Consider the following 62,828-nt stretch of genomic DNA (forward strand, 5'->3'; position numbering starts at 1 on the left):
TGTTATTTATGATAAAAAAATATTTTTAAAAAAATATTTGGTGAAATCAACATTTATTTTCTTAGAGATAAGAAATTATGAGTTACTAACACTAACTTATTTTCTTCATAAATATAAATATATAACAAATAAGGAAAGATTAAAAACAATTTATTCCTATAATAATTATGATAACTAATTAATTAGTTGGACTAAAGGTACATAGACAAGAATCTCAACTTTCCAAAAGAATATGAAAGTGAAAATTCCACAGAAACCACATAAATAATTTGACTATTTATAAGGGTTTTATCCGCAAAAATTCCTCTATAAAATTTAATTTCTTAATCCCCCTTAATTGATCGCAAAATCCGATCCCAGTCCCTGCCCTAGTCCCTGAGCAAGAGTTTATCCCGGCGGTGGTCGGTATCTTTTTCATCTAACCCCTTTGTAAATATAAAATTTACATTTCGATCCTTTTTATTATTCTATAATAAAATCCTCATCCCACGCTTCGCCGTCGAAAAAATTCCGAACACTTCTTCTAATCAGCAGCAGACTTCACCTTTTCCTTCTTTTTTCTTTTCCTTTTTCAATTCTCTTCGCTTCCGAGCCCCAATCCCTAAGAGATCCCTTGCTTTCGATCTCCTTCTCTTCTCTTTGGATTCTTGTAGCTTGTTGTCGTCCTTGCGTCGTCGATCAGCGATGGCGGCGGCGGCTGCGGCGGCGGCGGCAGCGCTGTGGAGGCCACAAGAAGTGGGATTGCAAGAGATCTGTGGGATTTTAGAGCAGCATATCTCTCCTGCTGCCGATCAGGCGCGGGTCTGGCAGCAACTACAGCAGTACAATCAGTTTCCGGATTTCAACAACTATCTTGCTTTCATCCTCGCCCACGCTGAGGTTTCCCTCTTTTGTTCATTGTACCCTTGTTTTTGATTTTATCTATGGTGTTTGGATCCAGCTTGTGTTGAATTCGTTTTTTTTTTTTATTTTTATTGGTTTTGGTTCATTAGGGATTTGGTGTGATTTGGTTTGATGATCTTTTTTTGTACCCTTTTATGTTTATAGATGATGTTCTTGTTTTTAGTTTTTTGTTTTTAATCTTAATTTTAATGCAAAGTTTATGCCTTTTGTTCAAGAAACATTGGGGGTTTGGAATTTGATTCTCGAGATGAGTTTTATGGGTTTTGTTATCGAGGTCACTCTTTCTGGTCTCATGTTTTTGAAATACGTGGAGCTTGGGATGGATTCTTTTGATTTTAATCTTTGAAATAGGATGTTTGATTCATTAGGGTTTTAGAGGGTGATTTTTTTGGAAGTTTGCAGTAGGATCTGGTTTTTGTCCAGATGCCTTATGATATAGTGTTATGTTTTTTGTCCCTGTAAACTGTGTTCTGATTTTCTCCTATCTTGATTTGTGCAGTGTTCAGAGTTGAAATATTGATCTTATATAATTTGTTCTATCTGTTGTGAAAATGCATGGAATAAGTGCTGATTTGTTGGTTTCGTGTGTCGTGTTAGTGAACTAAAAGCATGAGTGAAGCCATTTCATTCAATAATAATGTCTTTTTCTTGTCTATTCTCATTGGAACCCTTATCAGCTGCATTGGTGGCTTAAGGAATTTTCTCTAGTTAGTAATTCTCTAATGGATAATAAGATTTGTGCTGCTTTTTTAAATGCTGATAGGGCAAATCAGTGGAAATTAGGCAAGCTGCTGGTTTACTTTTGAAGAACAATCTGCGATCGGCTTTCAATTCCTTGTCTCCTACTTACCAACAATATATCAAGTCAGAGTTGCTTCCTTGTTTGGGAGCGGCAGATAAGACTATCAGATCTACTGTCGGAACAGTCATCAGTGTTGTTGTACAGCTGGGGAGAGTGCAAAGCTGGCCTGAGCTGTTACAAGCACTTGCCCATTGCTTGGACAGTAATGATTTGAATCATATGGAAGGTGCCATGGATGCTTTGTATAAGGTTTGTGATTTTCAATCCTGACAGCTTTATACATGGATTCTAAATTTAGTTTTGTTATGATCAGCTCATTTATTCTTTTGCCTTGTTATGGTCCTTATGGATAGTTATATTTCTCAATATTTCTTTTTGTTTTTCTCAATGTCGTTGTTTATTTGGCCATGCAACACTCCATTGAAAAAATTTGGCTTGGATTTTAACTGAATTCTGTACTCATTTTCTCTCCTATTGGTTAGCCATTTCGCAGACAAATATCAATGTTTTGTTTTTTGTCAATGCAACTATGGATAAGAGAGGGATTTCTACACTACCAATTGACAAGTAAAAATACTATCATGTTTACAAGTGTAGTCTATGGCCATCTTCTCATAGGCTCTGGACCATTTTGCCATCCTTATATGATTGTTGTGTTTATCCACCAATAAATGGTCATTGGAGTATTTTGACAATGGATTTGTACTCAAGCTTATTGTGCTAAATGTAATGAAGAATAGAATTGACTAGTTGTCATTGTCATCACAGATTTGTGAGGATATCCCCGAAGAACTTGATGTTGATGTTCCTGGGCTTCCTGAACGCCCAATAAATGTTTTCATGCCCAGATTATTGCAGGTAAGATTACTGCAGACAATATGATTTCTAAAATCCTATTTTATATTTTTTCTATTGATTCCAATCTTAATTGCCTTTTTATCTAATTGTTCAGTTTTTCCATTCTCCACATGCTGTGCTGAGGAAGCTTTCATTGGGTTCTATCAATCAATTTATTGTAATGATGCCAACAGTAAGTAATGCAAACAAAAATAATTTTTGTTGGTATGTACGAGGTTGGAAATTAAAAATAATGGTTTGATGATTTATGTAAATGTTTTTATCATGCAGGGTTTACTAGCGTCGATGGAACAATATCTTCAAGGTTTGTTTCATCTTGCTCATGACCCTAGTGCGGACGTGCGAAAATTGGTATGGCATTCTTTCGTTTTACCTGTAAACACTGCATATAATGGCTTACTCCCAGTTAGAATTTTTTGGTAAAAGGAACTGCTAATGTTATGTGAAATACAATTACCATTGGCCCGTTCTTCATAAATTCCAGGTGAAACACAACTAATAGGTGACTTGAGTTGGTTGATCATCAGTGATGATTGTAGCTGATCTATTCTATTTTAATACGTTGTCAAAGAGAATATGTTTTATTTAGATAGGTTATCAGGTTCATTGGGTTGCCATTTCAATCTGTTTTTTATAATCCTTTTGGGTGTTACCATTGATCAGTAAAAGTACTATATAATTTGAAATAGAATTTTCTGCTATTGGACTTGTACTTATTGTTTTTCTTTGATATGTAGGTTTGTGCTGCATTAGTGCAGCTAATTGAAGTTCGGCCGTCCTTCTTGGAGGTGGGTAGATAAAGCAAGTTCAGTCTTTTAATTAGATTTTTTTGCTGCTATTTTGTGATTTTCCTTTTATCGATGTTGTTTGTGAACCACTGCAATTTAGTTAATTTATCCACAATAATTGCTTTGTTGTGCCTTTGGTTCTAATTTTTTATTATGATGCTTTCAATGAGTCTTACTTTCTTTGGATGATTTGTCTCCTTTTGCAGCAACAATTAAGGAATGTAATTGAGTTTATTCTGCAAGCTAATAAAGATCCTGATGATGAAGTTTCTCTTGAAGCTTGTGAATTTTGGTATGCTTGATTTTTTGCTTGTTAACTTTTATTTTCTGTGATAGAAGTTTGGTAATTGTTGGTCATTAGCTGGTAATATCAACAATGCGAAATTCCAGGTCTGCATACTGCGATGGTTCTGTGTCTCCTGACGGATTAAGAGAGTTCCTGCCACGTCTCATCCCGGTATCTCTTGTCTTCACAGCAAAGTATTGCTCATTGCATGGTGTTATATTTAAATGAGTTTAATCTGCATGCCACACTCAATTTATACAGGTTTTGTTGTCTAACATGGCATATGCTGATGATGATGAGTCTCTTATTGATGCTGAGGTGAGTTCTGTTGATTCAGTTAATGTTTTATGTTTTTCAATTTTTATTCACTGTGTTTTGACCTACTGGTTTATGCAATTTTTTCTTGGTCATTCTTACAGGAAGATGAGTCTTTTCCAGACAGAGATCAGGTTTTGATCAGACAATTTAAAATGTTTTCAATAGTTTTTGGTGTCCTTTTCCTATTTGTTGTTCTATTCCCTTATTTTATAAATTTGTTTAAAATCTCTCTCTGCAGGATCTGAAGCCTCGATTTCATTCCTCACGATTCCATGGATCAGAGAACGGGGAGGATGATGTATGTTAGCAAGCCAAATTTTTTTTCCTCTGAATTGTGTGCCACTGTAGTTTCTCATTCTTCCCTTCATTTTTTATTGCCTATTCCCATAAGAGTTATTTCACTGATGTTCATTGTGATGTTTAACACAAATAATCATTGGAATTAAATCATCTGTCTGCTAATTTTTCTTGCCATCTTTGTTTTAAATCTGTTGTTTACAGGATGAAGATATTATCAATGTTTGGAATCTGCGAAAGTGCAGTGCTGCTGCTCTGGATGTCATCGCCAATGTTTTTGGAGATGAAATTCTTCCATCTCTTATGCCTTTGATTCAGGTTTGTATGTGTTAGCATATGTCATAATGAGGTTGGGCACTTGAACTGATGCCTTCTCTCCACTCTTTCTTAGGCCTCACACTGTAATTTGGTCTTTGACCATTCTCTAAGTCACAAGAGTTTCATATATGTGGATAAATTGCAGATGCGAGTGTGTGCATGTGTGCATGCATGAGTGTGTACTTACATATGTGGAACAGACATGATTACAATTCGCTCTTATTTTGGTGTTGATTTTTCCTTTGTGTTTTTCACAGTCCAATTTAGCAAATACAAGTGACACCACCTGGAAAGAAAGGGAAGCAGCTGTTCTAGCAATTGGTGCAATAGCAGAGGGATGCTTTGATGGCCTTCGTCCCCATCTGTCAGAGGTATTTGCCCCTTATTTTGTTTGATAGAATCCATACATGAATACTTTTACATAGTAAGTTCATTTGGATTTCTGAAAATGTTTGAAACTTGTAAATTTCACATAAACTTCATTCTTTAGTTTACGGATGGAATGACCATTATAAGGCTATCTAGTCGTGAACCTTAGGTATGAGATGTTGTTTATTTGGAGATATACTTTTTAATAGATGGCATGCTGAACACACCATTTTCTTCCTTATTAAGTTTATTTGGAGATATACTTTCCGATAGATGACATGCTGCACACACCATTCTCTTCCGTACTATCTTTAAATGTACCCATTAGTTTCATTAAATATAAAATGATTCTTTTTTGTTAAAAAGAAATTCTTCTTTGAAGTCTGAATGGTCCTTTTATTTGTGTATTGACCATCAGTTCCTGATACATTAGTCTGATTTTAAGCTACTGATATTTGGGGTATGGTTTTCGTCATCGTGAAACCATTTCCGTATGCATCGTTAGTTACTTTAAGTAAGCTGTTCCATTTGCAGATTGTTGCGTTCCTTATACCGCTTTTGGATGATAAGTTTCCACTTATTCGAAGTATCACCTGTTGGACTCTTTCTCGATATAGCAAGTTTATTGTTAAGGTAACTCCACTATCCATTTTATTGTTCTACATGTACTTGACTGCATGGTACTCTATCATATGGTTAGTTTAATGTTCGTAATTTTTATGACAGCATTTATTAATGATGCCATTTACTACCTGAGGTTTATTGGAAGGGAAAGATGATGCCCCAAAAGCCTGTTTTTTGTTCCTCACAATTGGAAAAATGATTAATGCAGGATGGGTTTCCTGTTTCCAAGTCACATATGGAACATCTATTCAATAATAATAATAATAATAATAATAATAATAATAATAATAATAATAATAATAATAATAATCACTAGCTAGCTATGTTTTTGTGTACATGATTGTTGATATACCTTTTTGTGTAAAATTCACTTGACACCTACATGATCTGAGGAAGCTCTCAATTTGGTAATTCAATTTGCCAAGTTGTCCCATAAATGTTTTACGAGATAGACTTTGATCAACTGATTATCTTTCCCTGTACCTATTACATGTGTCTTTTATATTTATGTTTATCCATTGACTAAATTACCTTTGCAATATGAGTTTCATTGTAAATGGAGGCGATGTATTTTGGTGAACGTAACATGACTCGTGTTGCATAATAATAATAATATGGATGCAATGTGTTTCGTTGAATGTAACATGACTTGTGTGTGATGATAATATGGGTGCCATGGTACTTTTGCATGTTAATCCGCTGATGTTGCATGAGTGCCTTATAAATAGAGTACCACCACAGTGAAATGACATGGCATCTTCATTGTCATTGGCATGCGATAATGGTAGGAGCATTGTTAAGAATGTGGATCCAAAATTTTGTGAGTAAATTAATAACAAATTGGAACTTGTGTATTAAATTCATATTGCTATTGCACTCTTCATCTTTTTGCCAATTCATTTTTTTTTAATTATTCCTGTAAAGCTGTTGCTAAAGATTCAAAGTAATGTTCCGTATAATGCTAAAGTCATGCTTGGCTCTCTGATGCTATAGTGCGCATGAATAATGTAGAACCTTTGAGCATCTAACTGATGCCATGATATCATTGACTTGTAATTGCTGCTATCTTTCAACACACACACACACACACACACACACACACACACACAAAGGGAAACTATTTACAACTAATTTTGTATAGATTTAACTATCGTTACATTTATATTATTTCCTCGAAATAGATAAAGATATTAGTGGATCATAGTTATTTATTCACCTTTATAGAATTAACAAATATGGGAAAACACTGTTTGTGCTAGATAACATCATCTTTATCATGTGGTTTCCTTCTGCCTATTCAACTTTGAGAAATAACCTTGGAGTGTAAGGTGACTTGGACTTGGCAGAAGTCATAAGTTGGTATTTTTTATACTAATATATGGATGGCTTAACCTAATGAGTTATTTATTTGGCGACATGGTTTTTATGATTAGTATAGGGATAGGTGATGTTAAAGAATGACCTGGATGTGTTTTTTTACTGTGTATTAGCACTGGGCATACACCTTGTACTACTCTCATATTTCCAATATTTGAACTTGTCAGGGTTTTGTATTTGTAAAGGGAGAAAGAAGTTTATGCCATTTTAATTATTTATCCTGGCTAATCTAGGGCATTGGTAGTCAAGAAGGTCATGAGCGATTTGATAAAGTTCTTATGGGTCTTCTCCGGAGAATATTGGACTCTAATAAAAGGGTTCAAGAAGCTTCTTGTTCAGCTTTTGCAACACTTGAAGAGGTTAGTACTGCCATTCCACGCATAGATGTTTGTTTGACTTTTCCTGCTGGGCTCATGCATGTGAATTTATTTGTTCTGCTTGCAGGAGGCTGCAGAAGAACTGGCACCACGCTTGGAAATCATTTTGCAGCATCTTTTGTGTGCTTATGGAAAATATCAGGTCTTTATACAAGTCCTTTATATCAGACATTTATATCCTGCTTAACAATATGCCTGGTAGAATTTGAGAGCTCTGATCATCATCGTTTTGCGTGTCAATGGTTTTTTCTTTTCTTGGCGTTTTATTATTGTCTCTTTCTTCTGCTAGAGACGCAACCTCCGAATTGTATATGATGCAATTGGCACTCTAGCGGACGCAGTTGGAGCGGAGCTTAATCAGGTATGGCATTTTAAAGTTCCAGCTCCTGTTTTTGTTGTTTCTTATCTTTTTGAGGTAATGACAAGGTATTTTCATTGCCAGCCGAAGTATCTCGACATTTTGATGCCTCCATTAATTGCGAAGTGGCAGCAACTTTCTAACTCTGACAAAGATCTCTTTCCACTGCTGGAGTGCTTTACCTCCATTGCACAGGTGCACCATTTATTTCGGTTGTGTTCCACATTTGTTAACTCTTCAAATAGAAAGTATTGATTTTTGTGAATTCTGCAATTAGCATAACTATTTTTCCCTTAAATTTCAAAGTTGCCATCTCATTGTTAGGCATTTAGATTCCTCAAGCACTTTATAACTATGTTAGATGTAATACATTGTTCATGCAATTTGCTCCAAGTGTGGAGAAGTGTGCATGCTGACCTATAAAAATTGCTACTGCAAAGCTTGTTGGCTACATGTTTATACTAGTACAAATCTTTAAATATCTAGTTATTAGTGTATTATTGAACTTATTGTTTTCTACTTGCTGATGTGCTCAACAACTTGGAATCTTAAACAGCATATTAAAGTGGCCAGGTATGGCTATGTCTTCTATGAGGTTTTGAAAGGTACATAAATAGAGTTTTCCTTTTTTTTTTTTTGGTGGACAAGCCACATACCCTATTTATGCCTCTACCATACATTGGAAGGTAGTCAAACCCTTGATTTATGGTAGAGGAGTCAATTGCCTTTACTGCTGGGCTATGGCGACGGTGGCTATTCATCTAATGTGGTTGTTGAATTTTTTTGCTTATTTAGTGATCTCTAATTGCTTTCCCATCCTCTTTAATGTGAACCCATGAATAAAACTGCTATTCTTCCAGTCCTAGAATATCTAGTGGAATCTAGAAGTGGGTTTTATTATGGAAAATAAAGAAACCAGATGACTTGCTTCTTATTTTGTAACTTAACATTTGTTGCTGCATACAGGCTTTAGGTCCTGGCTTTTCACAATTTGCTGAACCAGTATTCCAGAGGTGCATCAATATCATTCAGGCCCAACAGTTGGCAAAGGTTTTTTTCTTCTTAGTTCTCTGCTTTTGTATTGTTCTTTTCTCAATGGTTTATTGTTGGTGACTGGTTTGAATGGGTATGAGATTCGGCTGGTGCTTTTAAGTTAGTTTGTTTTATGGGATGTACTTATTTCTTATGGGAACACCTTGGCTTGGTGTTGTTTGTTTAAGATCCATGGTAGTTCATTTTTTTCTTTCTAGAAGTAGATCTTTTAGCTTGTTTTTGATGAAATTAAGGTTTATGAACCAGTCCTGAAGTATCCATAGTATTATCATCCTGCTCGTAACTAACTTGAAATAAATGTTTATTATCTCTGCTCTTGGTGATGCTAAGATATTAGTGTTCTTGCTGTAGTGGTGGTTTTCACGTTTTTAGTGGTCAGTTGTTTGAGTGTCGAGTTAAAAAAATGATCTGGTGCAAAGCGATGCTAATTAAGGGTAGAGTTGTGTCCTTGGATTGCTCAGTTCTATATGATTCAAATCGCAATATTGAAGTTAATGTATTTACCATAATCCTACATCCTTATCCTCCTTTTAAGGTCACTTGATGAGTCACTATGAGCAGTTTGTACTTTTCTATTGTTTTTTTTTATCATAAGCATCTGCAAAATCTTTATCCTGGCTCATTCAAACACTATTGCTTGTAGACTGGGCTATTTTCTTGGTTGTTGGCAGGGGCATGATGGTCCCAGTGGTGTGGTTTCATGGGCTTGGAATCTGTGTACATGCATATATTCATGTATCTGTTTGTGATGTTTTTCAACAATAGCGTTATGTGAGTTAAAGTTGGTGTGCCTTGGTGCATAGATAAAATTGTTTCCTGGCTATATATTTAGATCTCATCCTCCGCTTCCCTCCAGGTTCCCATAGTGTGTAATATGTGGATCACTCATGATTTTAAAAGATCATACATAGTGTGCTCATTTCTTCATAATTTATCTCCTATTTGCAGGTTGATCCTGCTGCAGCAGGTGTGCAGTATGATAAAGAGTTCATTGTTTGCTCCTTGGATTTGCTATCAGGACTTGCTGAAGGTCTTGGTGGTGGTATAGAGAGTCTGGTAAGTTTCGTTATCTTAGATCTGTACAAGTGTGCATGCGAAATAATTTTTTAAAATTTGGCACATGCCCTTCTTTTAGCTAATAGATTTATGATTGCTTTCTACATACATCAAGTTTTCCTGGTGATTAATGGCTAATAAGATTTTAAATTCCATTGCTTTTATCTTGTTGACGTTTAATTGAATCATCACAGACATGATTACTCAAATAATTTTTTACCATTATCTCTGTTTTTCATCTTTTGTTTAATTTGTTACTGAAAATCTCTTTTTTTTGTGCATGTGTTTGATTATTTACATCTTAAAATTTTATATTATTTTCTATCTTTATTGGTTTCTGATCGTTTGCTAGGTTGGATTTGTGTTTGTAGCATTTGCAAAATTTTCTAAAGAAGGCTGGTTTTATAGGTCGCACAAAGTAATTTGAGAGACTTGCTTTTGCAATGTTGCATGGATGATGCTGCTGATATTAGGCAAAGTGCTCTTGCACTTCTTGGAGACCTGGCAAGGGTGAGTCGAAGAAAAGTATCTTCAGCGCAAATGACTGGTTTTGAGTAGTTCCTTGTAGTTCATGTTCTTATTTGTTAATCACTAATTGCCAGGTCTGTCCGGTACATCTGAATCCTCGGCTGCCAGACTTTCTTCATGTTGCTGCTAAACAGCTGGTAGAAGATAACTCCAAATATAAGAATACTTTATTTTTTGAAAACTTCCAAATTTCTTACATAGCAATGGGTTTTGCAGAATCCATCTGCAGTGAAAGATGCTGTTTCAGTAGCAAATAATGCTTGCTGGGCCATTGGAGAATTGGCAATCAAGGTCAATACATATTGGTGTTCTCTTTATATTGGAGCTCCAGTTTCCTCTTTATGAATACTTTCTTTGCTTAGTCTGATTGTGCTGTTGATTTTTTTGAACTATTCAAGATATGATCATGTTGATTTTCCATTGTAATATTATGGTTGCTTTCATTTATAATTTTCCAATTTTGAAATGTTCTACCAAATTGTTCCTCATTCAGAAGTTTCCAATGCATGTATGCCTGTTGAACAAGATTCTGAAACGGTGCATAAATCATTAGTATTTTCCAGGATAAGGATAAAACATGGCTCTTCATGTAGCAGACATGGATAGTACACTATTTTCTTTCATGTTTGTGGGATCATTAAATTTCCCTATTTTGATCAGTATGAACTATTAAATTTCAGGTTCGTCGAGAAGTATCTCCTGTTGTGCTGACAGTTAGTTCATGTCTGATTCCAATCCTTAAAAATGCAGAGGTGAGCTAGATTGTCTCTAATCATTTTTCTGTAACTGGTATCTCACGGCTTAGTTTTCTCCCTTACTTGGACAGGGTCTTAACAAGTCACTTTTAGAGAACAGTGCCATCACTCTCGGAAGACTTAGCTGGGCTTGCCCTGAGCTTTTGGCCCCTCATATGGAACATTTCATGCAGCCTTGGTGCACTGCATTATCTATGTATGATAAATTTATCCTCCCCGACTCTTATGGTTAATGGAATGAATATTTATATTCAGTGGATCAAATGGCAATATATGCTTATCTATAGGATCTAAATTTTTGTTTAACTTCCTCTCTTAACATTACTTATTTATCCAGGATACGCGATGACTATGAGAAAGAGGATGCTTTCCGTGGACTTTGTGCTATGGTAACATTCTCTTGTGGTGTTTGCCTAAAATTTTTAGTCATTATGAACTTATTTATCCATAATTTTGGTGATACATAGGTTAACATTAATCCATCAGGTGCTATGAGCTCACTTGCTTACATGTGCAAAGCTATAGCAAGTTGGCATGTAAGAACCTCATATTTCAGACCATGCTTTCAGGCCTGGATAGCTAATGATTTTTTCCATCCCTTTTTCATCACTCCTGACTTGATATCTGCTCTGCCAGGAAATAAGAAGTGAGGATTTACACAATGAAGTTTGTCTTGTTTTAAATGGCTATAAACAGGTAAGGTCATACCTAGTTCAATATCTTCTTGTATTTGATAACAACTGTTTTGCAGGGTGCATAACTACCGTAAATGACATTGTTCATATGAAACAGATGCTCGGAAATGGACAATGGGAGCAATTCTTATTGACATTAGAACCTTCAGTGTTGCATAGGTTGTCAAGATATCAAGATTTTGAGCGTCAGTGAAAGATTATTTGTTCTATTTGGTGCCATGCATTTTCGCTCTATATGCGAGGATCCTTGGTTGAAGAGATCTACCATGGAGTTTGGAGCTTGGTCAAGTGTGAGATTTTTTTCAAGTACTTTAGCTTAGTCAACGACGCAGAAAAGTTTGTTATGATATTATCATGAGAAACAAAGAGATGCAGTCGGGTCCGAGCCCAGAAACACTTATCAGGAAAGGTTTCAATCCTACAACTATGTACTTATAGAAACTATTTTATGTCAGTGGGTTCCGTTTTTCTGTATTTCCACTGATTCCAGTTCATGGCTGGTGTGAAAAGTTATTTATAGTTATTGCAGTCATATTGTTTGATGAGTTTGTTTTGCTAGGGTTCTTGCTACTTTTTAGCCATGTCCCTCTAAACAAGAGTTATAGCCATTTTTTTTTTCACATAAGGATCATTCATTTGTTACAAGGTTTTACTTAAACAGTTGTATTGGTTATATATGTGGCATGATATTGGAATTATATGTTGTGCAGGCCTTGCTTCTTGTACTTTCTCTAGATGCAATTTTAAATTAGTTTAGGGGTTTTATTTTATATTTTAAAAAGTTATTGAGATGAATTGTTTTAATTCAGTAGCAATATCCGAGAACAAAAATAAAATGAAAATTCCCTCTTTTTCATAAAATCTAGGACCCATGAAAATCAATCGCATTGTTTGGTGCCAGTTAACGCAAATTATGTTGTGGTTTAGGTCTTGTCATTTCTTTTGTTTTTGTTTGAAATGGATTTTGAGCTAAATTTATTGTAACATTTTTTTTTATAAAGAAGTAGGTATTTTTTTTATACTGAAGTGGGGGAAGTGAGTAAATTTATAAAAACTTAATTCCCCTCACTTTCAAATATTTTTAAAATTTCTGTTCTAATCTCACTACCAGAAGTACCATAAATAATATCATTTTAACCCACGTTATGAAAGTGCCACTTTTCCTCACTTAAGGCAAGGCGTTATGGAAATGAGGAAATGATCCGTCTTCCTCTCACATTTTCTCATGAAATGAGGGTATTTTTTATTTAAAATAGGTTTTAAATTAAATTCATTTCAGTAATTTTTTAACCGGAAGTAAGAGAGTGAAGTGAGCTATTCACTTTCAAAGTTTTATTTAAATTTATAAATTCCATTGAATGTCAGAACTCTCTGGATTTTCACTTTCTTGAAATAAACGGGCGCGCTGGTCATTCATAAAACCTGAAATTGCCGGGTAATAAATGTTTCAAATTAGACAAGTAATGTAGAGGTAGTGCACAATCTGCCATCCGGTGTTCATATATTAAATATTCATCAGGAGAAATTAACCCAACATTTATCTCTCTTTATGCTCAACCACTTGGAAACCAATATTTGTTGTTTCATTGCCACCAATAAACCAGCAAGACTTGCTGGAGGAGCTTACCACCAAAAATTATTATGGTATGAAGCAACTGTTTTATCATCCATAGCATTTATATTTGTCTATATAATCAGACGAGCTAAGTATCACCATGCTCAAGCTCGTCTCAAATATATTATTTGAAAGCTCGAGCTTGGCTCGAGCTTGTTTGAGCTATTTTTTTTTTATGCTTGAGCTTGGCTCGCTGAAAATCTCAAAGAGCTCGAGCTCGGCTTGTTTAAGCTCAGGTTTGGATAATATATATATATATATATATAATATATATAAATAATTTAATATAGTTATTTAATTATATATTTTTATAATTAATATATAAATAATTTAATATTATATATATAAAGACTTTCGTTTTAGCTCATGAGCCTCACGAAATTGAAAGTATGTTTGGGCTCAAACTCGGCTTGACAACATAAACGAGCAGTTTCGAACTCGAACTTGCTCATGAAAAAAATCGAATCGAATTCGAAAGTCTTGACCAAGCTCGATCTCGAATAAACTTCACGTAGACTTGCTCATTTACACCCCTAACTATGTTCAATGGAATCCCCATCATTTATAGAATATATATAGCACTTCACCTTGAGTGAATGATAACATGATAGTGCATTGATGAAGCACAGAAAAGCCCATCCATGTAAGTTTTATTATGAAGCAAATAGGAATATAATTATATATATAAAATCATTAGAAAAGTAGGAAATTGATGAGATACATAGTATGTCCACTAGCCATAAGTATTGACTGGATAACAAGAACTGACAGTAAGATATTAAAAGAATATAAATAAGAGAGATGCTAATAAGGTGATGTGCAAAGCTTCCAAAAGTTAACATATGATGAACAGGGGATGATATAGATAAAAAATAAAATAACATAGATCATTCCTTTTTGAATGATTATGAGCAGGAGATAGCACCCATTCCATTCACTGTTAGAAAGTCAATTTCTAATTAATAATAGTTCATGTTTCATTGTTATCAATTGCTATCAATAAAATCAAAGACTCAATAAAAATCAATCTGCACGTATGGTGCCAATTCTGCCACTAATAACACAAACCCAATTTATTTTGTGGTCCTTTACATACTAACTTCTAAAAAATTGAAATCATTAAATGTTGTCAAACCATAACAAAGAAAAAAAATAAAAATAAAAATAATTTAGAGAGGTGCACAATTCAATGCTCATTCCATAAAAGTATCTCCACTGAATTCATTGATACCTTTTATTTATTCTTTCTCTTATCAAATTGCTCAGCATGAATTAATGGATCTCTTCATTAAAAGAATTATTTACCTTTTTTATTTATTTAGCTGTGCACAACCACCTAGAAACCATTATTGGTTATTTCTTACCAACATTAAAGAACATTATTGCATTTAACGTGCCACACATGGATAAGGATGCCTATTGCCTACCAGTCTTCCAAATATATAATAATAATAATAATAATAATAATAATAATAATAATAATTTACTGAATTTTGATATAATGATATGGAGAGAAATCATGATGAAAAAATAGAGTAGGGAATACGTGGTTATAAAAAGATGGTAACGTGTGATAGTTGGGGTCACTGTCCCCTGGTCAATACTTTCTTGTGACTCTTTGCAGCTTTTTTTTTAAATTTTTTTTTAATTTTTAATTTTTTGCTTATTGCGTGGGAAAAGGATGGAAAACTGTATGAAAATTAATATTTTTAATTACAGCAATACCCTTGTTAATTACAACAATACCTGTGTGTTTTTCTCGCTTATTTGTTTCTTTTTTTTTTTTCTTGTATCCTCTTTGTTGTTTTTCTCTATGTAACTCTTTTTTGCTGCAATAAATTAATGTTTTATTTATTTTTAATAAATAAATAAATAAATAAAAATTATAATTTAATTTACAATAAAAGCTAAAAGCTTTTCCATATTTTTAAAAATGTCTTGACATTAATTATAAACTAGTAAAGATATCATAATTTTCCTCTTTTTGTTTTATTTGTGAACTTGGTCTTGACCATATTTAATATGTTTAATATATATGTAATAATTAAATTTATAATAAATAAAAAATTATAAATAAATTAATAAAGAGGCATAAGTGTTAATAATGGTATTATTGTAATTAAATGGCAATGATTGGGCGATTAGTTTGGGCAGTGTTCTTTATACTCTTTTTCTCTTCGCGCTCGAAGCCTCGTTCGCAGCAACAGCGAGCGGGGCTGTAGAGAGTGTTCCATTCTCTCCTTTTGAATCCTCGAAAGCTACGCATCCATCTCTTCTTTTCTCCTCTGATTCGTGATCTCTCGCCGTTTCTCTCTGTTTCGATCCCTAATTTTGCTCTCATCTCTCTCCCAATCGTTTTTTTTCCTTTTGATTCGGCTGCTTTCAGTGGAGGAGAACCGGATTTAGAGTTGGAGTTTATGGGAGGTGGATGTTTAGGTGTTTTTCGGATGTTTCGTGGTGTTTGATTGAGCTTTGTCTCTGTTTCTTCTGGTATGGATTCGAATTTTTGTTTCCCTTTTCATCTTCGTATAAAATTGTAATTTTTTTTTTCGCTATTTCAAAGGTGATGTTCAGAACGATCTTTCGATTTGTTGTGTTTTCGGTTTGAGAAATTAAGTTGAATTGATGGTGTTTTATGGGGAGAACTTTAATGTAGCATTCGGAGTTTAGGATCATTCGCGATCGTGTTCTCCTTTTTTTTTTCCAAATTTTGGATTTGAGGAATAATTTTCATTCATCTTAGTTTTTTTATTAAAATTTGCATTTTAAACTATTTTCTGGAATGACTTTTATTAGTGATTTCTCTATTGCTCAAATCCTCTTATTGATCTTGCTTGTATGAATTTTTACTCACTTTTCAGTTTCAGTCCTGCTATTTTTTTAATTGCAAATTTCAAATTTTATGTGACAAAATTTGTATCTTTGATCTTTTCAAATTTCAATGATGGAAAAAATAGTTTAGTTTGCAATAAATTTTTGTACTTTTTGCTCTTTAGACTATTTCGACAAAGCATTCATTGTTCTTATCTAACAAGTTCGCATAATTTAGGAGAAATCCTTCAACTGAAAGAGTTTCATTTCATGATCTGCAGGCCTTGACGAATCTTATTGGTGCATAGCATCTGTGCTTCAAGTTGAGAATTTTGCCCCATGTCGGTGATACTACTATTATTATTATTATGAGTGGCAGTAGAGTGGAGGTGATTGAAAGCAGGAGGTGCTCAAGGCTCTTTGTTGGTTCTTCCACTCCTGGCCGTTCTCCAAACAATCGGAAATCCAACACAAAAATGGCGCTGACTTCTCCTGCTCATCAACAATCTAGTGCTTCTGGGGGTTTGGGACCATTCACCGGTCTTGTAATATGTGTAACTGGGCTGTCTAAAGGTAATTGCCCCCCTTTTTGGTATAAAACTCATCTTGTGCTATTTAGATTATAGGTTCTAGAGCTTGAATTTTCATTGGTGTTATAGCTTTATATTTTATTGGAAACAATATGTATTTTATGTGTTTGGCTGGTTAAGAATTTGTGATTGTAGCTTTCTGCTTCTTTATACTATTGATAACAGAAGCAAGGAATCAAGTCATGGCTGCAACTGAAAGGCTAGGCGGACAATACAGTGCAAGTTTGCATCCTCACTGTACTCATCTTGTGGTCCAGATATCCTATTTTAGCTTAAGTTTTATTGGTTTCTAGATTTCTTGAAGTTGGATTTATATACTCAATGATCCCGTGAACTTTTCTTTCATATATATTATAACTGTAAATTATTCTGCAAAAGTTGGGTCTTTGACATTCCTACAGCTTTGATGGGCGTAAATTTGAACATGCTTTGAAGCATGGATCAAGGAATGGCCTCTTGATTGTGTCATTGGGCTGGTTTGTAGATAGTGTCAGAAGGAATGGTGAGCGTTAAACATGCCTCCTACTATTTCAAATTGGTATTAGGATTGGTTGTCTTTTTCTATAACCGCTGTCAGTAATATAAAGTGTATTGGTTTTCTCAGTGAGATTAAGTGAGTCTCTTTATAGTGTTAGAAGTGTTGAAGAAAATGGTTTGCCATTAAGGGAATTGAGCCGGCTTGTTGGATACACGAGTGCTGAAAATTCATGCCTTCCTGTAGTGGACTTTGGTAATACCAAACCTTCCAACACAGCATTGCAAGCACATTTGCAGACACCTAGAAAAGAAGTTAACAGCACTGAACCTGTTCTTTCTAAAGCGTGCATCTATATTGACCCAAATATTTCCAGTGAAATGAATAAGAAGGTTGTTGATGCTGCTGCAAGAGAAGGTGCGAACTTTTTGAACCATTGGTTTGCTGGTTGTCATGCTACTCATGTTGTTTGTGAAGGACTTTCTGTCCAGAGATATATGGGCCATGCGAGTAACCTTATAACTGTGAGTGCTTAATTATCATATATTTGTATTATTCCAATATGATCTTCTTTATTGCATACTCTGAAGTGGTTATCACGGCCCTCCTATTTTGAAATGTATCAGCCAGTGTGGATCTTAAAAACAGTACAAGAAAAACATCTGCAGCGGCTTGTGCACTTATCCTGTGATCTAGCTCGTCAGATTTCCCTGCTTCTGGAAAATGCTCAGATTAATCATCCTGGACAGGTACTTCCAAGTTTTCACCTTTGAATCTTTGATAGCATCTTGTTTATATCAGCGTTGTGTATTTCCAGTATTATTCATCTTCTTCCAGACTATTGTGATTATTCACTGTAATATCCTTTTGTCTGGTCAATCCCTTGCAGGATATGGATAGACTTGCTACAATTACAAATACCACATCTCCTACATGCCAAGGCACTAAAGATAGCCTTATTGAGAGACAGAAAATAATAGATATGGCCAAACAAGGGGTGAGAAGTCGCCGCAATCGCCGCATGCAAGTAAGTTTATCTACCATGTGGTAGCTTTCTGACTACATTCATCATTAATGAAGGATAATTGAATGTTTTCGTTCTAATTGCCAGTTATGTCAAGTACCACTTCATCCCTTCACTCCAAGCAGCATTTTGGATTCCATATGCTGGTCGGTGTCTGAACCGACAACATCTGCATGCATCTACACAGAGTCCTCTGAAACAGAAGAGTCAAGCATAAAACATTCACCTGTTTTTCTTGACGCGAGAGATGATGACAATGATGATTCAAGGAACTCCAATACTTCATTTGACAACTTCTCACGCCCGCTTAGAGAAAGGTTCTTGAACAATTTTTCCTTGGCGTAGTTCATTATATCTTGCACTAATGTTTGCTCTCTTAAATCATGCGGTGACAGTGATAAGAGGGAGGTGATCTTCAAGAGCCATTTTCTTACTATTCTTTTTCCTGTCGATCGATTTGGTGAACTGGGACCTTCGGCAAGAACATTCTTCAGTGACAGTGGTTTTACCTGTATACAGGTTCTGGATATGATTTACAATTTTTATCAGGTATGTGCTTCAAGAATAGAGTTTCCTTCTATTCTTTGTAGTTTTTACTAAAACATTATTGGCAGAAAAGAGAATTTATCGAAAAACTTGGGATTCAGGAGAACATGTCTGCCGATGAAATTGCTGCAGCAATTCACACAGATTCGAGGCATGCAGACCGGCTCCGTTCAATGTATGCCAGCAAAGAATCTATTGATCAAGATGTTGTGCCCTTTAAGAGAATAGACTTCCTGGGAAGTCGAAGAAATTTAGAATCACTAAAGCGAGCTGGTGGTGAAAATAACGGCAATGTATATGAATTGTTGATCAGAGCTTGATATCTTCCCATAAATTGTTGGAATATTTAGCTTTGTTCATGTTGCTGTTGTATGCTAATTTTGCAACTTATACACGTGTACTGAATCATGTTTGAATCTTTAAGTGAAAATTTTATGGCTTGTTACAGTGTACTGATAGATTCTTCATGAACTCCATTTTAAACATGAAGTTTAGTACCTTAATCTTCTAAATAACTATTAAATCCCTCTGAATTTTTCAATCTCCTTTTGGTCCCCTTTTTGAACAAAGTTATTTATTAGTCCCCATTAATATCAAATCCTAACTATCCTTTTTCATATAATAATTTCTTAAAAATAAATGAAAGAAAGTTTTCAAAAGTTCAGGTATTTTTTAGGCATGTATAAATTTTTAGGGAGCATCTGGTTCTTTCCACTGTTAAATTTGGTTACCATGTTTGACTATTAAATCATACATCATAAACAAGAATAACTGATTTCTCAAGCACAAACAAGATTAATAAACTAGAGTTAATGCTGAAGGAGCTCACAGGACAAAAGAATTATAAACCACATGCCTTTTAAAAAGAACAAAATTGGCATGATTAAGTCTAGACGATGATCGAAAAGAGCAATGCCGGCAACATTCTTATTGCTGCCTTGTCTTCTTCACTGGATTTTGTCGAGTTCCAGAAGTGTGAGCTTTGGATGATGATAAGTCTCCTTCAGTCTCTTTCCTCTTCTTATTAGCAAATTCGGCAAAAGATGGTATTGGAGGAAGCTCTACCTTTTCTTTTGATATTTTCATCAGTTGCGGTAATTGACAAGAAAGTTGAACTTGTGCAGTTGATTCTGTCTTTTCGTTTGTGGTTTCTGGCAGCATTTGCTCTTGATCAACAAGACGCGATGAAGAACTACGAGAAGAGTTTGGTTCACTCTGATTGTCCGCTAATGAAGAATTGGCGATAAGCCGGTGGCTTATCTGTTCTTGAGTCGCAGAAGAAAGCCATCTGATTGTTGCAGCCATCTGTGAGTTATAAAATGTTTTGCCAACTTTCCCATATCTTTTGAAGCATTCCATCTCAAGGAAGCTAGCAGAGACCTCAGGATCAAGCCTGCACATCAAAGTCGAATGTTTCGCCAAATGATGTATTAGTTTTATTCATTCCAAGCCTATTTTAAAACTATAGAATTCTTCCTTAAAATGATATGCTTAGGTTGATGGCCAAGTCATGAATGTTCAACAACTATGAAATATGTGAGAATGTATTAAGGTACGTAAAAAAAAAAATCAATAGGGTGAAACGGGGAAGATGCTTACAATAGATTTACAAATCGTTGACGAGCCTGTTCCAAAGCGGTCAGCAATCTCATCTTGCTCGCTTCTCTCAATGCTTCAGATACAGCATTTTTGTCGGAGAAACCACTTTTCTGACATTTTACCAAATAGTTTTGATCATAGGTTGATGCCTGATGCATAACTATAACAGTGCAAAATTACTGCTGCTCTAATAACCATAAACTAACTACTAATATCCCAACGGATCTAGAAGCCGAATTTCACCATCTCTAATTGATTAAAAAAAAAAAATCTTTTTCCTGCGAACAAATAATGCTGCAGTACAGCAGTACCTGTTTGTTTGTATCCCCATTTCGATAATAAAGTTCTTCGGCACGCTGCAAAATTTCAATCTTTTCATCCAATCCGACTTTTGATGACAGTTTTGATCTGGACAAACCGCTTTGCAGCTCCACTTCATCTGTAATTTAAGAAGTTTATTGCTTACACAGGTAACATTATGTCTAATAATTCTCAATAAATCATGGCTAAGAGAATTACCATCAGAAGCTGATATATCTTCATCAGATAAACTTGCCTCATCATCTCTATTCCAAAATTCTGAGTCATGGCGTTCTAAATTGGTGCTTGATAAACTGGGAAACAGAATTATGAGTCACCAAACATGCAATACCAAATAACAGAACGTCAAAGATCAAATGAGACCTTGAGATTGCTCAAAAAGCAGGTTAATTACATCTGGAAACAAGTTGAAAAATAAGAAATGCAATAAAGCTATAAATGAAACCAAAATATCTGATAAGAGGTCAGGCACTGTGTAATAGGATAAAAGCGTAAATACAACAGAGATACTCTCAAACAACCATGGCAAGATTTTGGTGAGATGACCAAAATAGCATTAAGAAACAGCCTTGGACTCTATACACAAAGCAATACCTCATAAATATAGGAGAGGGTCCTCCCCTCCTAGAAATGTTTTGAATACGACCAAGTTCTTCCAAGCGTTGAGATACTTGATTTGGATGTTTGCATGCATCACATGATTTTTGACAAAATGATGTTGACACCTGTTCAGAAGATGAAGCCAATTGTGAGTTATCTCAAGGGAAAAGAATTGTGCCAGACCAAGCTCTCAACTGAAATATAAAAACTCAAGCAGAACTTTCGCTGTACCTGTTCTCCAAAACTCTGGAGTATCTTTTTCCTCCGACAGCCAGGACTTGCACAATACTCCACCATCTGCATGTATTCTGGATTCAATATTTTCTAACAGCAGATTTCGTTCCTTAATATTTAGCTTAAAAGACAAAAACACCTGACTGAAGTCAGCAAGAGACTTTTTCAGCAAATCATCTGAGGAAGATGATGCTTGTGACTTTTTACCACCAGCATTGCGCAAAATGAATTCCTGTCACATGAAACATATATCCTCTTGTTAGTGTTTGCAATTTCTGAAACAGTGAATTTGCAACATAACCACCATTTTTTTGCGATCATCCAATCCATAATACAACAAACTCCTTGAAGGCAACAGATCACGACCAGCTCTTCCAGATTCTTGATAGAAGCCTTCCATTGATTTTGGGATATTCATATGGCAAACAAATCGAACATCTTTTCTATCTATGCCCTGAAATTATGAATTCCATGGATCTGCATTAGTGAAATTATTCCAGAGCAATGTTTTCTCAAAGTCGTTAGCAGTTAAAGCATTGCTGAAATTTGGACATGGTGTTGTCATACCATCCTGTAACAACAGCAGGAATTGCGCAATGTCCGTGAACGAATCCAAATCACCCGGAAAAGTAAAGCAAATGACAACCAATTATCATGATTAGCAACATAAAACCACACAAACTTTATGTTCAAGAATCTAAAAATAAACTACAATGATATTCTGCTTAAGTGATAAAGTACATTTAAGCTGGTCAGATTCCAGTCTTTAAATCTGAAAACAGTACTTGTTTGCATGAAACTAGTTAAAAATTGGAAATTCATAATGAATTGTGTATCAAAAGCATTGGATGTGGAATGATACCCAAAAGCTATTGTTGCCACAACAACTTGTATCCTTGAAGAAAGCCAATCATCTAAAACTGCGGTGCGCAACTTACTATTCAACCCTGCATGATAAGCTGACAAGAAAAACAAATAAGGATTTGAGACAACATAAGAAATATTCAAGAAACAATAGCGAAAATTGGAGAATAAATTTGTATAAATTTTCTTACCAGCTGAAGAAATACCAGCCTTGAGAAGATGATTAGACAAAACATCACAAGTAGAACGTTCAAGACAATACACAATGGCACAAACTCCTCCAAGTGACTTGAGTAGATTGGACAAATCAGTGTAAACATCTTTTAGGAGATCTTTGTACCGAACTGCATCCAGAGATCACCAATCATGAAAGTTATTAACAGGCACCTGCTACTTGGTAAGTATGACACTACAAATCCATCTAAATATCATTTAGAAGGTCAGTTCATGTCTTATAATTCATTTCTGATAATTCAAAATTCATAGCTGCTGCATCGCATGAGAAACTACTGAAAAGAAGATGGCTGCTGAGTGGAACAAACTTCTTTCACATATTAAGTCTTAACCCTGTAAGTGAAAGCATGCTACTAGGATAAGGCAAAAAACTGAAACGTTATCACTTCTGAAAACTTCATACATAGTCTATCTGTGAATTTATTGATTGGATGGTGTTCATGTATACTTCACCTTCATAATATATATTTGGTCGATTGAAGGAAGTCCTGAGAATTAATGGCTGCTGCAAGCACAGTGACTGTATGACATCCTTCTCAACCCTGCATTACACATCAAAGTACAAATGTAAATGTCAGGCTGTCAGAAACATGACTGTGGTTTCTTAGCTTAAATTACATGAGATTATCTTTATAGCTTTTGCTTTTTTGGTGGTCATTATTGTTGTTCTCGAGATCAGGGTTGATACAAAAATCACAAGCATAACTAAAAGAAAGCTTCTGAATCCTGAAGAAATGATTCACATAAGAAACTTCATATTAATGCCATAAGTTGGAAAGTTGTCCTGTGGAAGGAAGAAGATAGACATAGCTTACTTTGGAACAGCTGTAGCTGTCAACGCTAATATGGGAACATCTGAATAGTGATTTCTCAGTGAGGATAATTTCCGGTAGCTAGATCTGTTGTGCAAGTAATAGGATTTAGTGTTTTTCTGCTGATGAGATGGTACATCTTCATAGCTTACCTGAAATCATGCCCCCAAGTCGATATGCAATGAGCCTAAAACATAAGATAAACACTTTACAACCTTTTCAAGTATATCTTGTTAAAAAATAAAATAAAATAAATAAATAAACCTATTTGTATGCCAAATTTATGAACCGAATAAACAGATACATACCTCATCAATAGCAAATAAATTAAGAAGGCCTCTCTTATGAAGCATGGTGAGTTTTGCTTTAAATCCAGATGTTGCAACCAACTCTGGAGTCACATACAATAACCTGGTGGATGGTCTACCACGATTCAGGTCTTCATGGATCTGGGAAAATTGAAACAAAATCTAAATCCTAGAATAATAGTAATATATTACCACTGAATTACCACATGCCTACTGTGGTAATTAAAATCTAGTCCTTCCAAGTAGGAAAGAGATAAGTGAAGAACACACAAGTTGACTGTTGTAGTAACACAAAATACCAACACTCACCTTCTCTTTAATATGGGGAAGCTGTGTTGATGAAAGAAAATCTGCACAAATCCCTCTCTCTTTTAGCATTTTCACTTGATTTTCCTATCATGAACAAAATATCACAATCAAACAAAAGAAGACTGATTGACTGACTACAAGAAGATAATGATGAGTATCACCGCATATAAAAGATTGTATGCTTACCATCAATGCTGGTCAGAAATTCGAATTTCAGAATTGCAAACTGTCAGTACTCATAACGAAAAGAGCACATATCAACTCTGATAACAATCAACTAGCTTGTGAATCATAAAATAAGTTTAGCATTCACCAATCAAGGGGGAGACCACAAGAACAATTCCAGGCTTTGCTAATGCAGGAATCTGATAGCACATTGATTTTCCTCCTCCAGTAGGCATAAGACAAAAACAATCTTTTCCTACAACATAAGAAAAAAAAAACTATTTTGATCCCAAAAAAAGTTTTGTCCAATACAGTAAGAGATGGGGTAAAAGATGGAAAACCATTCAGAACGGCTTCAATGGCCTCCAATTGCTTTCCTCGAAACTCAGAATGCCCAAAATGTTGTTTCAGAAGGTTTTCCAAATATTCCTTTCCAAATGTCTGCTTTTCAGTTCGATTACTTGTTACCACAGGGAGAATAGATTTCTCCATTGCTAACTGGAATCAAAGTACCCACCTGCTGAAGTTTCAAACATTACTAAATTGTTGAAGTTCCAATCAGGAAAGAACTACCGCAAAATAGTTTATCTTCAGCATCAATAACCCTTCCACATTACTAGAAATCCACATGAAAATCAAAGATTCACATTCACATCTCTAGGTTCATGATTCATGGAAAATTCACAAAAAATCGGAATTATATCTTAAAAAATCAAAGATTTAATTGACAAATATACCTAAACAAAGAAAAAAAAATTTAACAAAATTCACGGTGGATGAGATGACAAATGAACAAAATCCATGAATCATGAGTTGAAGAAATAGAAAAAGAATCAATAATAACTCACCTTGCTTGTTAGATCTCTAATAAAGAAGCTCGATTCCAATTGAAATCGCCGAGAAGAGAGAACCCTAGGAGAAAAGGGAACACGAGAGGAGATTCCCGCGAGAATGAAGGACAAGAAGGTGAATATAGTTATCTGGGAAGGATAGTTTCGTCAAATCATAATTTAAATAAATTAAATTAAAGAAAATTGGATGACCGTTCATCTTTGAGTGGAACGGCTGATATTGACTTACAATGATATGCACCCATGCTTGAATCTAGACCGTCGATCTCTAAGATGGAGATTGATCAAGGGCTTATATCCATTTTCTCATATATATATATAATTAAACCAGGAAACGGCTTTGCAATTTTTATTTGGTAGATGATAAATGCTTATTTATTATTAAATTTAAATAAAAGGAAGGAACTTTAAGGATATATTTATGATTCAAATGGTTGAATGAATGAGTCGATTACGTAATACTGCGAACGCTTTGGATCACTTGTCGGAAAAATATATTCAGGGTATTACTTTTGAGTTCTGATGAGATTTTTTTCTACGAGTAATCTTGTTGAGAAACCCCAAGTGGAAAGAATAAGGACCTAAGTGTAAAAGTTTTTAAAAGATTTTGGGTTAAAGAATAAATGAAAAGGATGGATATGAAATGTTTATGGAAACCAAGGACTGAAAGGTAAGATGGAGGGATCTTTTTGAAATGTTGTGTTATAATCTAGGGACCATTGGATAATTTGAAAGGACCTTTTAAGAATAGTATTTCATAATTCAAGGACCATTTGGGAGTTTTTCAGAGACTGTTTTGTAAGAAATTATGTTTTTTTAGGGACTAAAAAGTGAATTTCGGCTGAAGAGTTAATTGAGAGAAAAATCTAGGGCTTGTGTTGTTCATCTTCTTCTCCACCATTTTACTACATGAACCCCGAGAGTTAAAAAAATGAAGAAATGAGAGAAATTAGAGGTTTTTTTAAAGAGAAAAACTTGGAGATCGTCGGAGGGGATCTCCTAGGGAGGGATGACTTGGGCTGTAAGAGGCTTCCTAGTATTATTTTTAGCATGGATGTATGTATGCATGTATATATATGTATATATTGGTTATTTGATGAAGAAAATGATAGATTTGAGTAGAAATAATCATGGTTTGTTGTTGATGGATGATGAATGCTTGAAGTTATTTGGAAAAATCTTGTATTTGAGTTGAAATTGCTTGAAATGGAGGATGAGATTTTCGGTTTTACTGTAGCAAATACTGTAGCACCGAGATTAGGGTTTGGTTTAGTTAATTAAGTTGATTATTACGATGATTAAGGTGTTAATGATGATGGTTGGATTGGAATTGGTTGGGTTTAGCCAAGTTGATTTGGTTGAGTTGGGCTTGATCAAATCAAGTTGAAATGGGTTGGGTTTGGTTCAGTTGATTTTAGGTTAAGGGTTTTGGACTGAACCAAGTTGGTTCAATGGATTTTGAATAAGAATTGAATTGGTTCAAGCTGGTTCAGTGAAATTGAGTTTGGTTCAGTGCAATTAAGCTTGGTTCAGGGGAATTAAGATTGGTTCAGATTGGTTTAGCTGTGTTTAGTCTAAACTGAGTTGGTTTAAATACAACTGAAAGCCAATTGGACTATCGCGAGTCGGGTTTTTAACCGATTGGAGTGAGTGGGCCCAATAGAGAGTTGATTATTATTTTTTTGTATTTTTCTTTTGAGTTTAAATATGTTATTTATTTTTTATTATATTATTCTATTAGGTGTTGTTCGGGCTTTTGGAAGGGAGTTCAGGGTCTAGCAAAGAAACCCAGGAGACCAGGGTGAGTTGGTAGTGGCTATTATTTTTAAATAAATAAATTATTATTATTATTTTTGAAATAATTGTTTAATGGCTAGTATTTTTGAAATAAATGTTTAAGTATTTCATTTTTATCATGTTTAATTGCGTATAAGGTCGAAATATACTTATATTTATTTTTTCCCTACGATGTGCCATGATAACCGTATTGATACATCAGTTTTGTATAATTATACGTATTTGTGAATAGTGAAAATACATGTATATGTGATTTAATTATTCAATTCTTGTATTTATTTTTTATGGGTATATATGCTTTGATTTTGGAGTGATTTTGACAAAACCACGTGAGATATTAAAAGCATGCTTTTATCCGCATCGTTAGTAGAATTGCTTTTCATTCGGTATAGGAATGGTATCGCGATCCGGGCTTTACCGGCATTACGCATCATATACTTTTGCGATCGGGTCTTTGGGGAAAAATAACGCTTATTTCGCTGGATGCAATACTTGTCCCTGAAAAAGTGCGATCCCGTGTTATGATTTATACATGCAGTGGTATTATTGTCAGATTTACTTGATGGTTTTATGACGACTGGCTGCCACCGACCATCGAAGAGGGTCCCCACGGGCCACCTTTAGAGGTGGCGCAGGACCCGTGCTGATTACTACGAGTGCCGCTCAGTGAGTGCAGAGCCCTCGAATCGATATTCATCGGGTAGCCGGTCACCGACCCTAAGCGAACCGACGGGTCAACGCTAAGGACATGAGTTCCTCGACGCTCAACCTAGCCGCCACGCCGCAAAGGTTTGTAGAGTTTCTAGACCATGTTAGCGTCGAGTGTTGGGATTCGCTTTTATTTCTGAATTCGAGATTTATGTTATATTTTTGAATCAGTGATGAGTATCTGCACTCTCACAAAAATTTGCGTTTCTCGGAAAAATCAAATCACGCTGATTTACGCCGAATTTATGTTTCAAGAGTTCTTTAAGAAATTGTATTTCACAGATTCCTAGATTTTTGAAAAAGTTGGAAAATTATTTGAGCAATGTATTTATATACTTCATACATCAGTATCGAAGATTTAAAATTACTTCAGCCACCACTCAACCGAACCGCATCTGTCAGAGCAGGAGAGAAGGACCCCTAGATTGCCCTGCGTCGACTATATAGCCAATGCGTCGAGTCCAAGATCTGCAGCAGTGTCCCTATATCTTTCTTTCTATTTATCGTTGTCATGATCTTCAGAACTGGCAGACCTCGCAAATTTCGAGCTTATCAGATTCATGATTTATGTATTTGAACCCGTAGTTGGTGTGAAGTCAGAAATGTGATTTGTAAGTTTGATTTGGTTTTTGAGAGGCGCCGCTTCCGGGCTAAAAAGTGATTTTTAACTCGATAGGCGCATTTACTCCCGTGGAAGGGGGTGAGTGTATGTATTCAATATCATGTTTTAAACTTTTAATTATATTTTATTAATAGTGTTTTCGCTAAATTATTCAAAAACTAAAGTATTGTTTATTCGGAATCTGCTTCTCAAATTTATATTTGGAAATTATCATTGGAAATTTCTATTATATACCTCATTGCCATGTTTATATTGCTTAACATGAATGGTTGCTAAATATATATATATATATATATATAAACCATAATTTATATAAATATATATATATAGCTCAAACCTTCATCTAGATTAAGAGTGTTCGGACTGAATGATTAATTCTTATATTAATATTTGATATTTTTATCAATATATATACACACCCACTTGATTTACTAGTTTTTTTTATATTATTTTTAATTATTTTTTTAAAATAATTAGTGATTTATAAACCCGGTCATTGACCCGGTCGGAGCTCTGGGTCTCGGGTCAATTGGTTCAACCGTCGGGTCATTCGGGTCAATGCTGGGTTAATAAAAATATATTAAAATATTATTTTTAAAATTATAAATTATTTTTAATTATATAATAATATGTAATAATAATATTCATGAATTATTAATTATCAAATAAATAATTTGATGGAAAAAAAATAATTATTATTCATCCCTTATTTGGAAGTAGTAGAAAAGGGACAAAAAAAATACATACTTTACAAAATTACATATATACCCTTCAATTTATTAGAAAAATAAAAAAAAATTCAAAGGATGACAAGGTCATTTAAAAAAATCATTGACCCGACCGGGTTATAGAAACCCGGCCGGGTCACCGGGTTTGACCGGGTCGAAGCGGGTCAAGCCGGGTCAAAGCGGGTTGATTGCATAACCGGTCTAATTAGAGACCCGAACCGATTTAAGCACCGGGTCACCGGGTCAACCGATCCGACCGCCGGGCCGGTCCGGGTTTAATAACTATGATAAAAATCATTTGATAGGTGAACCACCAGTCTAATAAATGTGTCAAATCAAATAGGTTGGAGAATAAAATACAAATATCATCTGGAGTCCGGACCCTACCTTATCACGAGGAACAAAAAGGACTCCATATCGTTATGGACTTATTACTTACATGTATGTACAAATTAGCCTGTTTTCCACTTCTCATATCTTCATATGTGTGTGTGTGTAATATATATATATCAAGGCCTTATATTATATATTTCCTAAGTTTTTACTCTTTGGGAAAAGTGAATGCTATTGCCATTTTATTTCATAAATCTTTCCAAAATAACTGATGATGCATAAATGTTAATAAAAAAAAAAGGAAATTGTTTATGATTATCTTGAAAAATATTGATGGTTATCTTATGCAACAAAGTTGTTGGATGGAAGCTAATAAAAAATGGGAATAAATATATTTTTAAATTATTGGAATAAAAAATGACAAGCATGGACCACAAGAAATCTCCGTTTGAGATTGATCTCTTGAAGAATCAGACAAATTATAATTATTTGATAACCTTGGAATATAACAGCTCAGCAAAACAAATCCTTCTTTTTATTTCTTTTTTTTTAAATTTTTAATAATAGTTTGTAAATAAAAAAATAAAAAATTATTTGATCTCATTATTTTTTATCATTCCAAAACAATCTTGTCAGAAACGGAAATAAAGATTTTAATTTTTTATTTAAAGTTCCACAAATTTTGTAACCATAAAAAATAAGTCTTTTCAGTTTTCAGAGATATGAAAAAACATGCAATCAAATCATTCAAATCAGAATCAACTTCTTAACACAAAAACAAATTAATATTTTCCAATAAAACAGAATCTCGAGGAATAAAAGGATAAATTCCAGAATTTATTTATTTATTAAATATTTATTTATTTATTTAACGGAGTCATTAAACTAAAGGAAAAAAACCAGAAAGAAAGAAAAATTCATCCTAAACGCTAATCGGGAGACATTAATAAAGGAAAACACGAATCTCAAAGCAGTTTCATTTCCTTCACTGCGCCAGCGTCGGAAAACAACTCTTGGATCGAGAAAGCGCCGCCGCCTTGGAGCCGCCGTCATCGGCCTTTCGCCTCGGGCTTCTCGGCGTGGACTGGATCGCAACAGAGCGCGGTGAGTCAATGCTCCGACGAAGCAACTGCCGCATAACAGCGACGAGCCGATCATCGCCGCTATCACTTCGCGCCGCCGCCGTCGCAGTCCTGAACGCCTCAATGAAACTAGTATGCCTTTCCAACGCCTCCTCCTTCGAGATCCGCCGTCCAGCTCGCCGCGCCTCCTCCTTCACCGCCTCATCACAAAGCCCACAAACCCACTTCCCCCCATGCCTTGCCTTCATCTTCGCGATGTACTCCACTGTGCACTCTTCCTTAATCCCACAACACCCACATGCCACCATCTCCACCCCTTCACCCGCCGGCGCCGCCGCCGAAGCCATCGAAAAACAAAACCCTAACCCTAACCCTAAAAATCAATAAAACAGAGAGCAAAAACAAACCTTAACAGGTAGAAAACCTAGCTAAAGATCAGGATCGGATCCGATAGCGCTACCGCTCCTTCTCCCACTCGATAAGGCCAAAGGGGGCTGGGAAGGGGTGCATTGCAATGGCGTCAGGTACTGTTTCGGAGAGGGTTTTCGCCGGAATCGATCCGATGAGAGATTGCTCGCCGGAATTCTCTCGAGTTTTCTCCAGGGTTTCAGAGAGAGATAGAAAGAAGAGAGAGAGAGAGAGAGAGTGAGAGAGAGAGAGAGACGAAGGAATGAGGAGGCGGTGAAGGGATTTTGTAACGTAGGAGAGAGGTGGGGCCCAGAGCAATGATTGTGGGTTCTGTTTGGATGCGGAGTAGCGAACAGAATAACAGGATTCGCGAGTGTTTTGTGTTGACGTGGAAGGGTTTTATTGGTTGGAATGAAGTGGGGTCCAGGGGAAATGGTTATGTGGTTGTTGGTTATTAGTTGGGGTAGAGTGAGGTTTGTTTTGTGGGTTGTAGGTGATTTAGGGAGTCTGCCAGGTTGGAGGTGCCGTGCCACACCAGGCCATTGGTTGGACGACACGTGATTTTTGCCATCTGGCGCTATGAAATCGCTACCGGACAATCCTTATTACGTGGAAAATTAAGTTTTTGATTTCAATTTTTATTATTTTTATTTTTATTTATTTTTATATGGGATAGTTCAAATATATTGAAAATTTTCAATTTAGAAATTATTTACCATGTCAATCATCACGCAAGAATCATTAGTGTATTCTATATAAAAAAAATATAGAGCACATGGTTTTTCATTTTTTGTCAATATATATATTTGGTTATTTTTTTTTTCACTTAACTTCCATTTTATTTCGTTTTGGTTATCAAACTTTAATTTACATTAAAAAAAATTACTCATTTTTTATTTTGTTTCACTGGGACATCACTCGTGAGTAAACAAATCCAATTTACAAACACGGCCACAAAAAAAGAATAGTTAACTCAATTGAGACACGGCTTTATTAGAGGCTCCATATCACTCAAGTTATCTACATAAGTTATTGGTGTCAAAGTGCTTATGTGGACAATTTGAGTGATATAGAGCCTCCAACCAAGGTGGCTGATTTGTCTCATTTGAGCTGACTGTATTTTTCTGATAGCACGTCAGTGAATTGAATCTGATTACTTGCAAGTGACCTCGCAATAAAAGAAAATCAAAGATGAGTAATATTTTTTTTTTTGTGAATTAAAGTTTGATAATCAAAATGAAACAAGAACAAAGTTCAATTACCTACCAAAAAAAAATTTTATGCCATATATAAATGAATAATATGACGTGATAACAAATTTCACTCATTAATACTCATTAAAGCAATCAATTTTCATGGGAATGTAGCAACAAAAGAAGAATCCGTAGCAAGTTGTGCGCATTTTGACAAGTAATGCTACCAACTATAGAGATATTTAAAATCAAATGTGACAAAGACAATGAAGTGTAATCTTTGGTAGGGAAGCAGAATAATAGAAGTTTGTTGGGGCTGGTATTTGGGTGGGTATTTGGCAATACACACAAGTCATGAGAACATTATGTTTTTTGGACCACCCAAAAAGTGTCCTCAAACAAGTACATGGAGGCCACTCTCTTGACTAGACCTTCCCAAGTCATGTAGCAGTAAAGTTAAAAAGGATTAAGAATCTATTCTATGCTTGCATGAAAACAACATCAAATCTTGATGCATGGCAGTGGACTTTGAAAGATAATAATAGTTATTAGTATTTTTATTATTTTCTCAATGTGAATTGAGGTGAAAACAAGAGACAATGCATGGACAGAAGAGACAGGGAAGTCCTATAAAACACACAGTAAGGCCTGGATGGATGATGCATGTGCATCTACTGCCAGCCACATGGTATGTCTCCATTCCATGAAATGCATCAATGACCAATCCCTATCTCTTGTACCTTGATGATGTTGCCATGGAAAAATAAAGGCATTATTACCATAGCAAATGTGTTACTAGGAATCTTACTAGGTTAAGGACACTATTAGTCCTTGAAGAGAATGTTGTTTTTCAACTGAATTCCTTCAACCATTTGCCTAACAAAATATTAGGCATGTTTCTGTACTAACTAGCATGACTGTAATTGAAATATTCGTTCCAGTCAACATATCGGCGACAAAAGATAATATAAACCTAAAAACCGTTACCATGGCCGAAATTGAGCAGTCTTCACTTAGAAGGCAATTGAACATCACTCTCTGCTTTATGGACCATTTGTGCGCTAGGAAAAGTCAATGAAGTTAAACTTGGTAATGACTAGAATTTGATTACCATTGAGGTTGGCTCAGACTTGGAATAAATATTCTCCGAGAACCTACCAGTGTTTGGTGTGGATGACTAGGGAAAATGTGATGATTGAGCTAAAAGATATGTTAATGGATCTACAAGGACCACAACTTGGCATGCTAGACAAACAATATGATGCATGTCATTATCTTGAACAGAGTCATGAGAATGATCCAAGACATCACAGTCAAAGCCAGTTTTCAGAACCTATGACCTATATGTGGCTTGTCACAGTACGAGTTAAAAACAAATGAGTCATGTTTCATCCAATGTAGCAGTTAAATGTAACCACCATGCAGAGTAATTAGTTCTTATTTCATGAAGAACCTAATAAAAAAAATAGTTATTTTTCCTAAATATCTGTTTTGTAATAAATAAATGTGGCAGATTAAAAGAACCATCCATTGTTGGCCTTCAATCACAAACATCCGAAAAGGAATGCCCAATTATTCAGAAAAGAACATGCATAAATTAAATTTATTTCAAAAATATATGAAAACAACTTTAAGCCCTAGCTTCTAATGGATTTAGTGTAGCTGATTGTTTGGCTCCGCAACTCTTCTTTAAAGAAAAAAAAAAAAAAGCTCTCTCCAAATGAGTACCAATGAGGTATAAGACAACCTTTATTATATTTGACACTAATTTTGGAGTTCACCATGGTTATAAATATTACACATTATTAACTTACCATGAGACTAGATGTGCAGTCCAGAAAGGGTGTATAGGAGGAACATTACCTTCATCTGCATAGCATAAATGCAGCATGGCGCAGCACCTGAAAACAAAAATGAAAAAGATATAGGTGCATGCAAGATTAGTATGAAATAATGATTGAGAGGGGAGATAGGCAGCAGTAGAATGGAATGCTGAGGATGATATATACTAAGTTATGTGTGAACAAGGAACCTGGCTATTACTTAAGGGAGAATTTAGCCGAAGTTTATTCCTTGTGCCAAAGGAAGCTCACTCCCATAGTTGATTGTACTGCAAGAGAATACATAGTGTGAAGTCAAGAATAGAAATAATTCAACATGATAGGAACATGTGACGAATATAGATTTGCCATATGCTAAGGATTTCAGCTGAATTATCTACTGTATGAGTGGCGGCAGACCATTCAAGTGATTTCAACACAGGTTCAGATTAGCTTCATCATTCTTTTAACCATGAAGAGAAATGAATGTACCATGTAGAACGTCGCATGTACTGTTTCCATGAGTCACTTCCTGCTTCTCGGCCACCTCCAGTGGCCTTTTCACCACCAAAAGCACCACCAATTTCAGCACCATTTGTAGGAATATTTACATTCACAATGCCGCAATCACTTCCAAGTGGTCTAAATATCACACAAAACACAATAGAATCAGCGGAGAGGAGAAAAATGGCAAGCTTTGTACTGGGCCTGTGCTATTAAGATGAAAACTATACCACTTTATTCTTTGCCAAGGGCAAAAACAAATTTAGATTTTAGATTCCAGAATATAAATAACAGATACTCTTGTTAATGATAATGATAGCATACTTGCATATATACAAATCAACAAAGATAATCTTTTATACGAAAAAAATAAAGATTTCTTTTTCAAGTTCAAAGGTTTCTTTTTTCCTTTTTCTGTCCCACTGCTTTTTTATAACAGACACCTTAAAACTAGAATCCAAGACAATGAAAGTCTACAACACAAGGTAAAAGACAAGACAGTACAAATTCATTCATATGCGCTATGTCTCATAATGGCCAAAGACAGCACCCACAGTTGTACTTACCCAATCCACTTGAATATTATTTCTGGTTTGCGTGTAAATATGGAGCTGCTTAACCCTTGTGGTACTGAGTTGTTTATGTCAATTGCTTCTTTCAAAGTCTATAGAAGAAAGAGATCAAGTGATATCAGTTCATTTATCATACAGGATTATATATGACAGGCATAGGCACAAGCTATGATTTTGATAGACAAATAAAAGGAGGACAGATATGAATGAAAATCATAGAAAAAGAAGAGCACCCACAAGCTGGATCTATTACCTTAAATTTCATGACATAGAGGACCGGGGCAAATAATTCCTCCTTAACAACAGGTGCATCTGAAGAAATCTCCACAATTGTGGGTTGAACAAAGTTACCCTCTCCCTCTAAAATGGATCCTCCAATCAGGATCTTCCCTCCCTGCACAAAATGGGTTAAGTAGCACAGCAATATTTTTAACCAGCGAAAAAAATGTCACAAATAAAGTGATGATGAAGATAACCAGATACGGGTATTGATAAAAATCTTAAAATCCACAGCAGAGTTCTATAAAAAGATACCTATCCTTACAGATAAACCACTATTTTACTATCAGCAAGCATATGATACTTGTAGGTCATAAAAGGAAAGAATATATAAAGAGAGCATGCAATGCAACATTCGAAGTTTGTTTATAAACTTATTGACAACAACAACAACAACAACAACAACAACAACAACAACAACAATAATAATAATAATAATAATACAAATGAAAGAAAATAAATGATGCATTTTTAGTATCAAGATATCTGCTGTACCTGAGATTTAATAACTTCGATACCCTTTATGTAGTTTTCTTTTGAAGCAGGAGTGTGTAATGGTCCTAACAGAGTACCCTTTTCTAAAGGATCACCAATCTTCACTTGCTTATAAACACCAATCAGTTGATCCAAGACAGTTTGATAGATGCTCTCATGAAGAAGCTGCATCAAATGAAAAACAGATTATTCAAGACTAGTTTTGTAGTGAAGCAAACCACTAAGGCCAATAAATGGATTGTTTTCCAACCAGCCTCCGACAAGTGGTGCACCGTTGACCAGCTGTGCCAACAGCAGCAAATAGAACAGACCGTACAGCAAGTTGGATGTCAGCATCATCCATGACAATTATAGCATTATTTCCACTAAGTTCAAGTAGACATTTTCCAAACCGCTCATTGACTGTCTGTTGAACCATCTGCCCAACCTATATGATAATATGCGAATGATATTAAATGTTTACAACAGGATTAAAATATTCAGCCCAAAAAGAGTCTAAAAATCTTAATACCAATAAAGAAAAATATGATTCCAAAAGATTTAAGGGAATGATAACTAATCTATAACGGAGATAAAGACAAGCCGTTTTAAAAGCAACAAATAGGATGACCCTTCTGTTCTACATGGGAATGATTTTCGAGTGATACTGCATGTTGATGACTCCCATAATTGTTGAAGTCATTACACATGGAATCAACAGACTTTTAATTTAGACAATACTGGCCATTATGCCAATAATGGCACTTATTGAAGATATGGCAGGAAGACATGGCAAAGTTAATTTTAGATATAAAATCCTAACTAATTCTTTCTTCTTATTAATTATGTTTCTGTGGTTGATGACTCAATGTAACTTTAAAAAGAAGCTAAAAATGAGTGAATTACTCTTCATGGCTTAAGTAAAAGAATTGATATAGCAAGATTATGGCTTGAGAATAACAAAAAACACAGATCAAAAGAAACAAATGAGATCATATGAACAAGTGGAAAGGGATTACAATACCTTGGAACTTCCTGTAAATGAAACCAGAGGTATCCGTCTGTCGCAAGCTATTGCTTGACCAATTTCAGCCCCTCCACAGAAAGAAGTGAAAATTGCACCAGGTAAATTGTTCTTCTCCAGAACACCAGCAACAATCTCAGTCATCGCAATTGTGATCAAAGGAGTTGTTGGTGCACCTTTCCTGCAATGCATAATATGAACAAACTCCATAAGCATATTATCACGTCATGATTCACTTAATAATATAAGCACAATGATAATTCTTTCTAGCTGTATAAATATGATCACAATTAAGTATATATGATCTGTAAGTACATTTGTAGGCAAATATAGACATAGAAAACATTGAAATCAAAGATAAATGAGATGGATTTTCGCCTAGATGGAAAGACAACCTAGAAATGGCCGAACTCCCTGGAACTCCAGCAACATCTAAATATTATCATCTACCCTTTACATATGAAATTTTAAGTTTCATGAATTTACACTCGAGGATAATTATATTGCAATAAAAAAAAAATTGTAGATGAGGGCTAATCATAAGAAACTTTACATAGACATGTGTATGTATAAATTCAATCCAGAAATTGATAGCATCCTTAGTTTCTCAGATCAACTTATTTCTACCAAAAAGAAGAGCATTTGCTTACCAAACAACACAGTTTCCACAGACAAGTGCAATGCAGGCATTCCATCCTATAATACCAAAAAAGATAGCTTGTTACACATCTCTTAAACTGCAGCATCAGTGATCAGCAGAAAGTAATATTAACTTACCAAGAACAGCACATGGAAAATTAAAAGCTGTTATAACTCCTACTATGCCCAGCGGATTCCAAACCTGAAGCACGTGAAAAATATTACATAACAAAGGGGTAGATTATTATTCACTCATTTATAGCCAAAAAGGGATGGTAGACTTTGATATTCCAAAGCAAAAGGATTAACAAATTCCCACCTCCAACATCATATGATTTGGACCTGCACACACCATCAAAAATCATAAGATTAAATAGCTGGACGTGCACTATCTTTGTAAATTGAGGAGAAGAAAATAAAGAAAGTTTCTGAAAGTAATGCAATCTTACGTTCTGATGGAATGACTGATCCATTTAGTTGCCTGCTCAAACCAACAGCATAGTCACACATGTCAATGATTTCCTGTATGGCATAAGAAACAAAAATGGTGTCGTGAATATTTGAAGGACTGTTCAAACAAAATAGAGATTTATTTGCGAATCATTGTATGTATAATCACATGTTGAAGAAATAGTGTATCGTCATAATTATAGAAACAACTACGACATAAAAAAGAAAAACTAAAGCCATGACGGTCTGGATAAAATCACTTAAAGACTTCCAAAGTACAAGATACAAGACTCTCACTTGAACTTCCCCAATCCCCTCAGGAAGTATTTTTCCCATTTCGAGAGAGACAAGCCTTCCAAGATACTGGAGTTTGGCTCTCAAAGCATCACCAATCTGCCTGACAATCTCTCCCCTCTTTGGAGCTGGAATCTGGAAAGGAAGTTGTAAAAGCTAAATTAGCAAATGAAAAACAGTTGGCTAAAAATTGTACTCATAAACAGAGTTCAATAATGATGGCTGTTGCCCCTGATAAAAAAAAACAGCCCACAGGCAAGACCCAAAGATGCGAAAAGGACTTTATAGTGCCAATTGGTATATAGCTCATATTCGTTCCCAGTAACACAGAAAGCATTTGGAACTCAGATCAACAAATAACTTCAAATACCTGGAGTTTTAAACCTCAGAGACAGAGGCAAGCATCTTCCTAGCATTGTTACTGATACCGTTATAAAGATTACATAGCTTCAACCAATCTAGTTTGCAAATTCAATTAATAAAAGAAAATGAAACTTCACAAGAACACACATGCGCATCCTTATAAATTTCGAAAACGACAAGCATCTGCAAAAAGCCAAAGTTTTTTTCCCATCTTTTCTGAGCAGAAAATGTCAAAGTCTGTGAGCTCCAATACTCTCAATTTGAAAGCATATAGTTTTCTCACAAATCAAAACCATAACAGCTAGAATTGAGAATTCACACTATCTCCCCATACATTTTGAAGCACCATCGAAACACACAAAATAGACAAGTTATATACATACTGATCCATGCACTAAACTGAACAATTGAATTCTTTGCAATCAAAACAAATATATAACACAACAGAACCTCCAGTTTCAAAACAAGCCTAACAACCACAATCAACAACAAATCAATCATCATCAACACCAAATCCTCTCCGTTTCAAAACTCAAACAGCTTAAAATCAACCTCACCTGCATCCATAACTTGGAAGCTCCTTTACAAGCCTTCATCCCATCCTCATAATCCTGCATCGACGCCTCCATCACCTCCGCAATCACCTAAACCATCACAATAACCAAATCAAACCCACATAGACACCCAAAAACCATATTAAAAATAAAAATAAAAAATTAGGGATCGAAAGCAAGCCTGATTGTTGGCAGGATTGGTGGAGGTGACGGAAGGGCCAGCGCCGCGCCACACTCCATTAACAAAGGCGCCAGGGTTCCGAGGACCGAGGCCAAGATCGGCGAGAAACTGGTACTCTTTCCGAGCAAAGCCCATGGGGATCGATCGATGAGAGATCGGAGAAGACGATGAAGTGATTGGAACGAAGGTGGAGTGAAAGCGCGATGAAACGAGACGCGACGAATGCCAGTGATTAGAACAAAGATTATAAAAACACTTAATTTAAAAAATAATTAAAAAAAAAAAAGAGATAATGACTAATGGATCCTGTGTGGGCCCCGGATATGCTGTTTGATGACGTGGAAAGTGATGGTTGGGTGGAGTTGTGGGGCCCGAGAAAGACTATACAGTAAAGATGACGTGGATGATTTTGAAAGGTTGGACACTTATTTAAAATCAATTAATTAATATTTTTCTATAAATATCAAAAAAAATTAAAAAATATTAACATCCGAAAAGAATTAGAATTCCTGTCTAAACACATATGCTCTTTTAAAATTCAAATTCATTTTTAAATAAAGATATAAACATAGTACACATGAAACTTATGCGGATAAACCAATTATTATTTATTTTTAAAATAAATAATTTGATTAAATTTATTAAAACAAAATTTTAATTTATATTACATATAACATCCAACAAGCCCTGATGTTTTTTTTCATCATTTTAAATTTTAATAAATTTTAAATAATAATTTATCTGTTATTTTTACTCTGACTTACTGTAACCATAATTTTCAGTTAAAATAAATGGTGGTCCATTTAATATTTTGTAATGATGTAAAGTAAAATAAATAAATTAATCAACCATGTTTAATTATTGAAAAATAAGAACTAAAGATTCTTAATTCTTTCTTGATATCAATCCCCCACCTGAATACTTTTTCAAATAGTGGGGCCAAGGGTGCTATTACATCAACAAAGACAATGCTATATGACTAAGAGCTGTTGTACATTAAGTCACGTAACTGTTGTTTTTAATAAAAAATTTTAATACTTGATTGCTTCTAATTATAATTCATCTTATTATATGATTTATTTATTCTTGCATTTAATTTATCTCGTACTATAATTTTTTTTATTAAAAAAATTCAAAATAATTTTCTCAAATTGGGCTTAAAAAACCCAATCCACTAATGGCTACAACCCGGCCCATTAACGATTTCTGAATTGCCGCGAAGCTTCTTCTCGGAACCCTAAATCCCTTTTCTCACCTTTTCTTTCTTCATCGCAAGGTCGCAATTTGATCGCCATTGAATCCATACCAAGATTCCAGCGATCGACCTTCCATTCATCAATGGCGAGAACTGGGAATTCTCGCCAAATTTTCAATGTTTTGTTTGCCCTAACCTTCGTCTTCTTCTTCTACAACCGCAGCGGCGATCTTAGAAGCCAATTCCTCCGTTCGAGCTCTAATACCCCCACCGCTTGGCGCGCATTCCGATCCAGTCTCTATCACCATCGCCGCCTTTCCGAGGTTGAAGGCAATCCCGAATCGACGGAGGATCCGACGACCGTTTGCGCTGGCGTTGCTAAGCACGACGGCTTCGAATCCCCTTGTGAGTTCCTGAAATCCCACTCTCAATGCAACCCCGGTGGGTTCTTCGATTACTTGCGGTTTTTCTACTGTGATTGCGAGAAATTTCGAATCTTTGGCTATGCCGTGCTGGGTCTATGGCTATCGGCGCTGTTCTATCTTTTGGGCAACACCGCTGCTGACTACTTTTGTTGCAGCTTAGCAAAACTCTCAGCTTTGCTCCGGTTGCCTCCCACTGTGGCCGGTGTGACGCTTCTTCCGCTCGGCAATGGCGCTCCTGATGTGTTCGCGAGCATTGCCGCGTTTATGGGCACTGGCGCTGGTGAGGTTGGGCTCAATAGTGTTTTGGGAGGTGCGGTGTTTGTTACGTGCATTGTAGTTGGGGCTGTTTCTTTGTGTGTGGCGGAGAAGAATGTGCAGATCGATAGAAAGTGTTTTGTTAGAGATATTGGGTTCTTTCTGTTGACATTGATCTCTTTGTCGTTGGTTCTTATCGTTGGAAAGATCACTGTTTGGGGTGCTGTGATGTTTGTGTCCATATATATGCTGTATGCATTTGTGGTGGCAGCCAATGAGCTTCTGAGGAAGCACGCTCGGATGCTGAAATTGGATGCTGTGACACCGTTGCTTCCAATGAGAGGGAGCATTTTCTCTCAAGGAATTGAAGATGATGAAACTGTATATGGTGCTCTTCTTGAGGAGGATGCTAGTAGTGATGTGCCAGTGTTGCGCGAGTCATTGCCACAGTGGATGTGGGCTTCGAATTTTGCAATATACTCGAATCAGGGGTACAGAGGTGTTGGTATGGAGTCACGGCAGACCTCATGGGGTTGGAATGAGGGTGGGGAGGATGATGACTCAAGGTTCTCTTTCCCGAAGTTTTTTAAGATATTGGAGTTGCCCTTGACTCTTCCAAGAAGGTTGACTATTCCAGTTGTGGAGGAAGATAGATGGTCAAAGTTTTATGGGGTAGCTACTGCTTGCTTGGCTCCAGTTCTCCTTGCTGTTTTATGGAATACCAGTGACAGTGAAGGGTTGAAGGTTAGTATTGCTGCCTATATTTTAGGTGGCCTTATTGGTGTGGTTCTTGGGTCTCTAGCTTTTTTTGTATACCAACCGTGATCACCCTCCACGGAGATTTTTGTTTCCTTGGGTCTTTGGAGGATTTGCGATGAGTATCATCTGGTTCTACATCATTGCTAGTGAACTAGTTGCATTATTGGTTTCCTTGGGCATGATGTTGGAGATTAATCCATCTGTTCTGGGATTAACTGTGCTGGCATGGGGTAATTCAATGGGTGACTTGATGTCGAATGTTGCTTTAGCAATGAATGGTGGGGATGGAGTGCAGATTGCTATGTCTGGGTGCTATGCAGGCCCTATGTTCAACACGCTTGCTGGCTTAGGGATTTCAATGTTGCTTGGAGCTTTGTCAGTGGCACCTGTTTCCTATGATCTTCCGCGAGATGACTCTTTATTTTGGACGATGGGTTTTCTCATGTTTGGACTCATATGGGCTCTTTGTGTCTTGCCTATGAATGATATGCAGCCTAACAAGTTGTTAGGGATTGGTCTCATAGCCATTTATCTAATTTTTCTCACAATTAGAGTGAGCGGTGCAATGGGCATTGTATCACTGGCTGGTTTACGTGCACAATAATTCTGTTTCTGATCAGACAGGATATGTGCTGACTGAGGATTGTTGAAGGACCATTCTTTTATCTCGGTGGTCGTCTCCAAAGGTGAGGGTTCCAAAGTGTAGCTATTGTACATTCTAATTGAATTGGGAGATGTTGATTTCTCATTCAGTTCACTCTGGAATGCTTGTAAACTTATAGAATACAATGAAATGTTTGAATTACATTGAAGAATCATGGTTGTAGGCTCGTAGTTTTCATTCAACAGTTCAGTTGATGACTAATTGGTCAAATAAATGTTATTTGTTTATGCATGACTTACAACTTCTGCTTTGGTGTACTTTTTCTCATGTAATTTGAATTTGATCTTTAAAATGATTTCACAGAGAACAGCTTACTCATTTATTTTCCTCTAATGATTTCTGAAATACTATAAGTATTAGTATTGTCGATGCAGCTAAGCATTTGTTTTCAACCAAAACTCCACCTTGTCTGTGCTCATTATGTTTGGTGAGATTATGCATCCACCAACTCAGGATACAAGTGACCTGTTAACAAACTCTTTCAGAATTCAATATAGAGTTAAACATCCTCAACAGTATTTGGCCTCTAAACTTTGACGTGAAGCTGTAAATTGGTATTTATGGTGATTGCTAACTTGACTTTTCTGATTGTTTGATACTCTCTTTAACTCTCAAAATGGAACACTGTGTTGGCTTAATATTATTAGATTTTGCTCTTGTTTTGAAGAAATAGCAAGTAGCCTTTGCAGGAAGAATGGAACAAAGTGTCTTTGTTTCAGCATTTACTGTGCTATTGTTCTCGGTTATCATTGTCTTATCTTTCGGCGATGTTGTTATTTGCTGCTTTTGTATATTGATTCTATCATACATAAAAATCCGACAGGCACATATGTTTCTAGCTTTCATTCTTCTTCTGATGTATCTTCTCATTTACATTTGTTCATTTAACAAAAACATCACAGCTGTGATTTTATTTATTTGCGCCATTGATCTGTTTCACTAATCTGGTTTTTCCACTCTTGTTTCTGACGCAACAGAACCAATAAAAACATTTCGACTGGCAAACAGAGTGAGGTGTGAAGTATTTATTCAGGTTTTGTTCGGCATTAAAACGGAAAAGCCGGCAATTGGTGTGGCTGCAACGAAGGCCTCTTTGAAGAGCATCGGCTGAGCTGCCTTGATCTCCGCCTTCACTCGCTTGACAACTCTCTTCACTGCCAAGAAGACACACTTTATCCTTCTCTCAATCTTCGAGCTCAGCTTATGATTTCCTAGTCTCGCCACCAGCTTTCTCTTTCGCAGGTGAACATGGTGTGGCCATGACGACAACAACGGTGGCCGGCCATGTTCTTCGGCCATTTCTTGATGATGTTTTGGATCTACAATGTACATTATCATTTATAGTCCATGACTCATTAGCTAACAAGCCATTCTTTAGATGCTCTGCATCGAAAACATTGATTGAACTTAAAAATCCATTATTGTATTATTCAGATGCCAAATGTGATCATTTTGTGATTTGTTTTATTTTCTGTGTTCTTTTGTGTATAATATGTTTTCTGAACACAAATGGACAATTTTCTGCATTTAGCTTACTTTAAGATGCAACATATCATATATATTAACTTGTCCAAAAAGTTTCCCATTTTAAAAAATTTATTCAACTTCATAATTTCACATATATATATATATATATATATTAATTATTTGTAACTTAATTACAATTAAATCTTTTATTCTCAATAGTCAAATATGCATAAACTTTTCTACCCATGCTAGTACAATTTGTATTTAAAATTTTAGATCCATGTCTTACCATAAGTCATTTCAGATGAATATGGAAATAGTTTAATTATTATTTGGAAAATTAAATAATTTGGTGGAACTAATCTAAAGGGAATATTTTAAAGATAGTTCAATAAAGTTTGATAGCACTTGTCTTAACTAACAATTATGTGGCGAATGTAAGTATGCTCTCTTATAAATAATTGCTCGTTTGTTAGGTCAAAAATTATAACTCACTCGTTAGGTCAAAAGCTAAATATAGCTTTCAGGGAACGAAAGAGACAAATTTTATTGATTATTTTGAATATCATCTTAATGGTAAATTTATTAATTAATTAATCCATTTGTTATAGTTATTAAATTTTATTAAGTGGCATATTTACTAGATAAATATGTTGAATAATAAATTAATTAAGAATGTTTTTTTTTTTTGGTGTTTCATGTTATAACATTTATTTCAAAGAATAGAATAACATTGTTGATATAATAAGTTTTTTAAACTAAAACACAATCCAACACATGCAAAGAACACATGTGATCAGTGTGATTCATTAAATTATATCATTTGATTATTTAAAAAAAACTACCATTGGTTGCAAACAACACAAGTTCAATTATTCAACAGAACTTTTATATATTATTTATTTATTTGAGGAATGTACAAGAAATCACATGATGATGCTTTGAGATATAAATTAATAAAGGAAAGGTGATTGGGTTTTTAAGAAGGTGATTGGTAAATTACTAAACTTTGTTTTTAATTTAATTTAATTTATTTTTTTAAATTGATCACAAACGGTGATCAATCTATTACTTACAGTTCAAGGGAATAATTATAAATTAAAAAAAAAATGTTTCAGTAATGTGGGATTCCCAATACAATTTGAAGAAAAAGAGAAAACAAATTTCTTGTAGTTAAAAAGTTAAATAATCTAAGAATAATAAGACTTAGACTAGCACGCAACCTCAAAGCAAACCAATTTCACATTAATAAATGTGAAATCCATGTGATCAACATCATATTCTCCAAACTTGTTTTTATGATTATGTTAGTTCAACAATCTATATATTGAGCCTCTTTGAGTGAGTCTTGCCCACCCATATTAGGGTCCATTATTTGGTCTAGTTTTTTAATTTACATTAAGATTAGCCTTACCCAATCCACAAGGTCTCGTGGAGGATGATTCTTATTTACTGTTTTTTTATTTACTGTTTTTTTTATTTTTTTTTCTGTTTAGAAGATCTAATAATACTATTCCATAACTACACACGTCCACCTTTGCAAATGCAATGAGATACATGGTATTGGGGTGACATGGAAAAGCATCTTATTGTGACTGTTTCAACAAGAACCTTGAGTGAAGTTCATGAAATTTAAGAAAATAACTTTTCTAAGAAAGCATATCTTTTTAGTAGTGGAGGAATGATTTGTTTTGAAAAAAAAAAACCATTAGGCAACATCATGAATTCTATTTTATAATAGTTCATAATATGATTAATGATATTATTGGTATAAATAATCTTATTTCTAATTTTCTAAGATTGTGTTATAGGTGATTTTTCATTTTTAAAAATTGATGAATATAATCAATGAAATAATTAATTTGGCGAGGTTATTATAGATTTGATTTTCTGATTGATTGGTTGATCGATATTTTCTTTAACTTTCAAAATAGAACATTGGGTTGAGTTTATGTTATTAGATTATGGAATACATAATGATTTTATGTTTTTTTTATAAAAATTAATAAACCATGTGAATTAATAATTAAAAAAATATACAAGGTTTCATTAGTGGTGAAAAAAAGGACGCAAAACAGAAAAAAATTAAAGCAAAAAATCACAAACAACAAAACAAAAGAAAGAAAGAGGTCACTCAGACCCCTTCAAAGAGGACAAGAACAAAAGACTATGTTATCAGAAATTTAGAATTTGCTTTTGTTTGGAAGAAGTAGGAAGTAGGCTTTACAGGAAGAATGAAACAAAGTGTCTTTGTTTCAGCATTCATTGTTTTATCTCTCGGCAATGTTGTTATTTGCCGCTTTTGTATGTTGATTCAATCATACATAAAAATCAACAGGCACATATGTTTCTAGCTTTCATTCTTCTTCTGATGTATCTTCTCGTTTACATTTCTTCATTCATTTAACACGGCTGAGATTTTATTTATTTTTTTGGGAAAGATGTGCGGGGCAAACCCATTAAAGACCCAAGAACGTGCACAAGTCTCAGTATAATAAATGGGGATGGGGCCGCACTCACATGGACGCTAGAACCACTCATACACAACTACTATTCACAACTCCCAGAAATGTGCCATCAGCCGAGAATCGAACTCTCACCACTCGGTGAAAACTCTATCGGCGACCCGTGTACCAATAGACCCAAAGATCGTTGGCTGTGATTTTATTTATTTGCCCCCATTGACTTGTTTCACTAATCTGGTTCTTCCACTCTTGTTTCTGAAGCAACAGAACCAATAAAAACATTTCAACTGGCAAACAGAGTGAGGTGTGAAGTATTTAGTCAGGTTTTGCTTGCCGTTATAAGGGAAAAGCCGGCAATTGGTGTGGCTGCATGAATGCATCTTTGAAGAGCATCGACTGAGCTGCCTTGATCTCCGCCTTAACTCGCTTGACGCCTCTCTTCACTGCCAAGAAGATGCACCTCATCCTTCTCTTTATCTTCGAGCTCAGCTTATGATTTCCTAGTCTCACCACCAGCTTTTTCCTTCGCCGGCGAAGGTGGTGTGACCGTGATGAAAACAACGGTGGCCGGCCTTCTTCTTCGGCCATTTCTTGATGATGTTTTGGATCTACAATGTAAAGATATCATTTATAGACCATGAGTCATCAGCCAACAAGCCATTCTTTAGATGCTCTTCATCAAAACATTGATTGAACTTAAAAATCCATTCTTGTATTATTCAGATGCCAGATTTGATCATTTTGTGATTTGTTTTGGCTGTCTGATCTTTTGTTTTATTTTCTGTGTTCTTTTGTTTATATGTTTTCTGAACACAAATGAACAATTTTCTGCATTTAGTTTATTGTTTAAGATGCAACGTAACATGTATTAACTTTATCAACTTCATGAGTTCACACACACACACATATTATTCTTTTTTTATCTACCCAAATTAGTATATTTTGTATTTTAAATTTTAAATTTAAGTCATCCCATAAGTCATTACAAATGAATATGGAAATAATAAACTAGATTGAAATAGTTTAATTATAATTTTGAAAATTAAATAATTCGCCTGAACTAATCCAAAGGATATGTTTTAAATAGTTCAATATATTTTGGTAGCACTTGTTTTAACTAACAATAATGGTAGATGTAGGTTTATTGTCTTAAAAATTATTGCTCTTTTCTTTTTCTAATAAATTGTGGTTTATCCACTTTATTCACAAAAATTATTGCTCATTTGTTCGGTCAAAAATTTATTTAGTAATATATTTACTAGATAAATATATTGGATAATGAATAAATTAAGAATATGCAATTTATTTATTTATTTATTTTTGGTTGGTCAAGCTATAAAATTTATTCCAAAATTAACATAATATTTAAAATATTCTTTGTGCTTTTGATGTATTTCGTTTTTCATGTGCTTTTGAAATCCCATCATTGAGGGATTTTGGTTTACGATCAAAATGACCGTAAAACCAAATCCCGGGAGTTCAAAACCAGTATATATGCGTATATATACATATACATATACAGAAATCTATACGTATACATATACACACATACACATATACATACACATACATATATACATAAATCTATACATATATACATATACATATACACATACATATACATACATATATACATAAATCTATACACATACACATATACATATATATATATACGTATATACACATATACATATACACACACACATATACATATACACGTATACATATTACACATATACGTATACGTATACACATACATATACATACATACATACATACATATATATACATAAACCTATACATATACACATACACATATACATATATACACATATATGTATGCACATACATATACATACATATATTTATATATACATACATGTATGTATATACATTCCCTAGATATACCTATATATAGTATGTTTACAAATATAAATACACATATATATGTATATATATAAATATATATGTATATATACACAAATATATACATATACATATACATATATGTATATGTATATATATATATATATATTTTTATATATGCATATACGCAGACATATCCATACACTTATACACATGTTTTCCAATTCCAGATTTACAAATCCTTCCAAACAAACATAAAATCTTATAATACAGTAATTCCAGTTACATCCAACCAAACACAAGATTTGACTGCACTGTATTTTGAAAGCCAAGTATTTCCAGTTACATTGTAACTAGAAATCCGCTGCATTTAGAATTACATCCAACCAAACGCTACCTAAAAGGCAATCTAACAATATGCACAGAAGAACGCATGTGAATGTTATTCATTAAATTATATCATTTGTTAATTAAAAAAAAAACTCTATTGGTTGAAAACAACACAAGTCCAAATTATTTTATAATATTTTTTTCAACAGAACTTTTATATTATTTTATTTATTATTATTTATTTATTTGAGGAATGTACAAAAGACCACGTGATGATGCTTTGAGACATATAGATTAATAAAGGGGAGGGTGATTAATTAATTAATTACCAAACTTTGATTTATTTTATTTTTAAATTGATCACAGAATGTGATCAATCTTTTACTTACAGTTCAAGAGAGTAATTATAAATTAAAAAAAAAATTGTTTCAGAGATGTGGGAATCCCAATACAATTTGAAGGAAAAGTGACAAAAAATTTTTTTTAAATAATCTAAGAAAATCTCAAAGCAAACCAATTTCAAAGTTACACATATCAATGCCAATAGTTGTTATTCCAATGCCCTTACCTATATTATTATATCAATATAACAAATACTAATTTTCCATAATAAAATGTAAAACATTATATATATATATATATACACACATGAAAAGAGATTAGAAGGAAAATGAATCTTTGACCAATGTATATGATCTTGAATCTATTCTAGAGACTAGATCCAAATTTTATTGGTTTAATTACCTAAACTAAGTTATGTTAAAAATGGCATCAGTTCCTTTTAATTGATATTTTATATTATTATTTAATAATATCTTATTTAAGATTTGATTTGGTATTTTACTGTTGATTTATTAGTATATCATTATCATAACTGTGATATATATAATACACTGCAGTAAAACAACTAGTATTTCATTTTCTTTACTCACTCAAAAGTAAATGATTTAGCATTAAAAAAAAACAAATGATTTAATTCGTGGCTTGCCAATATATTTTTAAAAACAAAATTATGAATAAACTTAAAAAAATGAAATAAAAATAAAAAAAGAGCTCTTCACTGAAATAATTATATAAACATTACATAAATGAAAGAATTTCCCGAAATTCCGGTGGATTAAAGTTTCAACATAAAAAATTAAACTGCAAGAGAAGAAAGCTAAAACAATTAAACCATGGAGAAACACAATATATAAACATTTTTATTTAAAAAAAAACAACATAATATAAACATTATATTAGATCAAGATTCCTGCATTGCATTCTGGTGATAGAGACGCAGACAAAGCTTATCAATATGAAATTAATTAAAGCGTCCACAGAAAAAAAAAAATCATTTAAGCAAGAGAAATATTCCATTAGATCAAGATCCCTACATTCCATAAGAAATATTCCTTCCTTGTGTTTTTTGTTTATTTGTTCTTCATTACTTTTTTTTTATAATTAAGCATTAAAATGATAGAACATAAAAATGATAGTGAGCTAAACAATAAAACCAACCATAAAAAATAAATAAATAAAACCCAAATATAACATTGGATAAAAACCCCTATTCTACTGATGTACATGATAACAAAAAAAAAAACAAAAACAAAATTAACATTTTAATTTTATTATTATTTATTTATTTATTTATTTATCTACATATGTGTGGATAAGCACAAACCAAACCACCTCTGCAACATATGATACATCACAAACAAACAATGCTCTCCTTCTCAACATCACAAGAAATAATTTACACCACTAATCATTCATTCATTGACATGAATAATAATAATAATAATAATAATAATAATAATAATAACTTTACCTCTGCAACACATGGTACAACACACAAACAAACAACCTCTTCATCTCAACCTCTCAAGATATAATTCACAACACTAACCATTCATTCTTTTTTTTCTTTTTTTTTTTTTAACTAGCCATTTATTCATCAACAATAATAATAATAACTTTATTATATAATATATATATAAATATATATATTATTAATTATCTGATATAGAGTTCAGGAGCAGTTGAAGAAGACATTGTGAGAGAAATAGGCATGATAGGCATAGCAAAATAAGTCTCCATCATCAGCCTTGCTTGCACTGCATCCATGCTTGCATTCCCTTGTGCTAACTCTTTCAACATCCTTGAATACATTTTACTTAGTTTTTTTATCACTCTCTCATACTTTGACACTAAATACCTGAACTTTATTCGCTTCAACACTCCAAACATAATCCTTCCACCTCTTCGCCACCAAGCTCGTCTCTTTCCCAGTTGCACCGTTGCCGTTCTTCTCCTCCTCCTCCCTGAGATGCTTCTCAACCTCTGCATCCATGGCCGGCGTGGTTCCCGGATCAGCCTATGCTTCTCCCCTTCTTCTTCTTCTTCTCTTGTCTCCATTTTTGTTCTTTCTTGTTGTTGTTTTTGTTTTAGATCTCTGGCTGTTTAGTGAGAAAGGTTTGTTTCTTTAAAAGATGGTGGTATTAGTTCTGATGCTCCGCTGGAACACGTTAATATATGGTGGGATTGGAATTTTTTTTATTTATTTTATAATACGCTGGTCCTTCTCTTTTTCACTCTCTTCTCTTTTGGTCATTCTGCTCAAAAATGTTCTCAATTAATTCCTCTATTTTTGAAAATATACCACTTAATTAAAACAAGCTCTCATCGGTCTTTCATTTTTAAAAACGCCGCCAATTTAATTAAATCGACACATTTTTAAAGAGAGAGACTCCACGAAGATTTTTAACTAAACGAAAGATATTTTCAAAGTAGGAACCAATCTGAATATTTTTTTGAGTAAAAAAGCAAAACAAAAAGAGAGAGAAAAATACAGGGACTATTTTGATGATTATATTGATAGTGTCCATTTTTGTTGTTTTAATAAAAAAATAAAAAAATAAAAATTTTAAAAACCTTTCTATTCACTGTAGTTGAGGATAAGGACTCAACTGTGCGCTTCCAATTATATGATCCTGACTAAATTAATTGATGATGGATTTACACTCCACGTCATTTAGTAAATCAATGCATGTTCATAATCAATAGTTAGATTTTAATCCAACTGTCTTTTAAAATATAGAGGATTTTTTTAATTTAGTGAATACTATTGACATGAATAATAATATTATGTTTATAAATAATAACATAATAAAAAAATAATACGTATTATTGTATTTTAATCTAAACTGGTATTAAGCATAATACATTGTTATCAATTCAGTACGAGATTTGGGTATTGTTCATTTACTCGTTTTTTTTTACCTCTTTCTAGCTCATATTTTTTATCACTTGCTGGTGTATGTATGTCTACAGTTAACATATTATCTTTCTTAAAATATATATAATATTATAGCATGAATTTGTAACCATTTTTACCAAATCAGTTACTAACGAGAATTGTGACGTATGTCTCATTAAGAAAGATGGGAAATTAATTAAAATTTCAATTTTTAATTAAAAAAAGGGAAAATTACTGTTTACCCCTCGATAATTTCAAAACTTCCCAAACAGCCCCTGTGAGTTTTGCATACCTCAGACAACCCTCCTTTATTGTTTCACTTCCTTTTTACCCCCTGCATTATGAAATTCCATCATTGCCCTTAAACCTTTTTGCATACATTTTTTTCATTCTTTTTTGCATTCCTTTTTGCATGTACTCATTTCTTAAACAGAGAGCTCATTTTTTTAAACAGAGAACTCATTTCTTAAACAGAGAGTTCATTTCTTAAACAGAAACCTCATTTCTTAAACAGAAAACTCATTTCTTAAACGTAAACATCATTTTTTTAAACATAAAACTCATTTTTTTAAACAAAAACATTAATATTTAAACGTAAAAACAAATATTTACATGATAAATTAATCTTGGATATAAAAACCAATTAATCTTGCCACTCGTACATATTTAAATAGAAACAACGATATTTAAGCACTTTTTAAACGTAAACGCAATATATTAAATGTAAACATCGATAGTTAAACAAAGACAAACAAGCATATAAACAGAGAACTCATTTCTTAAACAGTAGAGCTTTATTTTTTTAAACAAAGACCTCATTTTTAAACGTAAAACCCTCATCGAGTAGGACATCGAGTATCTCATCGCCGCTAATCTCGCGTGAACGCTGAGTGCCGAGCTCCGCATCCGCGAGCGATCTCGGCGCGTACGCCGTGCTGGGGTCTTACAGGAGAAATCTTTATCAAGGCGCTGGCGATCCGATTTGGGCGACGCTCCTACGGCCGGAGCGGTGAGGTCTTCTGCGGGCGACGCTCTGGATAAGACGCGTCGAACTCGAATCTTAACCATTCTCGATCGCGAGACCGCAACATGGATAAAGCAATAAGGTTAGGGGTTAGGGATCATTCCTGGGTCTCGATCCACGCTGCCTAAGCTCGCTGACGGAACGAGAGGAGGAGCTGCCACGACGAGGGTCTCGATCTCGCCCGCCTTCGCCTTCATCTTCATCGTCTTTCCCCGCCGTCGACCCTCATCTCTTTCATCTTCTTCGTCCGTCGACCCTGGGAAGACCGCGACGCTCCTCGTCGCCGAGCCAAGGGCGATCGAAAAGGTTGCAGACTCGATATATTTAAATAGAAACAACGATATTTAAGCACTTTTTAAACGTAAACGCAATATATTAAATGTAAATATCGATAGTTAAACAAAGACAAACAAGCATATAAACAGTAGAACTCATTTCTTAAACAGAGAACTCATTTCTTAAACGAGAGAGCTTATTTTTTTAAACAGAGACCTCTACTGAGTAGGGACATCGAGTATCTCATCGTCGCCATCTCGCTCAACGCTGAGCGCCGAGCTCCAGATCCGGGCGAGCGATCTCGGCTGGGCTCCGCTCACGTGGGTCTTAAAGAAGAAATCTTTATCTGCGCATGGCGATCCGGTCTGGCGACGCTCTCTACGGCTCGGAGCGGTGAGGTCTTCATGCGCGACGCCTGATAAGACAGATGAACTCGAATCTGAACCATTCTCGATCGTGAGACCGCGAAATCATGGATAGCAATAGGGTTAGGATTAGGGATCATTCCCGGTTCGATCCATGGCGCCTAAGTCGCGATGTGAACGGAGTGAGGAAGCTGCACCGACGAGGGTTCGATCCTCCGCCTCGCCTTCGCTCTTCATCGCCTTCCCCGCCGCCGACCCTCATCTCTTTTCATCTTCTTCGCCGCCGACCTCTGGGAAGACCGCGATGCTCCTCGTCGTCGAGCGAAGCGCATCGAAAGTCAGCACCTTTTTCTCCTCGAACATGAAATCCCATTTTTCATGCAACGCTGATCGCTGATCAGGAGTCGCGATGCTTTGTCTCACCTGCCCAGTCCCAATCGCAATAAAGAGATTTTCGGAGTGATAAATACACCACAAAAACTCATTTCTTAAATGCAGACCCTCATTTTTAAACAAAAACCGCTATTTCTTAAACAGAAAAACTCATTTCTAAACAGTAGACCTCATTTTTTTAAATGAAACCTCTTTTTCTTAAACAGAAAACTCATTTCTTAAACAAAAAACTCAATTTTTTAAACAAAAAACTCATTTTTTTAAATAGAAAACTCATTTTTTAAACAGGAAACTCATTTTTTAAACAGAACCTCATACCTCATATTTTAAATAGTTTTTCATTTTTCAAATAGAACTCATCGACTCTAAGCAGCATTATACTAAACCCCTCATACACTTGCCATAACTTCCCACGCAGGACAATTTCATTCAAAAATTCCAAATTAACTCTATCAATCACTATTAGACGTCGGTTTAAAAAAATCATCAGATTCAAAAAGTGAAGTGGTTTTTATGAGTCAAGTAAAACTAATCTATTGTTTGACAATATCAGAAACTTATGAGTGTTTTTGGCAATTTCCACTTAAAAAAAACATAAAACTGAATATTTTATTTATTTTAAAGTATTTATTAGAAGATTATTTGTTTGAGTTTTTACTTGTGGATGATAAATTTTGGGGGAATATTTTAAGAGAGTGGAGTGTGTGCGAGTGAGTGGAACTGGAAGAGTGGGGACAAAGTACAACTCTAGAGTTGACTTTACTGCATGGGAGGAATCTTTTATTGTACGGCTAAGATCGTGCCAAATGGCACTCTACCATTGGTGTGATCCCACTGCGTGGAGATTGAGTTCACGGGAACGTGGCGAAGATCTAGAGGTTTATTTGCTAGCGTCCAAACCATAGTTTGTTTCGTGATGGACAATTAATTAATTCAATTAATTAAATATTAATTGTAAATAAAGACTCTAGAGATTGGTTTGGTATTATTGGACAACTTCCAATAAAAAATTTTATTTTTATTTTATTTTATTTTTTTAAAACAAACTAAATAAGGTGGATTAGTGCTAGAATTTAGGTGATCACCAATTATTAAATTATATGGTTTAGATCCAATCTAACAAAATCAATGTCATCTACTCCATGTAGTAGTGTAGATATTGTAACAAATATTTGTTTTAATTAATGATGCGCAACTATTAATTATCTTTGAAATAACAAATTTGGTTTATTGAAACAAGTTAAAGAGAGAAAAAAACAAAAGAATTGATAAAAATACTGGCTTATTAATTAATATTGTTAAAACATCACAATAATCAATAAACAACCAACATAACAACATATATTTTTTGATTGTTTATACTTCATGAACTAGAATTCAATTGTTTTGAGGGGAAAAAGTGCAAACTTGTTGAGATAAATATTCAATTAGATTGGCATCACAATCAATTTTTAGTTAATGACAAAAGACAAGCACACAGTGATTTCAATTATATCATCCATGACATCCTTCCATTCTTAAATGAATAAAACTTCAATAAAGGGTTGGAGTCAATAAAGGGCCGGTTGCATGTCTCCTTGATAATTATCAAAAAGAGGTTAATTAGATCATTTTCATTATTATAAATTGATATTTAAACTTTTGTGATACCTCCACTAAAACTCTAGTTGAGATCATGTAATGATAACATATTGTCAATGTACACGGCATATGCGCGAGTGCGCATATATATATATATGCATAAGTACGATAAAGTGAGATGTATAGTAATTGATCTAGTAAAAGCACTCTTTAATTACTGTTGTTAACACTATTTAGCAACTCATCTCTCCCTATCTTTTTCTTTCTTAACATCTCTTTAATTTTTTATACTCGGTATAATCTTGTGAACGTTACAGAAAATGTCTGCTATATATATAATAAAATAAAATAATGCATGAAAATTTTCTCAAATTTTGGTTTTAAACATACCAATGAGAGGGTTTAATTAGTTTTTTTTTATATAAAATTATAATTCATATAAAAAATATCATATAAAATTTGACCCAGATAATGAATATGAATTCTCTTTTACTTTGGATGAGAGATAAAATTTAAAGATATACATGTGTGTGTTTTTTCCCATTAAAAGTTCTATCTTATAGACGCCATCGATATAGTTATGAGTATAAAATTAATTATATAAAAAGCTCGTTTTAACAATGTGCCTCATATTTTTGGTATTAGTAAATTTCAAAATATGTGTATATATATATATATAGTGAATCAATCTTGGAACATTGATTTATATCATCATAAATTTTATTTTACGATAATAAATAATAAAATCAATAATACTTTTTTAATTATCCAAGATTGGAATATTGGTGATTTTTCACTTATAAATATAATCAATAAGATAATCAGTTTGATAATATTTATTTATTTATTTATTTTGACAATGTGGCAAGGTATCATATGTAAGTCCATCATCTCCATGGCAACCAATCACATTATTACTCCCTTAGTACGGTCATAGTAGGTTTTTTTTTCTTCTATGTTCACAATAAATATATTATTCTAAAATTAATAAAAATATAGGTAATTAGGATGCTTTGAGTTTTGCAATTCATGAATAGCAATGTTGTGCTTACAATATAATTTTGCATTGGTATGGCATGGGAATTTTATCCAATTAACTTTTATCCGTAATTATTTTTCAGATATTTAATTTGTTAGATTTTTTTTTAATAAGAACCATATATATATATATATATTGAAAAAGTGGTTTGTCTGATAGCTTTATGATTAGAAATGACAAAAAAGATAATTCAGGCCAATGAATAAAAAACTATTGCAAGTTCATATAACACACATGTGATTACTCATGTAATGAACCTCATCTCACTATTTTGTTTTATTTTTAACTGTCTTATCAAACGGTCCTATATGCTCAAGTGGAACAAACATTATTTTATTTTATTTTATTGGAAATTACATTGAATAAAGCACATGATATAATCAAAGAGAAATGTTATTTATGTTTTTTAATAATTATAAAAATGTTATTCTGTCAATTAAGATGATTTGTTCTTAGAGAAGATGTTGGTGTCTTGGGAATGTGTTTATTCCAAGGATTTTATTAACATGTGGTTTACTGGTTTTTCGTTTGGATAAGCTTCAATTTTCAAATTCATAAAAATAATTATATATTTATTTTTTTAAAATTTAATTTGTTTTCATATATGTACCTCTGACGTTAAGCACTGCACTATTAAAATATATTAATTATTACATGTTAAAAACAATGACCTGTAGAATATATATTTTCAAAAATTTAATCAATAATTTTTAGAATAAAAATAAATAAACTACGAATTTATAAAGAAAGACAAAAATATGAACAAATAGGATGGGCAAACATAATAAAATATAGAAAAAACACCGAAGAAAGGTGAAGAAAATTATATTCACAAAATAACAAATTAAAGGAAAACAGAAGACTAGAGGTGCATCATCAGGGGGTGTTATAGTCCTAGATAAAAAAATGAAAAATGAAAAGACGACCGACAACTAAGACTACGAAGTCTACCAAACAGGAAAAGCAGGATCTTCTAAGTCAACGTTAGGAAAATCACTCAGGAGTATGCTGTAGGTGTCACTGCCATTGTCGAAGGTCGTGATTTGTGCTCAAGAATGTAAGAAAATGTTTAATGGACTGAATGGAATCATTAGAGATTCCATATTATTCATAAGAGTTAAATTGTAAGAATTTTTAATAATAATCACGTATATATATATATATATATTTTGCATATATACACCGTAAAAATTTAATATAATTTTTATATATTATACTAAGTTAAAAACTGTAGTTTTAAGAATTTAAATATTTTATTAATAAAAAATTTAATATAATTTTTATTTATTATACTAAGCACCGTAGTTTACGAATTTAAATATTTTATTATTATAGAAAATTAATTTGTATATAATTTATAGTTTATTTTAAGCGTACGTGTTTATGGGGTTATGAGGTATATATACACATTAAAATTTTAAGGGATACAACTAAACTAATATTACCCCTTCATGAGGGTATGAAAGTAATTTGGCCGGAATTTTCAACACGTTCAACCACTGCAAAATAATTATTATTTAAAAACAAATCATAATAATATATTTGTTTGAAAAAAACCATCCAAGAAAGCAACACTTGAGTAAATAATAATTAGGTCACTAGCGCTGGTCGGTGGGGGATTTCAGTTGCAACACTATTTTTAATGAAAAAGCGAAAAGACTCAGGAATTAAGTAAATTAATCTTTAATCAAAATGTATATATATATATATATATAGCAGAGATCAAGTGACACACGAAACATAGCAGCTACACCAGCGGCCAACTAAGATTGACACATCAACCGTCATCGTGAGTTAACCTCGAACAACAAGACTGATAAATGTGGATAAAAACACAACCGTTCGATTTTTACATCACCTATCAATTGTGAATAATTGAAGGATTAACTTTCAGTCAATAGTATTAGTCAGAGAGTGAATATTTTTACTGCCGTCATAATATATATATAATATGTAATCATTGTAGTTTGAGGAAGTTGGATGCTCAATCTTTTATTAAGATAAAAAATAAATAAATATTAGATCAATTCAAAATGGATAAGAAATATTTTTAACTTTATCTCTCGCTATGAATGCATGGTTATTGGGATGTGATTTAAAAATAATACATAGTGAATTTGTCCACATTATAAATATAAAATGTCTCTTAAATATTCACTTATGATTTGAAGAAACAAAAGTAATATTTTCTATAAATTTTAATAGTTTCTAGTATCTCATTTTACAAAAATTGAGAAAATGTAGAGTTAAACAGTACTTTTTCACTGAAAGAGCAAAATGAACATCTAAAATGATGAGATCGAGAATCGATCACTTCTAAATGACTTTCCAAATAAAAACCAATATATATATATATATATATATATATATATATATATATATATATATATATATATATGTTTTTAAGATAAAAAAAATAAATTATTAACTCGAGGATTAAGACCTCAATTTAGAAATTTCTATCCCAACTCAGTTTGTCACCATGTGGGAGAGAGAGATAGATGACTGGATGGAAATGGTAGTATACTATATATATATATGAGATATCTACAACACCATGCAACCCACAACACAACACTACACACAGTTTGCTTCACATGCTGCAGAAAAATAGACGGTTTGTGTGTGTTACGTCATTTTTGTGGCGTTTGCATGGCATCGTTTTCATTTGAAAATTTCAGACCTTGCTCTCATTATAAAACTACTCTCTTCTTCAAACACTTTTATCCTTCCCCAAGTGTGTTGAGTACTTGGATTCATATTTATTTCTTATGGATTCCATAGAAATCCTTCAACCATCATCACCACCTGACATAGAGGCCGGTGACGGAGACGATGCTGGCGACCACTCCACTTGACTTGATTGTGACTCCTCATAGCACAGATGGCACTCTCAGTGGCAACAAAAAACACTGGGGCCCGTTGGCCCGAACGTTGTCCATAGCCCGCTATTTTAAAAGTGTACACTGTGGTCAATCTCACTACTTTTTATTATTGATTTAATCCTTATTTCTTATTTTGCATTAAATATGTTAAAAGCTCCGCCGTAACACCCACCACGAAGCGCATGGCTGTTGTGAAAATCTTGATCTGGGCTGCCATGGCGCTCTCCTTCATCTCTTTTCCTACTTGGCTCTTCCCTTTTGCTCTCCATTTGATGGGGATGAACTCAATACATTTGAGATGGATGTGGACTGTGTATTAATCTAGCTATATATTATCTGTTTGTTTTGTTTTTGGGCTAAAGAATCGAGCTATATATTATTATCTGTTGTTAAAGTAAATGTTTTTGCTGGTTTTGATGGATGATATATATGATCATGATTTCTACTTATAGTACCGCAGGGGAGTAATATTGTTAAATATTGTGTGAAATAATTTCGTGAAATTTATATGTATCAATAAGTTTCACTTATCTTTTTATGGATATATTATCATTATTATAAATACGTGTTTACTGTATATCTATATAATGGAGCAAATCAGCGCTTGTTCTACGACTATTGAATTATATATTGATAGGAGATTCGAAATTCATAATATCGAATTTTGGTTTAGAAGATATATATATATATATATATATATATATTTTTATTTTTACTGGTAAATTAAGTGGTGGTAACATCTTAGAAATTTGATCATCAGCTCATTTGATAACTGCAGATCGTATTTGTAAGTTGGTATACGATAACTAATGGCGTGATCACTACTATCGCATGTAAGAGGATTTGAACTGAGGGCTCATAAAATCCTCACATCGAGTTAAGAATAAATTTACATAAATACCTATAAAAGGTTTCCATATATTTTAAAAATAAAAATTACATGAGAGACATTTTTCATCAATTCTTTTTATTTGTATTTGCTCATATCACATGCTAACTTGATTCACATTTTAATAATAATTAACTTTGTTTAATCATTTTAATAAAACATACAGCACATTCAAAACGTCAAATAGAATAATAACCAAACAAATACACGAGAACTCAAGTGAGCCCCCGCTCAGTGGTGGTCACTCTTCTATTATTACATCACTGTTTGCGTCACACAAAAGCTTCAAAAAGGGGCTTGAGATGATATAAAATAATTAAAATCAAGGAATTGAGTAACTATAAAATTTGAATGATATGATAAAGCACTCGATGTTTGGATAGTTTGGAAGGGAATAAGATCAATTGGAATTACAATTAATTCATATAAACTAGTTTTTGTTTAATGATATTATTATCCAAGTATTGTTTCCAATTTGAAATGCACAACAAATGCTTAATGCCGAGGAGCAATATAATGTGCATAACATAGCTGTTATAAATTCAACTCTTTTAAAATCTTAATAGAGCTCGTTTTAATATTTTTGATGAATACTTTATTTTGTGTTTAGCTGTGTGTCGTATGCTCCAGATGGTTTAATGATTCGTCGTTCAGCTTTGTCGAAATATCAGGTTTCTTCTGGCCGAGATTTTGGTTTGTTTCAAAGTCTGCTACTAAAGTCGACTGTAGTTTCGCGGACTAGATCGACTCGGTGGGTTAACATTGTCGTTAGTACGTGGTATTGCGCTTGATGTACCTATACGTCGTCATTGTAGTGATGTTAATCACAGGAAGTGATTAAGTATATATCGATAAATTATATAAAAAGTAAATCAAAATTTTAAAAATTTTTATTCAAATGGGTTTTAAATTAGGATTACTAATAATTAATTTTTATAAATACATGCCAAACCAAACGATTTACATACCAGCTCTTATATTAGAAGAGTTTCTCTCCAAAATTAAGAAAGCTATGTCATCAGGTTAGTGTGCTTGTGTATATATAATAACATTATGTTTCACTTAAAACTTTTAATAATAGATTACAAATTTAATTTTACAATCAATAGCTTAACAACACTGGCATCTAATCAATTGTAAAGTTAGCAAAATAACAAAGCAGAAACAACCAAGAATTTCTCTTTTCTTTAAGGTATTATATATTACTATATTTTACATAATATTAAATAAAAGGTCACAATAAAATAAATTACAACAAAATGAAAGAGTTGGAGATAACCTTTGATTTGCTAACTTCGTATTGAAATACTACTGAGACCTTTTCTTTCGATTATTGAGCAGTACACAACGTGGGAGTATAAAATATACTTCAAAGGGAAGAAGGTGAAAGTTAAAGATTTTTGTTTCAAGAATCCAAGAATATTATTATCCAAATTGCACTCCGATTTGTATGCTACAAGAACGGGGTCTGTTATTGTTTTATCTTTTGGGCCGGATCCAACTCCTCTTAATCATCGGCCATTCAAAGTCTGTAATTATAATTAGGCGCAAAAACTATTCTTATCATGTGCCGGAACGTACGAGGCCTATATATATAAATATATAAATATATATATATATTTAGAAATTTTCACTATCTTACACAGTTAATAGCGCTTTGGTCCGGATGCCGCCTACAGTGTCACAAAGCCGGTGAACCTAACTGCATTATAATGAACTATATGCCATTCAAACAACACTCTTTTCGATTGTTGATATGAAGTTCATCTAAAAGCAGATTATCCTCCACAATAATAAAATATTAAAAACTCTTTTTCAGATTAAACTTGTGTATGTATTTCTAATTTAAAAATAAAGAGAGATCAATGAACTATATTGTGACAAAATATAGTAATTGCAAATCTCAAAATCCAACCTATAGAATGATAATAAAATTGAATTGTCAACAAGGAGAAAAAGTTAACTCATTTGCCTTTCTTTTTTTTGTACATCCACACATACATAATTAATGTTAAATCTATGTGAGGTAACGTCTATTCTCAAAACTTCTCTGTATGGTGATGTTGATGATGTCACAAGAAGAATTCCAATAAAATTCTATATCTATCAATATATCATGTCCTCACTAAACAATCCTTTCTGGACAGTTTGGTTTGCTTTTTGACTTGCTTACTCAAAGCGTTGGCGGGCGCTCTAGCTGCGTTTTTGAGCCACCTTGAGTGGGTATTACACATAAATGATATGGTCCCATTATTCGATCTGGTTTGCACAAACACCGGTTAAGTAGCGACCTTGTCTAATCCACTGAGTTTTTGTTCTCATAGTAATGATTGTGTCACTGTGAACTCCTTCATGTTGTAGAAGCTCTGACGCAATACTACTCCCATAGTTTTTATACATTTTCTCTTAACTTGAGGGATCTACCTAATAAGATTTATAATAGTTTTCCAAAATATGTTTTATAATTAAGTCAGGAATTGACATATAGTGCGATTTTTGATTACTTGGCTTCTATTTAAAACATTGAAATTGATATGTCTGTATGGATGCTAGCAATACGTAAT

General features: G+C 33.9%; 6 protein-coding genes across 11 annotated transcripts; 3 read left to right on the forward strand and 3 right to left on the reverse strand.

The window, feature by feature from the left end:
• Positions 1-485: 485 nt before the first annotated feature.
• Positions 486-12,098, forward strand: LOC120263400 (transportin-1). The gene is made up of 29 exons (XM_039271286.1): positions 486-879; positions 1,667-1,954; positions 2,474-2,563; positions 2,658-2,735; positions 2,834-2,914; positions 3,301-3,351; positions 3,558-3,643; positions 3,742-3,808; positions 3,899-3,955; positions 4,057-4,086; positions 4,194-4,253; positions 4,457-4,570; positions 4,828-4,941; positions 5,474-5,572; positions 7,174-7,299; positions 7,385-7,459; positions 7,607-7,678; positions 7,760-7,870; positions 8,642-8,725; positions 9,677-9,784; positions 10,193-10,294; positions 10,387-10,449; positions 10,529-10,603; positions 10,993-11,064; positions 11,139-11,263; positions 11,405-11,456; positions 11,535-11,603; positions 11,704-11,763; positions 11,860-12,098. Exons 1-29 carry the CDS (start codon positions 685-687, stop codon positions 11,953-11,955), a joined length of 2,700 nt encoding a protein of 899 aa, XP_039127220.1. The 5' UTR covers positions 486-684; the 3' UTR covers positions 11,956-12,098.
• Positions 12,099-15,565: 3,467 nt separating this feature from the next.
• Positions 15,566-19,276, forward strand: LOC120263822. 2 transcript variants are annotated; one of them, XM_039271799.1, is made up of 10 exons: positions 15,566-15,867; positions 16,470-16,761; positions 16,944-17,035; positions 17,178-17,280; positions 17,383-17,777; positions 17,880-18,002; positions 18,143-18,280; positions 18,365-18,594; positions 18,673-18,826; positions 18,892-19,276. In XM_039271799.1, exons 2-10 carry the CDS (start codon positions 16,557-16,559, stop codon positions 19,141-19,143), a joined length of 1,692 nt encoding a protein of 563 aa, XP_039127733.1. In that variant the 5' UTR covers positions 15,566-15,867; positions 16,470-16,556; the 3' UTR covers positions 19,144-19,276. The 2 variants fall into 2 exon arrangements, with proteins under 2 accessions (XP_039127733.1, XP_039127734.1); XM_039271800.1 differs by having other exon boundaries at positions 18,925-19,276.
• A 255-nt stretch (positions 19,277-19,531) lies between these two features.
• LOC120263793 (ATP-dependent DNA helicase Q-like 3) lies at positions 19,532-25,220 on the reverse strand. Of its 4 annotated transcripts, none has more exons than XM_039271769.1 (20): positions 25,118-25,220; positions 24,611-24,786; positions 24,418-24,525; positions 24,291-24,298; positions 24,105-24,188; positions 23,796-23,936; positions 23,640-23,674; positions 23,491-23,574; positions 23,129-23,217; positions 22,633-22,785; positions 22,440-22,536; positions 22,145-22,148; positions 21,882-22,031; positions 21,717-21,809; positions 21,575-21,640; positions 21,338-21,468; positions 20,942-21,036; positions 20,734-20,861; positions 20,423-20,532; positions 19,532-20,216 (listed from the first exon to the last, which is right to left on the reverse strand). In XM_039271769.1, the coding sequence occupies exons 2-20, from the start codon at positions 24,759-24,761 to the stop codon at positions 19,751-19,753; spliced, it is 2,193 nt and encodes a 730-aa protein (XP_039127703.1). In that variant the 5' UTR covers positions 24,762-24,786; positions 25,118-25,220; the 3' UTR covers positions 19,532-19,750. The 4 variants fall into 4 exon arrangements, with proteins under 4 accessions (XP_039127703.1, XP_039127704.1, XP_039127705.1 ...); XM_039271770.1 differs by having other exon boundaries at positions 24,611-24,789; positions 25,118-25,219; XM_039271772.1 differs by lacking the exon at positions 19,532-20,216 and having other exon boundaries at positions 20,500-20,582.
• Positions 25,221-30,121: 4,901 nt separating this feature from the next.
• Positions 30,122-31,060, reverse strand: LOC120263028. The gene has a single exon (XM_039270954.1). The coding sequence runs from the start codon at positions 30,735-30,737 to the stop codon at positions 30,294-30,296; it is 444 nt and encodes a 147-aa protein (XP_039126888.1). The 5' UTR covers positions 30,738-31,060; the 3' UTR covers positions 30,122-30,293.
• Positions 31,061-33,584: 2,524 nt separating this feature from the next.
• On the reverse strand, positions 33,585-39,364 carry LOC120263635 (aldehyde dehydrogenase family 7 member B4). Of its 2 annotated transcripts, none has more exons than XM_039271602.1 (15): positions 39,146-39,364; positions 38,968-39,054; positions 38,051-38,182; positions 37,753-37,825; positions 37,623-37,645; positions 37,442-37,505; positions 37,315-37,360; positions 36,665-36,845; positions 35,912-36,088; positions 35,662-35,826; positions 35,141-35,281; positions 34,882-34,979; positions 34,304-34,453; positions 34,024-34,101; positions 33,585-33,892 (listed from the first exon to the last, which is right to left on the reverse strand). In XM_039271602.1, the coding sequence occupies exons 1-14, from the start codon at positions 39,278-39,280 to the stop codon at positions 34,047-34,049; spliced, it is 1,527 nt and encodes a 508-aa protein (XP_039127536.1). In that variant the 5' UTR covers positions 39,281-39,364; the 3' UTR covers positions 33,585-33,892; positions 34,024-34,046. The 2 variants fall into 2 exon arrangements, with proteins under 2 accessions (XP_039127536.1, XP_039127537.1); XM_039271603.1 differs by having other exon boundaries at positions 34,035-34,101; positions 39,146-39,280.
• A 991-nt stretch (positions 39,365-40,355) lies between these two features.
• LOC120263590 (cation/calcium exchanger 4-like) lies at positions 40,356-42,674 on the forward strand. The gene is given in 2 exon segments (XM_039271552.1): positions 40,356-41,824; positions 41,826-42,674. Coding segments are annotated over 2 exon segments (1,899 nt in total). The 5' UTR covers positions 40,356-40,483; the 3' UTR covers positions 42,384-42,674.
• Positions 42,675-62,828: the final 20,154 nt, after the last annotated feature.

This window comes from Dioscorea cayenensis, chromosome 6, assembly GCF_009730915.1.
Source record: "Dioscorea cayenensis subsp. rotundata cultivar TDr96_F1 chromosome 6, TDr96_F1_v2_PseudoChromosome.rev07_lg8_w22 25.fasta, whole genome shotgun sequence".
Taxonomy (NCBI): domain Eukaryota; kingdom Viridiplantae; phylum Streptophyta; class Magnoliopsida; order Dioscoreales; family Dioscoreaceae; genus Dioscorea; species Dioscorea cayenensis.

What these genes read in the sequence shown, in the direction of transcription:
- LOC120263400 (XM_039271286.1), top strand. Translation starts at nt 685, where the DNA reads ATGGCGGCGGCGGCTGCGGCGGCGGCGGCAGCGCTGTGGAGGCCACAA. An exon ending in TTCGTCCCCATCTGTCAGAG is followed by an intron (nt 4,942 to 5,473) that starts GTATTTGCCCCT and finishes TTCCATTTGCAG; the next exon opens with ATTGTTGCGTTCCTTATACC. An exon ending in TTTTAAATGGCTATAAACAG is followed by an intron (nt 11,764 to 11,859) that starts GTAAGGTCATAC and finishes CATATGAAACAG; the next exon opens with ATGCTCGGAAATGGACAATG.
- LOC120263822 (XM_039271799.1), top strand. Translation starts at nt 16,557, where the DNA reads ATGAGTGGCAGTAGAGTGGAGGTGATTGAAAGCAGGAGGTGCTCAAGG. An exon ending in TGTAACTGGGCTGTCTAAAG is followed by an intron (nt 16,762 to 16,943) that starts GTAATTGCCCCC and finishes TATTGATAACAG; the next exon opens with AAGCAAGGAATCAAGTCATG. An exon ending in AGATAGTGTCAGAAGGAATG is followed by an intron (nt 17,281 to 17,382) that starts GTGAGCGTTAAA and finishes TGGTTTTCTCAG; the next exon opens with TGAGATTAAGTGAGTCTCTT.
- LOC120263793 (XM_039271769.1), bottom strand. Translation starts at nt 24,761, where the DNA reads ATGGAGAAATCTATTCTCCCTGTGGTAACAAGTAATCGAACTGAAAAG. An exon ending in TTCCCCATATTAAAGAGAAG is followed by an intron (nt 23,937 to 24,104) that starts GTGAGTGTTGGT and finishes CAATTTTCCCAG; the next exon opens with ATCCATGAAGACCTGAATCG. An exon ending in ATTTATTTGCTATTGATGAG is followed by an intron (nt 23,675 to 23,795) that starts GTATGTATCTGT and finishes CTTATGTTTTAG; the next exon opens with GCTCATTGCATATCGACTTG.
- LOC120263028 (XM_039270954.1), bottom strand. Translation starts at nt 30,737, where the DNA reads ATGGCTTCGGCGGCGGCGCCGGCGGGTGAAGGGGTGGAGATGGTGGCA.
- LOC120263635 (XM_039271602.1), bottom strand. Translation starts at nt 39,280, where the DNA reads ATGGGCTTTGCTCGGAAAGAGTACCAGTTTCTCGCCGATCTTGGCCTC. An exon ending in AGGGGATTGGGGAAGTTCAA is followed by an intron (nt 37,826 to 38,050) that starts GTGAGAGTCTTG and finishes TATGCCATACAG; the next exon opens with GAAATCATTGACATGTGTGA. An exon ending in ATCAGTCATTCCATCAGAAC is followed by an intron (nt 37,646 to 37,752) that starts GTAAGATTGCAT and finishes TGGTGTGTGCAG; the next exon opens with GTCCAAATCATATGATGTTG.